Below are 72,089 nucleotides of genomic sequence, written 5' to 3' on the forward strand. Positions count from 1 at the left end.
CTGATTTTTCTGTCTGGCAATGGAGATGAATACCAGAACTCCTAATATGCTATGTCCTAGGTTTTAAATCACCTTCTGGTTTCTCTATTATTCTCTGAACTTAATAAGGACATTATGCCCATGTGTTTTCCAGATCTCATAAAGCATAAGAAGATGTAACCTAAGGTGTTAGGGGAAGGAGTCAGTAGATACCTCAGAATGGCCCCTTTCATCCTAATCACACTGCATGGGACATTAACAATGATCTATGCCCTTCTCCAGCAGCTCGACCCCGAGGTAACCTCTGATAAATGCTGACCTCTGCACTGACCTTATGTAAAGATGAAAGAAATGTATGTGTGTGTATTTTTAAAAGCAGTTATTAAAACTATTTCAGGCTTTCTAATATTCTTTCATTGTTTACCCAAATCTATGAGTGTGAGAAAGTGTGTCATTAAAGGCTTTTGTCAAAATGTGAACAAATGAGATACACTTCATGTCGTGTTAAGAAGTTATTCTCTAGAGCTCACTGAGAGAAAAGGTGGGTATGAATTCAGATATATTGGACCTCAGTTTACTTACCCGTAACACGGGGACAATAATTGCAGGTCCTTGTGAAAATTAAGTTAGAAAACTTCTTGGCACATAGAAAGTGTTATATATGTGCTATTATTGTTAAATTCTTTAAAACCAGAGTACTTAAATAATCTTATTTGTTTGAAGGATATACATCTGCAGTGATGGATTTCTGGGTAACAAAATTACAGGTAATTTTTATTTTCCTTTCTTACGTCCCTGTTTTTTCTAAATTTTCTATGATGAATACGTTTTCCTTAAGTAGTAAGAATTTTATTAAAAAGTACTTCTTAAAGCTATTGAAAAAAGATAATCCACTAGGAAGTGTTAAGTGTGTTATCACGGTAAAGTATAAAGGATGACCAGGCAGAATTTAAATATTCTAAGAGCTAAAAGCGCAGAATAAGAGAGGAAAATTACATTTCGCAGTCCCGTCCTTTTTGGGCAAGAACTGAGCTAAGCCAAAGGAAAAAATATGTGAAGGAACTCAAGAAAATCTCTTTTGCTGCTTCCCTTCCAGAAGTGAGGTCCTCTACAGCAGTCTACCAGCTGTCAAAAGAATGTCTTTGCTGTTTATCAATTAAAGAGGGTATTATTTATCTATTTCTGCATAGCAAATTACCCCCAAACAGAGAGATTTAAGACAAAAGATATTTATTATCTCATAATTTATAAGGCTTGGAAATCAGAGGTCGGTTTGCCTGGGTTATCTGCCTTCAGCTATCTCAAAAGGGTGTGATAATGGTACTAGTTAGGGCTAAGGTCATCTCAAGGCTAGACTGGAATAGGATCTGCCTCCAAACTCACTCGTGTGGCTGTTGGCAAGCCTCAGGTCTTCACTAACTGTTGACTAAAGTATCAGTTGCTAGCCATTTGCGCTTCTCCATAGGTTGCTTACAACAGGGCAGCTTGCTTTTCCCGGTGGGTGGGGGAGGGATGTGTGTGTGTGTGGGGAGAGAGAGAGAGAGAGAGAGAGAGAGAGTCTTTTAAAGTAATCTAATCTCAGAAATGATAGCTCATTACTTTTGCAATATTCTGTTTGTTAGAAGAAAGTCGCTATGCCTAGCCCCACACTAAGAGGGGATTACACAAAGGCCATGAGTACTAGGACACAGGATCAGTGGGGACATGTTAAGTCTGACTACCAAGATGTCCTGAAAGATGCTTGTTAAGCTACATTGTAGCTTGACCAAGATGTCCTGAAAGATGCTTGTTAAGCCACATTGTAGCTTGATCATCCTTCTTTCATTCATAAATACTTAAACAAATGTTTGGCATTGATATTTCTAAACACACACACATTTTTCTCATTCTGTTGGTTTCTGTGATAGCTATGAATATTCTGATATGATGTTAAGTTAACCAAATTATAGAGTTGAAGGGATCTTCTAGAGCATTTATTCCACATGAAATTTAAGACGAGAAAAAGGGAAAGGACTTCGACCAAGTTATATAGCTGGTTGCTAACTACTTACAATACTAGAACAAATATAGGTTTCCTGACTTACAGTTTTTAAGAAATTGAGGAAGATATTATACAAATGAGGTTAATTGTATATACCACTGTGTTAAGCTGCTGAAATTTTGGCATTTATCTCTTAAGCAGCTTGTGTTACTGTAACTAATACACAAGTTGCTATTAGAAGTAAGTAGGAACTCTAACCACAACAACAAACCTAAAAGATATATCATGGCTGAATAGGAAGTCAGTGGGTGTCAAGAACATTTGTTTCAGAAATTGGAAAGATTGAGACTCCAGATATGCAGTGGCAAAATACCACCTGCAAATCCTGGAAGGTAAACTAACTATATGCATACCAAATAAGTGAATGGGTCAGAGCCTGGGTCTTACCTATTATATTTTAAGTGAGTGAGAAATACACTTTTATAGGTTAAGTAAGCCACTGAATATTTCAGGTTCATCTGTTATTACAGCTATTGCTGCTTTAACTAATTCAGTCTTCTGTGTACAAAGCAATCTGTTGTTTTGGTGTTATTAACTTTTGTATTTAAGAAGAACTTTCTTCCTATGAATTACTTCATTTTGTGAGGTTTTGTCTAAATTATTTTAAATTCACTAGAGATTACAAATAACTAGTATTTCATTAAACACTTGCTTTCTGCTAGCTGCTGTACTAAAACATTTAAATTATCTCACTGATGATTTACAGTAATCTATAGCAAATATACAGTCACTATTTTAATTGTACAGATAAAACTCAGGATGAGAAAGCTTCAGTAACTTGGTTAAAGTTATAGCTGGTATATGGAAATTGTTAGAAACTTAAGACTGTAGCTAGGGGATAAAAATGAGATTGACTATAATCAACTAATTAATATGGATGATATCTCCTAGACAGAATATGTTATACGAGAAGGGAAAACAAACAAAAAAATAAATAGAAGGCAACAGAAAAGAATCTACTGCAGAAATTTAGAAATAGCTGACTTTAAAGCTTGGGTAAGAGAAGCTGTCAAATGAGAGTGATCAAAGAGTTAGAAAGGTAGGAGGAATGACAACACAATATGTTTTTGTCAAACTAAGGAAAGTAAATGTTTCAAAGAGAAAGTAATAGTGTTAAGTGTTGCAGAGGGAGCAAATAAAATAAGGACCAAAGGACATGTTTCCATTAGAATTATGAGTAAAAATGTGACCTTGACAAGAGCGATGTAAGAGATGGAGGTGAGTCAGATTTGCAGTGCAATGAATGGAAATGAGGAAATGAAGACAGTGAGTAGAGATATCATTTTAAATAAGTTTAGCTGTGGAGAGAGAAGAAAAATAAGGTGGTAGCTGGAGTGGACTGTGGGACTGACTTTTTCTGTTTGCATAACAGGTTGTGAAGGAATAAGTAGAAAAGGAAAGGTAGGTAAGGCAGAATAGAGAACAGATATATGAGAAAACACATTGGTCTTCTGAGAAATCTAGAAGGATGAAATCTAATTTGCAGGAGGAGGATTTACATTTCACCCTGAGGGAAAAATCAAACAAATAGGTGGTGATGAAAGTAATTACGTAGAATAATTTTAGGTGAGGAAGGCAACACAATTCTCTGGTATGTTCTATTTTCTTTTTCAAGAAGGATGTAGAGTTAGTGGCTGAGATTAAAAACAGCTAAGGGTTTGAAAGGAGTGGTTATGATTTTAAGCATCTTCAAAAACTGGAAAGAGAGCTGATAGTAAAATGCACACACAATGCAGCTCTGCAGCTTGGAGAACCCCACTCAGGTTGGAAGCCACAACACTTTACAGATTAAAAGCACTATAATTTTTCATAGTCTTTGATCTACTATGTTTGGATTAGAAATTTATCATAAAGAAATAATCATGCATATATCCAAGATAGAGCCATAAGGATGTCCACTGTGATCAGACAGAGCGAAGTAAATGCCCTTCTATAGACTGAGGTGGATCCTAAGGTTAAGGAAACAAAAGTTACTTACAGGTAAAGGATTCAGTGATTGCCTGGCATGGCAAGTTCCTAAATACCTCTGTCTACAACAAAAACCACACTTGCTGACACCCTAACAATAGGAGCTATGAGACAAATTATCAGATTCTTCCTAATTTTTATTTTAGAACACAGACCATTACAACTCTGATTGGACAGAGGATTGGTCTTACATCCTTTCCTGATAAGCAACTGCAGACCTTAAGCATATTTCAACCAGCTTATAGAGACTGCACACAAACTGTGTCCTATGGTTCACTTATTGATGTAAACAGCCAAATTCCATACTTTTAATGCCCAAACCCCACCCCAAAGTAAATATGGGATGCATATTACATATATGTTTGCCCATTATGCATGCACTCAACACCCCTCATAAATATGTATAGCCTTTCCCCCAAACTTGCTGAATATGCATAACTCTATTATGTAATACAGGCCCTGTGAGGCACAAAACCCAACTCTTCTCTTTTCCTCTTTGAGGAGAGAGCACCTTTGGTACAAGCTGGAGACTGTCTCTTCCCAGTTTGCAAACTGATACCGCCACTAAAACTCTCCTCTCTACTATTTAGCCATCCTGGTGGTCTTGTGGATGACACCATGATAGAATTTACAATAGTAAAAAACTGGAAACAACTTAAATGCCTATTGATAAGATTTGTTAAGTAAATTACGGTTCATCTGTAATTAGAATATCATGCAGCCATTAGAAATTATGTTTCATAAGGAAATTAAATAGCTTGAAATATGTTTGTCATATGTCTAATGAAAATGAAGGTTATAGAAATAAACTTGTTGTATAATTCCATTTATTTTTTTGAAAATGAAAGCACTTATTACATACATAGAAAAATGACATAATGGGATTACATATGTCTTAGTTTTGGACTGCTATAAAAAAGTACCATCTACTGGGTGGCTAATAAACTATAAAATTTCATTTTTCATCATTCTGGAGGCTGGGAAGTCCAAGGTAGGTTACAGGCAGATTCAGTATCTAGTGAGGATGGCCTGCTTCCTGGTTCATAGAAGACTGTCTATTCCCTATAACCTTCCATAAAGAAATGGGCAAGGTACGTTTCTCAGACCTCTTTTATAAGGGCACCAATCCCATTCATAAGGGCTTTGCCCTCATAACTTAGTCACCTCCTAAAGGTCTGATCTCCTAATACTGTTCTTAACTTGAGAGTTAGGATTTTAACATATTTTGCAGGGACACAAATACTATATGCAGCCACATGTGAGTTATATTTCTGCTAGTCCTTGTCTGTATTTCTATTTCTTCCTATTATAAACATTTCTAATTGCTGTAATTAAAAATACCTTCCTTTTAGAGGATTTATTGAGAGTTAACTGAAGATCTAAAATATGATTCATGACATAGTATAGAATCCCCCTTCAGCAGCTATTGTTCTGAAGGATATCATTCCATGGGCTATTAATGGGTATACATGGGGGGAAATGTACACATAGATTTCAAAAACGTTTTTTTTAAATTCATTTCACAGTTATGATGTTTAATGGTAGAAATCGTCAGAACTTCGAATATGCTAATATTCATTGTGACTCTTCTTTCTCAATTTTAATTGACCACTGAATCATTTCCACATGAAATATTTATTGACATTTTTTTAAAAACTAGTTTTCCTTATATTGCTTTGCAAAATGGTGTGTTAGCATAAGTTACCTTATAAATATGATCCTCACTATCACTGACTGCCTTATTGTCATGACACTGATAAGCAAGAGCGAGGATGTGAAATTTTATGGGCTGATAAAACCTATCAGATTTTTTAAATCTACCTTCAAGAGCACACTAGTCAATGTATAAAGTTTGCTATTTCTCATTTCAGAGATATTATTAATTTTAGGTGACAGAACTTTTGCACTGCTTTAGAAATGCAACTCTTGTGCCTTTTAACCAACTTAATAAAACTCTCTAACTGAACAGTGCTTGTAAAAATAGTGTCTTAGAGATATACCAACCAATGTTATGAGAAATAAAGATACATAAAAGGGTGCCAACATAAAACTGTAACCCATAAGCTTTTTCTTTAATGGCTTCTCTAACTCATTTCATAGATTTTGTTGTATCAAAATAAGGTTTTAATTATATGCTTTAAATTTATTTAAGATACTTTAGGTTAAACCTGTGGAGGTACATTTACCTTTCTCTTACTTATTCAACTGTAATTTCTACTTACCATAACCTGCTTCTTATTTTTTAAATGAACATATGGCAGAAACTTATTAAATTCATTAAATAATGAGGAAACCAGTAGGATGTTACAATCGGTTTTTAGGAGAATCCAAAGAACAAGCACCTACATAGGCTCATGTGAACACTGGCAAAATGGGTCAATATCCCCAGAGCTATAATCAATTTCATTCCGTTGAACACAATAAATTTGCCTTGTATGACACAGAATCATTCACATTATTATTGGCTTTCTATACATTTTACAGAGTTACAAAATAGTCAAATACAATGAAAAGGGTAAATCCCATAGAGTCAGATAACCCAGAAAACTGTGCTTTAGACAATGCAGTTTTCCATTGAAAATACCTGGTAAACTTCTTGATGTATTTCAAAGTCTTCATAATTTTTCCCGAAGATGTCTTTCTATCTTGTAATCATAATAATTTAAAGAAACATGCTCTTGAATACAAGATAAGACTAGTTTTACTAGGTTTGGCCTGATTACTTATGTAAGTGGTAAGAATATTAATTTTTCATACAGGCCTTTTTCAATTCTTTTCAAATCAAGAAAGGCAAATCATTGTAAATCGACATGGCTTTTGATTTAATTGAACAATTAAAAACACCACATATTAACTTCTGTATGGAAATATTCATAGATTCATATTTGACTATAAAAGGTTTATTATTTACTATACCAATGCTAGAGAACTAAGCCCAAGATACTCTTTCCACCATAGCTCTAAATTCGGGCGATTTTTTTTTTCTTCTTAAAGTGCTGTGAATTTTTTTAAGTTCTTTACCTATCAGGAAGTGACCTTCCTTAACAGCTATAAGGCTGGGACGCTGCAAACCACATATTAGGCAGTTTTCCTGGGAGAGTCTAGTATTCATTGGCTCCATAAGAAAAATCAACCTTTATTTCTCAAAAGCAGCTTGTTATATCTGATTAAGTGATCATTGTTCTCAAATATGACAGTCAATTGTACAGTTGTACAATAATTGTACAATTATTTTATTCTATTATATCCTGGTAAAAAGGAAAGCATTCTTATTGAGCCTATGCAGATAACTATATTGCCATAAAAAGCCAGAAGAAGCATAGAGTTTCTGAACTAGGTAATCAATAAGAATCAGGGATCTTTTAAATATTTCATTTCAATTACAAAAGCAGAGTTAACTCATTTGTTCTGGGTTTTAAATAGTTTAGATATTCCCTCATTAGTTCATTTGGTCTTCTGTAATTAATTCTTATTCTGTTGGATCTTGGGTTAGTATTTTCATGAAGACATCTGCTTCTTCAGTAAAAAGAGTTGGGGAGATCTTGACTTAGTCCACTGCCACAGTCTAACAGTGGTCTAAGCAATGTCTGGTGAAAGTGTATACCCAACATCCTAATCTTTGAAGGATCAATAGTTGGAAGTACCTAGTGTAGGTTTTACCCACAAGTTTTGGAGACTGTCCTTTACGGAAAGAGACTGATCATTTTTGTGTGTTTTAAAGACAGTGAATGCTGTATCTATTTTTTTTAAGGATGGATTTTTATAGGACAAAAAAACTTGAAATATTACACATAATGATTCTTGAACTATACATATCAAGAGTATACCAAGAATGACAAGTAAAGTCTGGAATAGAATCTGCACATTTGTATTTTTATAAACTCCATAGGTAAGTCTAATGTTCATCGCTGTTTGAGAACCACTGACTTAGAAGATGCTAGATTCAACTTAAAAAATTAAGGCTGTGGCCTAAGAACACTTTAAGTAAACTGAAACTATGACTCATAACATTTTACTTTTGTTGACTAATATTAGATGAAGCACTACTTAAACTCTGACAAGTATAGGAAAACAAAAAAAACTATTTCATAAGAGTTTTTTCAGTGTTTTCCTGAGGTTGATACATATTATTGAAAGCAAAGGTTTTAAAAAGTACCCAAAGACTTCCCATAAAGCATATCGTTTCTGAAATATTTACATTAATAACATTTAACAAATAGTAATTTAACCTAAAGAGTGCTAAATCTCTTCTGATTTGACAGTTCTTAACATGCAACTCATCAAACAAACCTAATTAGATACTTCTGTCATCTCCTTTTAAAAGGTAAAAACAAATTGTGATTTTCTAGAGACCCTCTGGAAAAGCATTGATAGTTTTAGGTATAAAAATATCCTGCAAGTTTAATCTTTTTTTTTTTTTTTGAGACAAAGTCTCACTCTGTCACCCAGGCTGGAGTGCAGTGGTACGATCTTGGCTCACTGCAACCTCCGCCTCCCAGGTTCAAGCGATTCTCATGCATCAGCCTCCCGAGTAGCTGGGATTACAGGCATCTGCCACCATGCCTGGCTAATTTTTGTATTTTTAATAGGGACGGAGTTTCACCATGTTGGCCAGGCTGGTCGCAAACTCCTGACCTCAGGTGATCCTCCTACCTCTGCCTCCCAAAGTGCTGGGATTACAGGCATGAGCCACCGCACCTGGCCTGTTTTTCTATATTTAGAATCTGATTTTGGGAAGGTAAAAATTTTTTTTTATAGTTTTCAGAAGAGATTTGGATACTTGATTAAGATAGAACTGTGAGTACTTGGAAAAAAGTACCTTGTAAAGTATTTAATTGAAGAGACAATACCGCCCCCGCCCCCACCCCACAACACACACACATCTTGCAGCATAAAAAGATTATAAAGAAACTTAGCTCTTTGAGAAGCGAGAACTTTTGTTTTCTGTCTTTTGTTTCCCCTGAAATAATTGAGGATATAATTGAGTTAACATAATGAACAGAAAATTATTCTGGCAAAAAGTGGAATTTTACAGTCTAGGCAGATTACACAAAATACCTTTCACATTGTAGGTACAGGTATTAATTGATAAACCAAGGAAGAAAGCTCATCAGAATTGACCATACAGCTAAAGTTTTAATGATTTTCATAGCTTCTTTATCTTTTTAGCTATTTTTGTATCATCTATCTAGCTACATATGCACAGTATATACACATATATATGCATATATATGTTTTATATTTATTGAACATGTGCTTTTTAGAATTATAGGAAATACAGATGTGAAATATAAAATAAAATTTACTTAATAAATTTTCAAAAGTAGTATACTATAGTTCCCCTAATTTCCAAACATACTTTATTATATACATTTTTTCTTTTATTCTCTTAACTCTAAAGCCCTTTAGAAAATGCAGTTCTGCCAAAATCTTTCAGTATTCAACTTTCATCTATTCTGCCAATAATAATTCACTAATGCCACCCTTCAATACCTGTAATTAAGTGCTAACTAATTTTTTAAAAATCCAAATATTATAATTTTCATTATTTGCTTTATTTATCTTTTGTGAATCTCATGTTTATTCCATAGCTTTCTTCTTCTTTTTCTTAGTTCTACATAACTCATTATCACCAAGCATATATATTTATTGAGTGCCTATTTGGTGCAGGACATCACATCATAAATTGTTAGTTATATAATATTATTAGCTCATTTTCTCTTTCCAGTGTGAGAAACTTCAGTCCTTAACCCACTTTAATAAATGTGAGGTTTTTTTCTACGCAGTCTTTGTTTCTCTTAATATGTCTTATGCCTTTTACTCTGAATAATGTTTTTTTTCTATAGGTATACGGTACTTTATGTTATCAATATCTGTAAACACACAAAGGCAATTAAAATGAATCTTTATTTTAAAAAGGGATTTTTTTCTATATTATGCTGAGGAATTGCTTCATTAGTAATTTTTATAAAAATTGGATTTTGGAATTTCCAGGATAACATCAGTTACATAAAAGAGAAAATACCTGTGCCCATTTTTCTCATTTCATTGTTTTCTGCCGAGACATTCTTTTGCTTGCCAAAACACTCTTTTGACTTAGTAATATCTGAAAATATTTGCAGCCTAATTACTTAGGCCTATATAATGTTTCTCAGTTATTATTAGTAATTAATTTCTCTTGGGGAAGACATGACAATGAGTAACTCTCAGAAAATAAAAGAGGTGTTGTAAAAAAATCAAAGGTCTCAAATAAACATAATAAAATTGAAATGTTGCCACTCTTCCTGTATTTTTTTTCTTTTTCTTCTTATCATTATCATTCATTTACCTGACAGCAACCCTCTGTTTCTATAGATATTCTGCTACTTGAAAATGGAGACGGTGAGGTGTTCAATTTGTATTCCAGTCAAGACTTAGTGGGAGCTGAATAAATGTCTGTGGGATGGTTTCGATAAAACAGTGAATCTCAAAATTATACATGGCAGAGGTAGAGAGTCTGACCTCTATCTCTAGAAGCTGTAAATTTCTTTAGACTCTCAGGTTACATTTAAAAATTAGGCCTTTTTAACATTTATATGCATTTATGTGTATATATATATTTATATGTATTCACACTCATAATTTTTAGTAGTTTTGTGATTTTATCTGTTAATATGAAGGGGCAGAGGCAATCCTAGATTTCGTAAATACTAAAGCTTATAAAATTATTGTTGGCTCATTAAGAAAATGAATATAAAACCGTATATAGGCCGGGAGCGGTGGCTCACGCCTATAATCCCAAAACTTTGGGAGGCCGAGGCGGGTGGATCACAAGGTCAGGAGATCGAGACCATCCTGGGCAACATGGTGAAACCCTGTCTCTACTAAAAATACAAAAATTAGCTGGGAGACGTGGCGCATGCCTCTAATCCCAGCTGCTTGGGAGGCTGAGGCAGGAGAATCGCTTGAACTAGGGAGTTGGAGGTTGCAGTGAGCCGAGATTGCACCATTGCACTCCAGCCTGGCAATGGAGCGAGACTCTATCTCAAACAAACAAACAAACAAACACCCAAAAAACTGTATATAAAAGTAAGTGTTTAAGTAAACATTTATTTAGAAAGAGAAAAGGAATCACAATACCACAAGCATCACAAAATCTAAAAAACTCTTTATAAATTAAATGCATAACATACTGCTATACTACTTTCTTTTGTCTTCAGACTCTTTCATTGCCACTTCAAATAACATGAATTATACAATATCATTTTTTATAAAAAATAATTTAGCCTTCCTATCATAATTGATTTTTTTGCTATTATTAATATTAGAAAAACTTTATTTCTGCATCACGACTTATTATTTATAATGCTGTGTAAATTTTTGATCTATTTTAAAATTGGAGAAAAGCTCTGTCAACTTTATTTCATGTATAAGCTACAAGATTTGGAAGAATTTCCTAGAGACCAGCTTCTGGCTGTATACATTTCAAACCTCTGTTACCCACATACTTACAGTGACAGGTGCTACAGGACAAGTTAATGTATCTTGTGATACAAGCTCTTGTCTTTCACCTTCCTGTCATGATATGGGGAAAGTCAGCACAGGAGTTGTAACCCTGGAATACATTTCTTCACCAAAATGGTAATATCTTAACTGTATATGCAAATTATTCAGCTAAAACCAAAGCATCTCTCCAACTCAGCTTACCCGTAGCTGAATCTGAAAAGTGCCTTGTCGCATTCCAATCCATCTGACACGAAAGAAAGCTGGTAAAGAGGGAATAAGAATGGAAACGAGTCTCTGCCTTAAACGAGTATGAATAGATGTTTTATTTTTGTATATTTACAAAAAGAAAAGAGCTTGTGCAAAGATTGCAAGGGCACCTTCCAAGGCTTGGAATGAGCTACGCAAGAGAACTTTCCTAATGCCAAGGTTTATAGATGCATGGTTAAATTCAGCTTTAGTTTCAGGTGCTATTCTTTTTTTTTTTTCAACTTTTATTTTAGATTCGGGGGTACACATGCAGGTTTGTTACATGGTTATACTGGATGATGTTGAAGTTTGGGACTTGATTGATCATATCATCCAGGTAGTGAGCGTAATATCCAACAGGTAGTTTTTCAGCCCTTGCTGCCCTCCTTCCCTTCCTCATCTAGTAGTCCCCAGTGTTTATTGTTGCCATCTTTGTATCCACAAGTACCCAATATGTAGTTCCCACTTACAAATGAGAACATGTGGTATTTGGTTTCTGTTCCTGTGTTAATTCTCTTAAGATCATGTACTCCAGCTGCATCCATGTTGCTGCAAAGGACATGGTTTTGCTCTTTTTATGGCTGTGTAGTATTCCGTGGTGTATATGAACAACTTTCTCTTTATGCAGTCCACCATTGACAGGCACCTAGGTTGAATCCATGTCTTTGTTATTGTGAATAATGCTGAGATAAACATAGAAGTGCATGCATCTACACACGTATGTTTATTGCGGCATTATTCACAATAGCAAAGACTTGGAACCAACCCAAATGTCCAACAATGATAGACTGGATTAAGAAAATGTGGCACATATACACCATGGAATACTATGCAGCCATAAAAAATGATGAGTTCACGTCCTTTGTAGGGACATGGATGAAATTGGAAATCATTATTCTCAGTAAACTATCGCAAGAACAAAAAAACAAACACCGCATATTCTCACTCATGGGTGGGAATTGAACAATGAGAACACATGGACACAGGAAGGGGAACATCACACTTCGGGGACTGTTTTTGGGTGGGAGGAGTGGGGAGGGATAGCATTGGGAGATATACCTAATGCTAGATGACGAGTTGGTGGGTGCAGCGCACCAGCATGGCACATGTATACATATGTAACTTACCTGCACGTTGCGCACATGTACCATAGAGCCTAAAGTATAATAATAATAATAATAATAATAATAAAAATAATAATAAAAAGGAAAAAAAATAAAATAAATTAAAATAAATTAAAAAAAAAAAAAAGAAGTGCATGCATCTTTTTGGTAGAGCAATTTATATTAGTTTTGGTATATATCCAGTAATGGGATAGCTGAGTCAAATGATAGTTCTAAGTTGTTTAAGAAAGCTCCCAAACTGCTTTCCAGAGTGGCTCAACTAATTTACACAACCACCAGCAATGTATAAAGTATTACGTTTTCTCTGCAGTCTTGCTACCGTCTACTGCTTTTTGATTTTTTAAATAATAGCCATTCTGACTGGTGTGAGATGATATCTTATTGTGGTTTTGATTTGCATTTCTCTCATGATTAACGGTGTTGAGCATTTTTCATATGTTTATTGGCCACTTGTATGTCTTCTTTTTACAAATGTCTTTTCATGCTCATTGCCCACTTTTCAATGAGGTTGTTTTTGGCTTGTTTAATTGTTCAAATTACCTATAGATTGTGTCTATTAGACCTTTGCCAGATGCACAATTTGTGAATATTTCCTTCCATTCTGTGGGTTGTCTGTTTACTCCGTTGATAGTTTATTTTGCTGTGCAGAGGTTCTTTAGTTTAACTAGGTCTGGCTTGTCAATTTTTGTCTTTGTTGCAATTGCTTTTGAGGACTTAAGTCATAAATTATTTCCCAAGGCCAATGTCCAGAATGATGTTTCCTAGGTTTTCTTTTAGGATTTTTATGGTTTTAGGTTTTACATTGAAGTCTTCAGTCCATCTTGAGTTAGTTTTCATATATGGTGAAAGGTAGAAGTACAGTTTTATTCTTCTGCATATGGCTAGCCAACTGTCCCAGCACCATTAATGAAACAGGGAATTATTTCCCCCATTGCTTATTTTTGTTGACTTTGTCAAAGATCAAATGACTGTAGGTGTGCAACTCTATTTCTGGGTTCTCTATTCTTTTCCGTTGTTCTATGTGTCTGTTATATACCAGTATCATGCTGCTTTGGTTATTGCAGCCTTATAGTATCATTTGAAATTGGATAATGAGATGCCTCCGGCTTTGTCCTTTTTGCTTAGGATTGCTTTGGTTATTGGGGCTCTTTTTGGTTCCACATGTAATTTGGAATTTTTTTTCTAATTCTATGAGAAATGACATTTGTAGTTTGATCAAAATATTATTGAATCTGTGTATTACTTAGGGAAATGTGGCCATTTTAATGATATTAATTCTTACAATCCATGAGCATAGGATATTTTCCATTTGTTTGTAATATCTATGATGACTTTCAGCAGAGGAAGTGTTCTTCTAAGTGGTTTACTTGTATTAGGTCAATTAGTAACCATATTAATTGCTATACTATTATACTAATGAATATCCCCACTTTATCGATGAAGAAAATTGAGGCAGACAGATGTTAAAAAACTTGCCCAAGTTCATGAAGTTAATGATTGGCTAAGATAAACATATGAACTGAGGCTCTCTGGCTTTAGATACTGTATTGTTAGCTATTTGTTCATTATTATGCTTGTTTTGATATTATACATTGAATTCCCTTTTAAAAGTCTTCCAAAAGTTGAGCCTATAGGAATATATGCACTGTTTATCTAGTGCAGTTAACTGGTATTCCCAGCACACTACTATACACATCTAGATAGGTTTAAATCACATTTTAAGAAGCATGGAACAAGCATCATGGTATTTTTTGTTTTATATTCCTCAAAAATGAAAAAATCAGGGACTATGTGACTTCTTAATTAGTGCACCTGTACAAAGAACCAAGAAACCTGTTATCTAATACTATTGAATATAATGCCAAGATATCACCAATCCACACTTATAAAATAACATTTTTAATTTAATCGTATCATCAGACTACCAATATCAATCAAACGTGATGCTCAGAGGCAGGCGTATCACTTGTAATTATGCAAAAAAGGGGGTATCTGGTAACTTGTTTATTTTCAAACGTAATCCTGATGTATTAATATTCTTAAAAATCACAGGTATGTCTTAGATCTTCCAAATCTGAAGTATAATAAATCTAAGAAGACATAATTTAAAGTCTGGGGTTATCTATTTTATTAATTATGTCACCATCAGAGTTCTTGGAAATTGCAATCAGCAATAGGCCCCTGTATAAAATTAATCACTAATAGCATTATCACTGTTAATGCTGATAAAACATCTGCTGTGTATCAGATAACATGTATGCTTTATTTCTATTGATTTATTTAAAAAAAATGTAGATATTAGCATATCCTTTTTATAGTTAAGTTGAAGCTAGAAGTTAATTTAACCAAAGCTACACAACTAGTTAAAAAGGCAGAGTCAGGACTTAAGACACCAAAGCTCAGGTGGTTTTTACTAAAGCCCATTTGAACAGAAGAGAGAAACTTGTGGAAAACATCTTTTGTGATCAATATATTAGTTTCTTTGGGCTGACATAAAAAATTGCCACAAATGTGGTGGCTTAAAACAACAGAAATTGCTTGTCTCATAATTCTGAAGGCTAAAAGTCCAAAATCAAAGTGTCAGCAGGGCCATGCTCCCTCTGAAGTCTCCAGGAAAGAATCTTTCCTTGCCTCTTCTTTGCTTTTGGTGGTTGCCATCAATCCTTGGTGCTTGTTAGCTTGTGGCTGCATTACTCCAATCTCCACTTCTGTTGTAACCTGGCCTTCTCTGTATGTGTGTCTGTGTATCTCCGAATCTCTGTCTCCTTATTAGCACACCAGTCATTGGATTTAGAGCTCATGTTAATCTGGTATAACTTCATCTTAACTTGGTTACATTTGCAAAACTCCTTTTTTCCAATTAAGGTCACATTCATGGGTACCAGGGCTTAAGACTTGCACATATCATTTTTGGGACATGATACATCTTGTTGAGACAGTCTTCAATCTGTAGAGCTCAAGTGTACTTGCGTCTCCATCTCAACATCAATACATTTATACCTCCTCTGTTACTTAGCTCTGATATCCCTTTGTTTTTAGTCTTTTCTTATTTTTCAGCTAGAAATATACTTTGCACTTGTCTTTATAACTCATAAAGTACGTTGTTCCACTTCTAACATAAAAATAAACAATTTCTTTATGTTATATTCATGCTTTATTTCACTTAAAGCACTGTTACCTATTAAAGATAGAAAATGATCATTTCTTATATGTCCTTGTTATCTGCAATGTCTAGCCCCGAAGTAAACATAATATGCATTCAACCATTATTTGCTGAATGGATTAGTTTATTTACTTGATAGCAAAATAGACTTTTCATTTTTGCTTTAGGTATTTCTGGATTTGTTGTATAGTACATAGCATATTTTTAATTTAATTCTCTTTGAAGTTCAACAGATGATTCCTTTAGATTTGAGAATTAGATTATCCTGATGTCCAAAAGCTGTAAGTTATTGAGATATCTCACCATAGAAAGAAGGGAAATCCTCAAATTATTTAAATGTGGATAGCAAATGTTAGGACTATTTGTCAGAATCTGCTGATTTTCAAAATCAGAAATAATAAACCACTGAAGAGGGAAAAAACAACTCCTCCAACAATAATTTATTTGGTGGAATGCTATTCAATTCAATTATATTTGATTTAATTTAACATAACACATTTTTAGTGAAATATAATTATGCACAAAAAGGTTCAGGCATTTCAAAGATGTGTAAAACATTCTATCTTTTCCGAAGAAGATAAAATTTAAATTAGTGTTTGAATATTAGGAAATCTCCTAGATATTCTTTGCATAAAATAGCATACTTAACTCATGCAATATTCCCGAAAAGACAGCCTGATTACATTTATTGTTAACATTAAAATTTACAGTTTAACCTCAAAAACCTGGGAAAAAAGGAAAAAAATAGAGTTTAACAATATTGATACTTTTATAATATAATTATTCACTTTAAAAGCAAGTATTTTTAATGTCTTTGCCATGTCCCAGTAACTGTTCTAAATGTTTTACATGAAATATCTTATTTATTCATCACAACACCTATATATTAGCAAAATACTCTTATCTCCATTTTATAGATGAGGAGACTGAGACAGAGACAGGTTAAGTATCACACAGGATGCAGCAACTGGTCCAAGATTAAAGTAACTATTTCAAGGCAAACCAGCCAGTAATTGTGAGGCTGGAATTTCAACTTGGGTCTGTGTGACATTCAAAGTCCATGCTCTTTTGTCTCCCTTATGCTGTGCCAGGTGTTTTGAAGAAAATAAAATCATGTGCATACAAAACTATTATATAAGGCCAAGTGTGATATGAACGGAAAGTATTATAAATTGCTATTAGAATTCAGAGGTGGGTTCAGCTGATTAGGGAAACTTAAATGTTGGAGTTGACCTAACTGGATCTCAAAGAATGAGTCTGATTTAGCAATAACACATATCTTACATAATTTCTATAAGTGCATTCATGTGTTTTAGAAATTCCTTAGTTTTTTGGTGTGGATCCTCCATCTAAAAATGAACCCTGAATAGGAAATGAAGACCAAGAGAGAAATAAAGGCACATATACCTCAAAGTATGCAAGGAAAGCGTTGAGTACAATTATAATTTCCTTGAAAGGGAAGATGAAGACAAGCATTTGCAATGGGGAGACTAGAGAAGTGAAACATATTTATGCACCTCCTTCACATTTTCTAATTTTCATGAGCAAATAGTTCTTTAGGAGGAGGGAACAAAGATATCTACCAATATTATGAGTAAACAGAGAGACTCCCCTAATCTAAGACACTCATCTGAAATGTACTCCAGGCAAAGGTATCTTGAGTGTCTAAGCAGGAGTCAGAACCAGGACAAAACCTGGTGCAGCTCACAATGAAAGCTACTGTTAAGAAATGCATCACAACACTTGTGTATTAGCAAGTTGAGAAATGATCATTGTGGGATTTGATTCCACAAGGCATAGCACACCATGAGGTCTAGTTTAAGTCCTTACAGACCTCAGATTTACTATTGATCAATGTTGTTTTCTGTTACTTACCTCTTTTGAACCGCTGGATAGAATACTTGCCTGTGGAGGGCCAGGCCATCCAGGAATATCTACTATCTATTGAATGGCTACTAATGGCTAAGAGCTTTAAATGTATTACATCTATTTCTCCATAAGTACTTTAGGGACAAATTCAGGTTAAGATAAATTAAGTAACTTGTTTAATGTCCAACAGCTAATAAAGGATAGGAGCGGGATTGAAACACAGATCTGTCAATTCCAAAGTTCATTTTCTTATACAAAGCTGACTCCAGTGAAATATTTTTTTCTCAAGTGTTGAACAAGGGCATAGGACAACCAAAATGCTGTTTCTTTCTTCACCTTGACTACTGCAGCATAACTAGACTGCAAGCCCCAGGCATCTTAGACATAGGAGTTACATAAACCATAAACCATATTTAATCATGATAAATATAGGCAATATATTTCTTCAGTATTGTCTCATCTATTCAGTGTTTATTAGCTATTCTTTGATCTAACAATTATAATCTGGGAAGCTGGAAACCTTAATATTAGTGCTTTGCTAAGTCATTTTCAGCATACAGCCATAGTGTACAGTTCAGGATCTAGTCCTGAAATAAAAAAAATTCACGTGCCAATGTGAAATTTTATACTGACCAACCTTGAAATAAATAAAAGTGTTGAATTATTGAAAAACCCTAAAATTCAGAAAAGGTAATTCATAGTGAAGTCTAAAGCCCTAATCTTTAATGTTTTACAGATATGTTTCATTTTAATGAGTACTAAAAAAGGAAGCATTGGCAGAAAAAGTTCATTTTTCCCATTTCAGGAGGCTAGTCTGTAATAGTCAACAATGGATTTAAGATGAGAGAATACTGGCTTATTGTAAGTGTAGAAGCATATAATTCATATATAGGAACAAATCTGGAGTCAAATTATTTCATAATAATATCCTATAAGTTCTCATAATACTAGCATTTGATATTATTTACAAACTGATTTTATGTTTAATTTCAACTTAACTATTGTGATATCTTTTAATATTTTATTTTGTATAAAATGTTTTCAAACCCTTTGGGATATGGCAAATTATGATTGTGCAAAATATTTTGTTTATTTAAAGAAAAATGAAATTGAGGTCCTATAATTACTAAATATCAGTACATTCCCCTTAACCAGAATGGGGAATTTTAATTAATATGTTTCTTTGTATTTGAGTGTTAAAATATAATAATTTTCTATCTGCAGTAATATTAGTAGCTAATAACCATTATTAATATACTATCTTAAGAATACTACAATAATTAGGTGTTTCTTCATAAAAGCCTATCTTTCAAAGGCAAGTTCACACCATTTTGGGAGAGTAAAACTTTCTGAAGTAGAAATGAACAAAAACAGTTTAAGAAATGCTTGTTCTTGTATTCCTTATGTAAAATGTTTAAGCTAATGTGTTAAAAAGCACTTCAATTTTATATTTAAGAACAAAAGCAAAAACAATTAATACATGTAGAATCAATACCATATAAGTAAATGGATATTTGTGTTTTCTTGCATCAAGGAGAATATAGTTTGCATGGAGTTGATAAATTATTGTTAAACATTGTCTGAGTTCCTTTATGACTAGGTTATGACAAGAGATTAAAATTTATCTTCAGGCTAGTTTCTTTTCAGCCCCTCACATTTCTAAAGGAAATAAAATTAGATTAAAGACATTTCATAGTAAGACACCTGTGACAATGCTTATGAATTTGAAAGGCAGTGTTTTAAAAACTTTTTGTTAACATCTGGATCCCTTGTGGATTTGTTTTTATTGTCTGTTGTTTTTCTGTTGTTTCAGTCACATGGTCCTGACTTTTGGCATGACTAGTTATGTTAGATTAAATGCTGGTAGTGAATACAAAACACTGTAGAAACTCCAAATAATACCATCTTTCTCTGGAGGTGGTTTACCCTTTCCATTAGTCAGAGAGAGTAATCTCTTAATCCATCATGGATTTTACTGAGTAGAGGCTGATTGTAATCATGGTAAGGCTCAACCTGGTTTTGGTTCATTTTTTCCTTGCAAAATTTTCATTTGAGAGTCTAGGGAGTTTTCTTGAAATTTAACCCTATCTTGCTCATTTGCTGAAAAATATGATTTTTTTTCCAGAGGCTTTCCACTTAAGTTTTTAGTCTCCTATTCTAACAGAAACTGGCCAGCTACTTGAGGATCCCTGAAGTCCAAAAACTTTTCTGGTTTTTCTGTGTCTTGGTCTTTTATCAGTATAAATACCAGATTCTTAGACTTCTGTCTTTGCTTGGAATTGCTGCATAACACATTGACACAAACTTATTATCTTAACATGCACTTATTAGGTTATATTTCTGTAGGTCAGATATCTGGGTGTATGACTGGGTTCTCTGGTCATGTTTTCACAAGGCTGAAATCAAAGAGTCAGCTGGGCTTTGTGCTCATTTGGAGATTTGACTAAGGAAGAATTCGTTTTCAAGCTCATTCAGCTTGTTCACAGTTTATTTAGTTCTAGTTCCTTGCAGTCACAGACCTGAGGTCTTCATCTTTTTGTTGTATTTTGGCCAGGGGTTATTCTCAGCTATTAGAAGGTACTGCTGTTCCCTGCCATGTGGCCCCCTTCATCTGTAAACCCAGCCTCAGAGAACCTGCCTCATGTCAAATTCCTCTCACACCTGGAATCTCTTCACTAGGAATAGTCTAGTTTCTTTTTAGGGCCCGCCTGATTAGATTAGGCTTGTCAAGAATAATCTCACTTTCTTAAAAATCTTAAAACCTGTGCCATATAACATAACTTAATCATAGGGATGACATCCATCATCTACAAAGTGACTTCTACACTCAGGGGGAGAAAATTATACAACGGCATAGGTCAGAGGGGGTCATCTTAGAATCTCCTGACTGTGGTTGGCAAATGCCATGGCTATAGAGCTAAACTTACCTTTTCAAGCTTCTTCATTCTCTGGAGTCTTAGCTCTTCCAATGTGCATTGTTTAAACAATTCTCTGAGCTTTCAGTTATCTAGTTTTTGTTGTTGTTGTTGTTTTGAGATGGAATCTCGCTCTGTTGCTCAGGCTGGAGTGCAGTGGCACAATCTTGGCTCACTGCAACCTCCGCCTCCCAGGTTCAAGCCGTTCTCCTGCCTCAGCCTCTCAAGTAGCTGGGACTACAAGCATGCGCCACTATACCCGGCTAATTTTTGTATTTTTAGTAGAGATGGGGTTTTGCCATGTTGGCCAGGCTGGTCTTGAACTCCTGATCTCAAATGATCCACCCGCCTCGGCCTCCCAAAATGCTGGGATTACAGGCGTGAGCCACTGTGCAAGTTTGTTATCTAGTTTTTCTAGGTGGGGCGTTCATCTGTTGCAAGTTGCTCCATTCCACTTGAATGTATCTTTATTAGGATTTAAAAATTCTTGAGTTACAAATTCCTGAGTATAGTAATAAAAGTGAACTGTGATTTAATTCCATGTATCATCTCACAATCCTCTAAAGAAAAAGTGATATTGCAAACACATCTGATTATGTGACTTGGTAATTTGCTCTATAAAACTCATCATATCAGAATGTTAGCTTTGTTAGATATGACTCATATAGTTTAAATATTTTTAAATGACTATTTCTAATTCTAAATACGTTTCTATAAAATGATGTTGAGATTGTGAGATTCTGGGATTTCAAAAAAATATTTTTCAATAAATTAAAATTGAAGCTTCTATCAATATTAGAAATATTTCTAATTATATTTTAAGATCACACAGCTATTTTTTAAAAAACACGAGTATACACTGTGCTATGGTTTGGATGTTTTCACTCCAAACCTCATGTTGAAATTTTATTCTCAGTGTTGGAGCTGGGACCTAATGGGAGGTGTTTGAGTCCGGGAGCAGATCCTTCATAAATATATTAATGCCCTCCCTCAGTGGTGAATGAGTTCTCACTCCATTAGTTTCATGAGAGCTGGTTGTTCAAAAGAGCCTGGAATCTACCCTGTCTCTCTCTCCCTTGCTGCCTTTCTCACTATGTAATCTCCACACACATCAGCTCCCCTCCGCCCTCCTCCATCAATGGAAATAGCCTGAGGCCCTTACCAGATGAAGATGCTTAATCTTGAACATTCCAGCAACCAGAATCATGAGCCAAATAAATATTTTTATTTATAAATTACCCAGCTTCAAGTACCCCTTTATAGCAATGCAAAATAGACTAAGACACATGGGAAAAATAAATTTACTGAACAAACTAAGTCAATAAGGTAAATAATTTACTTTTAGGAAACATGCACAATTCTGCTATTATAGTACACTAAGGAAACAGTAATTCTTTCATTCGTCTAGATTGTGAGAAGAAGTTTTAGAACTTCTACTACAGCCTGTAACATACACTGACTACAAATTTAGAATTTTGGGGGTTTATTTTTAAGTTTGAAAGTAGTTAGTCCTGGTCGGGCACCATGGCTCATGCCTGTAATCCCAGCACTTTGGGAGGCTGAGGCGGGGTCAGGAGTCTGAGACCAGCCTGGCCAACATGGTGAAACCCTGTCTCTACTAAAAATACAAAAAGTAGCTGGGCATGGTAGTGGGCACCTGAGGCAGGGGAATCACTTGAACCCGGTAAGTGGAGGTTGCAGTGAGCTGAGATCGTACCATTGCACTCCAGCCTGGGTGATAAGAGCGAAACTCCATCTCAAAATAAATAAATAAATAAATAAATAAAAGTAGTTAGTTCTAACTAAGATGACAGTATTTCACCCAAACTTATACGTAATTAAGAGGAAATTTTTTAAAAGAATAATTGAAAAATTAAATTTCATTTTCAGTTCAATTGAAGTAGATGTATTGTATATTAGAATCCAATTTTTGTATTGCATTTAAGTATTCATAGAAATATATGCCAAATGCCTACATGCAGCTGGGCAACATTTAAAAATCAATAAATTAATGATTCAATTCTTTTATCACTTAAACACACTATAGGAACAACACTGACACTGCAAGAAATTTTGTTTAATGTCTTTGTAAATCTTCAGGTATTTAAGTGCAAGTGCCATAAGCAGGTCTATGTTAGAAATTTCCCATATTCTGCGGTGCTGTGGTTTGGATGTCCCTTCTGAAGCTCATGTTGAAATCTAATCGCCATCACGAGAGTATTAAGAGGTGAGACTGTTAAGAAGTGGCCAGGCTACAAAGTTTCTGCCCTCATGAATGAATTAATGGCATTATTGTGGGAAGGGGTTAGTTACCGCAGGAGTGCATTTCTGATAAAATAGATGACTGCATCACCCATTCTCTCTGATTCTCTCCTGCTCTTTTGCCCTTCCACCATCTGCCATGGGATGACACAGCATGAGGGCCACCACCAAATGCCAGCACCATGCTCCTGGACTTTCTATCCTTTAGAACAATGAGCCAAATAGACTTCCATTGTTTATAAATTACTCAGTCTCAGGTATTCTGTTATAGTAATACAAAGTGGACGAAGGCATGCAGCAATTCTCATTTAAATTCATTATAAATTGTGATATTAGAATATTATTAAATACCATCTGTGGATACTGCTTTCTTAAATATTTTAGACAAATGATATTTTCTTAGCTGTGGATCTCAAGAAAGATTTTATTTTTGATTTTATTTTACTGAAGTTCTTATGTTTGCTGTGTGGATGACTTTTGTAACATAAAAATCTTCAAATTATATCATCTGTCTTCACCTATCCACTCTCTCGAAAAAAATCTCTGCAGTATCAATGAGAGGCCATCTTTACTTTTAGTATGATAGAATTCAATGATGAGAAAAATGTTCATGAGTACAGATTTTGTTTTAAATTTATTTAAGAAACAAGTATAGATATTGTGTTTAATAAATGTAAAAAACACACATATTTGTAAATATATCTTGAAAGAATTGGCCCGGCATTGTGGCTCACGCCTGTAATCCCAGCACTTTGGGAGGCTGAGGTGGGCGGATCACCTGGGGTTAGGAGTTTGAGACCACGCTGGCCAACATGGCGAAAACCCGTCTCTACTAAAAATACAAAACTTAGCCGGGCATGGTGGCAGACTTCTGTAATCTCAGCTCCTTGGGAGGCTGAGGCAGGAGAATCGATTGAACTCGGGAGGTGGAGGTTACAGTGAGTCGAGATCACACCAAGGCACTCCAGCCTGGGCAACAGAGTGAGACTCTGTCTCAAAAAAAAAAAAAAAAAAAAAAGAATAGGCAAGAGATCATTCAGAAGACAAACTGTGATTAGAAAAAAGTTTTATTATTCACTTGCCTACCAAATATATATAAGCACAATGTCAAAGACAAGGGAAAATTTGAAGAATAATAAAAAATCTCATAGCCACAATTAATATGTGTTTGCACTGCAGTAATAATCTTTAGGCTATACTTTGTGTTATTCTTAACTTCTAGGGATTCTTCACCATTGAAAGGACCAAGGAAGTAAACTGTCTGGTATATTCAATCTCTTTGGAACAGTGTAGTATCGTGGACTAAAATCATGACCTGTAGAGGTCATTAAATCTGTTTTCTTACCTGTGCTCACCTGTGAAAAAAAGAAAATAACATATACCTTAAAGTACTGTGAAGATTCAATTACATATAAAAGCAGCTAGCTGAAGGAATGTGCATGTATTCTTAAGACAAAAACCAAAGCAATTAGTATTTAACTGAAGATTTCAGCAAATGGTATTTTAGGAAAACTGCATTTCATCTCAAATTTAAATTTTTTCGTCATTCACACATTGGACAGGTAGGTTTATGTACTCAGAAAAGTTTGTTTAAACTTTTTAAACTAAAATTTCAAAAAAATTTTCAAAGATTGTTTTAGGTATCTCACCGGAATTATTCCATGAACCAGAATGAATTTCTGAATGTCTGAGGACATTTATAAATGGTCCCGTTTTCATTGATACTAAGTTGTAGAGTCCCCAATGCTGACTACTACTTTATACACCATGATTTTAATTTCTATGTTGGCATTAATTCATTTAATAAATTGTTTTGAGACTGAACACTGATATTTCTGAACTCTTATTAGCTCTAGGAACAGAAGCTATACATTTTTGGTAGCTGGTGACCGTCTCTTGATAAATATAGGCAGTTCAGTGTCTTTCACCAATACTTCTGATGTTTACTTCTCTTCAACTCTGATCATTGCACATTAATTATTCTAACAAGTGTGGAACTCCTTGAGTCACTTCTATTACCATATACACACACCAAGCTCTCTCTGTTCCTTAAATTACCACTCATCTGAAATGTTTAAATTAAACATTCCAAATGCTTAAAATAACATTAAAAAGTGATAAAAATAATCATTAGAAGGAAAAATTGAACTTCAAGCCTGAGAGCCTCCCCATTATTCCATGTTCTTAGTAGTTGTTATTCCCCTTTGGCCAAACTTATCACTATGATACTAGGGATCACTTCTTAGTTAAACTATAGTCTCTTTTTTATATTTTCTCTTTACTAAGTCCCTTTACCTAATATCTGGTCTTGGAGTTCTCAGATAACATAATAATTATCTGTAGAGAGATATCCCTACCTAAAAAATATACATTATGAAACAGATAGTTTAGCATCTGAGCCCAAAACATCTGCTTTTGAATTATTCACTATTTGGATGTCTCTATAGAAAGATGGAGTTGGCTGGGTGTGGCTGCTCATGCCTGTAATCCCGGCACTTTGGGAGGCCAAGGTGTGTGGATCATTTGAGGTCAGGAGTTTGAGACCAGCCTTGTCAACATGGTGAAACCTCATCTCTACTAAAAATACAAAATTAGCTGGGCGTGGTGGTGCATGCCTGTAATCCCAGCTACTTGAAGGCTGAGGCAGGAGAATCATTTGAACCCAGGAGGCAGAGGTTGCAGTGAGCCGAGATCGTGCCATTGCACTCCATCCTGGGCAAAAACAGTGAAACTCCATCTCAGAAAAAAAAAAAAGAAAATAAAAAAGAAAGATGGAGTAATGTTTTTTTTTTTTTTTTTTTTTTTTTTTTTGGTATTTTCCTTACATCTACACGACTATAAAGGCTCTTCAAAATGTTAGCTTCCAGAAACAAGGATGACTCACTCAGGTACCAAAAATGTATAGCTTCTTTTCCTAGAGCTAATAAGAGTTCAGAAATATCAGTGTTCAGTCTCAAAATAATGTATTAAATGAATTAACACCAACATAAGAATTAAAATTAGGAATTATAATTAAAGTAGTAGTCAGCATTGGGGACTCCACAACTTAGTATCAAGGAAAATGGGACTGTTTATAAATGTCCTCAGACATTCAGAAATTTATTCTGGTTCATGGAATAATTCCAGTGAGATACCTAAAACAATCTTTGAAAAATTTTTTGAAATTTTTGTGTAAAAAGTTTAAACAAACTGTCTATAGAATTTTGCTGCACCCTGAAGATTTTTGGTTAAACTGCTTTTGGCATGCCATGTTAAGCATCCTTTTGCTTTCTTATTGGTGTTAACAAATTAAATTATTTTTCTATAATGTTTCTCTCTAATTTGTAAACATGTAGTCATAACTTTTTCTCATTTTTAAGATATCACAATGGACATTTACTTTTCTAGAAGGAAATAAACTCAATTTTCTCTATTCCAGAGAACATCTTGACAGGTTATCTGCTTCTTATGCTCTAAAAGGATGGTAAAAATAATCAACGCACAGTGAAGTGTTTATGTGCATAATTTCATTTCTAATACATTATTAAAATATCTGTTATCTATACTTTTTTTTGAGACAGGGTCTCACTCTGTAACCCAGGCAGTTACCAAGGTTCTGAATCTGATTCACTCCTGTGAATAATGTACTATTTTATAAATAAAGGATCTAACACAGCAGTCATCTATTGAATATGTCCTGTCTATGATAAACATATATTATAAAGTTTGTGAATCCTAGAACTTCTGACTCCATCTTATTTTTAGTCAAATTCAAATAGGCATGCAAATAGATAAATGTAATAATATTTCTGATGTTTAAATCTTGAAACTTTTCTCATTATCTCTTTTGTCTTGTCTCCAATTCTGTACTACCTTACACTGCTTTGGAGGCTCCCTTTCTCTAAAAAGAATGCACAAAAATATATCTGGATAGATAACAAGTAAATAATAATAAATCCCCTTTCAATGCTATCCAATCAATGCAGATTTTTTCCTTTCCCTATTTTCCAATCTCTAATTATGTTTATTATGTAGGTAATATTAGTGCCTTATAAAAGGTCTTTCCCTATTCCACTTCTTTGCTCCTTTCTCTACCTATTCTATGATTCTGCCTCATGAAATTCTGACAAATAATTTTTTAAAAGAGTGGAAAGGAACTCAATAAGGAAAAAGGACATTCTCTTTCTCTTTATTTAATGAGGTAAAATGGCTGGGAAAATTTATAAGTTAAAAATTTCACCCTTTCAACACATTTACCCTAGTCAATATTCATAGATGCCTTCAAAGGCAAATCCAATATTTAAACAGGACTTGCAGATGGTCCTTTTATTGACAATCTATTACACACTGACCCCCTTTCTTTTTGTTCTTTTACTGGGGGCAAGAGAGGAGGAGGGCTTGGCAAGTGCTGCATAATTGATCTTGAAAAATTCCAGAAACCCTGCCAAGCAGAGGCTTTTTAGATTCAACACAGTCCCACCTCTCAAACTATAGGCTGGGGAGGGGGACTTACTATTTATTTCCCTTACTTTCCACATGTCTGTGAATAAGTAGCTTCAGAAAGGAATTTAATCTGTTTACTTTATAACAATATTAATAGCTGTTTACCACAAGAAGATGTTCTTTGCTCAAACCAAAGCAAACATGTAACCAATTTTAAGTCCCCTGTTAGCACCCCTTTCCCTTGTGAGGATTTGATTTTGACCACTGAGATATGGGAAGAAGCCCTCACTTATTCATGATAGGTGAACTTGGAACTCTTCTTATTTCTCACAGTGACTTTGATTTCTTAAGAAATCAAGTGTGGGGATGTGAGAATGTGTGTGTTAATGGGCAGGTAATGACTATTTTCTATTTCAACACTTAATAAAGGGATATTTTAGCTTCTTTAATGTCATAGACTATGTAGTTCAGTGTTTGTTTAGTTCTATGGCTGGTATATCCACGTTATAAATAGGTGTCTTCTTCAACTTTGTCCTCCTGACTTCATTTCATTGTCATTTTCTTAATGGTACTTTTTCTAATTCAGAAAACCCTGATTGACCTTTGCTCTTTTGTATCATCATTCTAAATCCATACCAGTTCTGTTTTTTTTTTTTTTATGCCAGGATTATTTCAAAATTTTATTGCTTTATCACCCAGGCTGGAGTGCTGTGGCGCAATCTCGACCCACAGTAATCTCTGCTTCCCGGGCTCAAGCGATTCTCCCACCTCAGCTTCTGAGTTGCTGGGACTACAGGCACACGCCACCACGCCCAGCTAATTTTTTAATCTTTTGTAAAGACAGGATGTCCTCATATTGCCCAGGCTGGTCTTGAATTCCTGTACTCAAGCAATCCAACCGCCTTGGTCCCCAAAGTGCTAGGATTTGATTTCTGGACCCATGTGTCCAGGGAATTCCAGTGTTTGAATGATAAAGCTCCATCTAATAAAAAACTCCATCCATCTATATTGCAGTTATCTTCACTGCCCAAGTATCAACTATCCCTCTCTCTTCATACGACTCTAGCCCATATAGCTTCGATTTTCTTTCTTCTTTTTCTCTCAGGTTCATTATATGTTTGTATTTGGCTTTTTTTTTTTGAGAAGGAGTTTCACTCTTGTTACCCAGGCTGGAGTGCAATGGCGCAATCTCGGCTCACTGCAATCTCCGCCTTCTGGTTCAAGTGATTCTCCTGCCTCAGCCTCCTGAGTAGCTGGGATTACAGGCATGTGCCACCACGCCTGGCTAATTTTGTATTTTTAGTAGGATGAGGTTTCTCCATGTTGGTCAGGCTGGTCTCAAACTCCCGACCTCAGGTGATCTGCCCGCCTTGGCCTCCCAAAGTGTTTGGATTACAGGCATGAGCCACTGCGCCCGGCCCTTGGCCTCTTATATGTTGCTACTTGGCAAGTTCTTCTCTTCCTCCCTGTTCTCCCATCATTTCTTTTCTTGTGTAGTATCAAATTCTGCAGCACAGAAGAGCTACATTACAGAGGGCAGGTAGTTTAATGGGGAGAATCTGAGGAAGCAAAGATAACATTATTTGTGATGGATGAGATTTTGATATGTGTAAGGTGTTAGCAGTATTTGTATATTATTAATCTTAGGCTTCATAACAATATCAATAATTAGAGGAAGAGAAATCTACAGTTGCTCTCAATACTAATATTGTTAATAATAATGTTTATAATAATAAAAAGTCTGTTCTTCAATTATATTTTCTTCCAAACATCTCTCTGATCTTAGTGAACATTTTGAGAAGCTGACTCTTATTTCTCATTTCAGAGCTATATACTGTTGTTTAGGTAAATAACTTGATTAATTGCTATCAAAATATAAATGGTAGAATGATGGCTATACTTACCATATTAAGTTTTTCCTAGTTAGTTCAAGAATAATTAAATAAATTCTAAGGAACTTTGAAGAAACTCTAAATGGAAGAATTTTTTATTCATGAGCCTTAAAATTTATCTAAAGTTAATGTTCATTGAATTTTAAATGAAAGAAAGTGGTATAATAACACTTACAGTCATCTAAGTACTCTGACAAATTCTCTAAATTGTTAGCCCAGACCTAAAAACATTTAGCTTACACTCAGTTTCCAGTTTCTCCATGTACCTGATATAAACATCTGCAGCAGCTTTTCTGTTACAAATTTTAAAAGTCTGTGAATATTAAGCAACTTGTATATGAAAAATGAAAATACACCAATATTAATAGCATTTTATTCTTTAAAATGAATACCTAACCCAGTGTTTTAGTCCAGAAAACTAGCATTTCGATATAGAAAACGTATATAGAAAACGTATAGAAAATGCAAGCATTTTCTTGTGTTGGCCAGTGTAGGTCCTAGCTAGTTTGCAATCATCTCCCACTGCAAATGTCTCATGGGGAAATGGCATTCGGTATTCATACACTCCTTCCTCTCCATCCTACCCTGAGGCTACTTCACCATCTTTAGCCACAGGCTCTTTCCCCCATGACAATTGATCTACTCTCAACCAGTAACACTTCTTGTTGGTCTGCACAATGAATTGCCAAAGTTTTTTCTGGGGCCTCTCTTCTTACATATCTGCAAGCTAGAATATATGATTCTTTTCCACTTTTGCTCTGCCTTTTCTAGGCAAACATTTTCTTAAACAAGGCAAGTTGGCCTGGTAAAGTCAGAGAGTGCTGCTGAAGTGGCTGCAAAATAAACAATTCCTGTTGAGCACGGATTTCCATGCATTTTTTTCCCTTTACTTTTCACTGTGAGTTTGTTTAGTGGGTACTATTTTCCCCTTATTTCAAAATGAAGAAAATTAATACTTAAAGGATGATACTTCTGATCAAATGTAATTCATCAATAAGTAAAGAGACTGGGAAACTTCAGTGTAATTATAATCCTGCCCCATATTACAGGATGAACTCATGTATTAATATGATTCATGAACTTGGCCTAACCACTTAACTTTTTAATTTTCCAGTTACTGATTTTTCAAAGTAAAGATAACACTATCTTTTTTTCTCACTTCACACAGGATCAAACTGACTCCAAAATATAACATGTAAACATCTATCAAATGTAAAATATTTGCACATGTGGTCATTTAAACATTTGTGTCTCTTCGCTACCATCCCACTGTTGCATTTTATCCACAGAATTTACTATTTCTCTTTCTGTCTTAAAGAGAGAGAAAAATAGTTCTCACACATATGAAAGCAAGAAAAGTCTTGCATTTTGAATTTGAAGTCATCATAGCAAATAATCTCTAGAACCTTTAAAAGTATCAAGAAATCTCTTTCAGCTTCCTTATGACGCCTTCCCATTCTCTTTAAAGTACAAATGACTTTATACCACAAATCAGACACAGGTACTTTCATTTGAAACAAACTGAATTATTCTACGGAATAATTGCTAGTCTTCCATTGGACTTAGGACTAGAGATATAATTATCAGTGAATCATATTTACCATCTAATTTTTAAAGCTCATACACATATACACACATAATTAGAAATTAATAAAATACATCCTAAAATTGAGTGCTGTGTTAATCAAGCTGGCATTCATTCAGTCTGGAGTGGGTAGTATAAAATCTGGAGAGAAAGGAGAGAGGAAAGCGAAGGTAAAGGGATTGGTATTGAGAGGAAGAATGCAGAATATTTAATAAAAGAAATGTCTTGTGACTTAAAGCAACATTGCAAAAAATTGCATGAATAAACTATTGAATGAAAGATCTATGCATTAAATTAAATAATTAGAAATTTTACTGTGCACTTACAGAGAATAGAGGGATTTTAGGCAGTTGAAAAGTGAGACAGTTTACAAAATTCAGGGATTCAAAAGTCTCAAGCCATGAGATGATGACTTCCTTATTTTTAGAGGGCCTTTTTGAAGAAAGACTTTAAAGTACGCATTCTTCAGAACGTTGCTGTTGAGTAAAAACCTGGCCTATTCCCCAGACCTAAGCTGTCTCTTTTGGTTTTTCTGGCTCTGGGCCTACTCCAGGGGTGTAGATATATACTGGCCAGATGGCTACATCAACCCCTGGTTGATTATGCCTGTTTTAAGGATTGACGAATGGTCAGTTTGACCTTGAAGTTTTGAATGCAGGCATTGCCCTGGACATAGAAGACAAGTCCATACTTAAACATTTACCCATGCGTTCATTCACTTATTCATTATTCTTTCACCTGAAATGGAACAAGCCCTTCTAGTGAAGAGGGACAGTGCTAAATTTTTAGTTATATTTCATTTTAGCACACACTTTCCTTAGAGTGGAAATTTTCACATTAGCAATAAGCAGCTTTTTATAGTCCATATAGAAGACATGGGTAGATACAATGGCTCTTTTTTCCCTTCTCTTGCTGTTTATGTATTTATTGACAGAATCCATTATTAATTGAGACTTTTATTTGGCCTTTCCCCAAATACTGCAGATGAGAGCATGTAATCCAGCCTCAGTCAATCAGACTGTATCATTTTCCTTGCCCTCATTGATTGGTTTAGGAAAAGACAACGTCCCATTTTTGCTGGGACCATCCAAATCCCCCCAAGGCACATTCTCTTGACCTATTATTGGTAAAGAGGTTATTTTACTTTTTAGCTCTCAAAAGCTAATATGAAACTTAAAGTTGTTGTAGTTGTCATTTTTGCTACATGTAGGGAATCTGCCTGAGAAGAAAGCCAACATATGTGAAAGCAGAGAAAAGAGACAGAGATATGAATAGGGATAGAGTTGTACATATGTATATACATACAACACACACACACACACACACACACACACACATATATGTTGAGAGAGAGAGAGAGAGAGAAAGTCCTGCTCTAGTCATGTACTCTATGCCGAGATTTCACCTTTGTACCTATTTCCATTTTGCTTAATTTAGTTTAAGCTGAATTTCATTCACTGCAAGATTCTTGAAAGATACAACACCTAATATCTGCTTTGATAATAGAAACAAAACTAACCCACCTTTTTTTCTTTACCTGATAATTATAAGGTGGTAGCATTGTTCTGATATTTAGCATCTTAGGAAAGGAAAATTTAAAATAGCATATTTTTAGTTTTGGTCTCTATGGCTATATTTTGGATCAACATAATTTCAAAATAAATTTGGAAAAATATAATAGATTTTAACTAGAATTGGTATTATATTTGGCATATAATTCTTAAATGGTTTTCCCATGATTGTGAATTTTATGAAATTCTCATCAGTCATTATAATTAGTATTGGGATTAGCAGTTAATAACTGAAACAGTCTAATGTGGAAAAGAACAGCTGTGCTTTAGAAATAAAGATAGTTATGCAAATATTGATTGAAATAATATTAAAAAAATTTAAATAATAATGAAAAGTAGGAAAAGCCGGATAATCAAGGAAAGCTATATACATTGCTTTAGATCTGTATAAGCTACACTTATTTTATTTTAGTGGTGGAATTATGACAAAAGAAGAAATAGAAGAAGAAAAACAGAATCCAATAAAGACCTAGAAAATAAGAAGCAGACGTTTAAGATCACTCTTAGGAATCTCAAAGTTGCTACATAGCTTTTTGGAAAAAACATTGACTCATCACTGACTTACTGAAGTCTATAGCTGGAGTCAAGAGGACCTTGGGTATTGCGAAACTGAAGGCCAAGATGGAGACACAGATTAAGTCAGCAGCCACACAAAGGAGAAACTGATATATGATGCCGGAGAGATTCAGAGTTTAAACAAGAGATAAAATCTACCTCTAATGGTAGGATTTTGTTAAACTTTTTCTAAAGTGTACTTATACCAGGGTCTGGGACCTTAAAATCTGCTTCTATTTAAAATCTCAATAAAACTAACATAAATTTAGGGAGCCAAGATATGTACTCCTATATGAGAAACCAAACACAAAGATTAGGAAAGAAATGCGTAAACCTTTTCAGGGAAGATGAGGCTAGCCTCTCCTATAATAGTGAAAAACAAAGGCAAAGGTATAAATGGAATAATCTTGCTATGGGGTTCTGTGTTACCAAGGTTGGAAATTCACCCAGTATAGTTCAAAACATGAATGGGCAAATATTTTTGCAAATAGCCATTTAGTAAATATTTTAGGGTTTGCAGGCCAGATGATCTATGCCTAAACTACTCAAGTCTGAGTTGTGAGAAGGCATAGGTAGTACATAAATAAATAGGTGTGGTTGTGTTCTTTATTTAAAAAATGTTGCTTTAGTCTGTAGACCCTTAGTAGAGCAAATAAAAATACTCATAAGTGATGTCTCACAGGTGAAAAATGCATGCTCTAATGGGTGGTGCTTGCTCATTTCCGTGGTATGAATACCAGCACTGTGGCTAATTTTAAACTATCAATGGCTGAAACATTGATTTGAAAAAATTCTTGAAAAATTAACAATCAGCACTTTGAGCTCATTTGAACAGTTGTAGGACACTACAGAATGTGATCCACTTACAAAGGCGTAAAGGAGCTCATGTCCTGAAACTTAGTTTTTCAGGTTCTGCGATCTTACATTATCTTCCCTCCTTCCGGGTTTCCCTGTCCCTGTCCCTCATGTCTGCTTACAGAGTCACAGTCTTAAAAACAATCTGCCTGCAAGCATTTGGCTTAGGCATAGCTCAACCTCAAGAGTTATAAAACATTTATACTTCATATTCTTTTTAATTGAATGGCTTATTTATGCATATTTCCCTAATATGAGTAATGCAATTTTGAGCAAGCACCTATATTATAAATTATTAATTCAAGAAAGGTAGACACCTAGATATCAGTTGATGAATTTATATGGTAGACTTATAATAAAAATTACCACGTATAATGAGGTATTCACAGTCAAAGGAAACAGTACAAAAGAGAATATGTTCAGGAGGAAACCACAGAATAGGCTGAAAGGGAACATAATTATGAAAGAAATGCCGAGAAACAAGCTGGGGCTCATTTGGGGATGGATAAAACTCTAGGTCCAACTACTCATTATTAGGCCATTTTCATAAGGAACCTGTTTCAAAAAAAAGTCAAAGTGGATATGCACTTGGTGCTAAATGAGTTTAGAAATAAAACAAAGCTGCGAAAGCCTTCTTTTATCCTCTGTCAAATTAGAAAAACCAAGTACGTCTTTGTACTTGTAATAGTCTATTTGCTTAAATACATAGACAAGTGGCAGGGGAATCATTTAAATGTTTGCAGGCAGTCAACCGCATTAAAGAATCACAAGAAAACAGGCTGAACTCTGTAGTCAAACTGCTAACTTTATTCTAATTAATAACCCTAAATTGTGGAGCTGTTCATGGATTGCTTACTTTTGGGATATATGAATGTTGAAGTTAGAGGCTGAAATTTGAGGTAAAATAAAATAAAACCATCATCATATGTGAAATTTTTGGTAATCCTTGTACCAGTAAAAGGAGATTGTACATCTTTTGAGATTTAAAAGATTTTGTCATAGGAATAGTGTGCACCAACCAAAATGCTCTTATTTCATAGTTATTTCACAGTCTTATATTCACATTCATTTAACTCTCACTAATCTGTCAGCTGGACGTGGTGCATCCAGCATGAAATTTCTCCTTAAATGTTGTTTAAAGATGTGAGATATGAGAATGTGGAATATTGTCCACAAAACATCACTATGTAGTTTTTTAAAAATGTGTTAAATCCTTCATATTTAGGTAACAAGATTCAGCTCCTGTCCTCCAGAAACTTACAGTTTCTACCTCCATTTTCTCTGCTTCACTTTCCTAGGAGGATCTTGCTGCAAACTTTAATGAGGTAAGTATGGGTTATTATAAAGCAGATTGGAATTTTAAATTACAAATAGTAATAACCCTTAAGTGCAGGTAAGATAAAACCCTTCCCTATCCCACGTTTAGAGGTTCTGCCTTATCAGAGTCCCTGACCCACAGTGAGAAATTAATACACATATTTTTGAATAAATTTTGAATAAGTAATTGTGGATTTAAGTAAACAAGAAATTACCCTATAGTGAGAGAAGAGTTTTAACACGTGGTGAGTGGTACAAAGTAGCACACCCAAGATCTTGGGTTTTTTAATGACTTCCTTTCTTGTGCTCTTTCTCTTTTTCCACATGAAGGATGAGCTGATTAGAGTAATTTTATATAGAGTTGGTAAATTTTAATGAAGGAAGAGTGACAGTAGATAAAGAAAAAGGGTTGAAACAATGAAGTTTTATAAAAAGAAATATTCAATATCTGAAGAGGAAAACATTACTGTATTTTTTTTTTTTTTTTTTTTACTGAGACGGAGTCTTGCTCTGTTGCCCAGGCTGGAGTGTAGTGGTGCGATCTCGGCTCACTGCAACCTCTGCCTCCAGAGTTCCAGCGATTCTCCTGCCTCAGCCTCCTTAGCAGCTGGGATTTACAGGTGTTGGGCCACCACGCCCGGCTAATTTTTGTATTTTTAGTAGAAATGGGGTTTCACCATGTTGGTCAGGCTAGTCTTGAACTCCTGACCTCATGATCCACCTGCCTCAGCCTCCAAAAGTGCTAGGATTACAGGCGTGAGCCACCTCGCCCAGCCTTTACTGTCTTTTATAGACTATGTTGGAGGCATTTGCTTAGTCCATAAGTCATATCCCTAGCATTCTTCCATGGAGAAGGCTTGTGGGTAGCTAAATTTGTTCTGCATGATCCTAGGTCTTTGTCCATTAGTTAACTGGGCCAGTCAGACTTTTTTCTCCTTGGAATTTGGAATTAGCATTGAAAAATGGTTAGTAAGTCTCTACAACCTGCTGAAAATGGAATATGTATAGACTGCGGACCATGGAGAGCCATCATCAACCATGTAGACTGTCTAGTGGAGAGAGTGGGTCTGCTGGAAGAGAACAAAGCAGTTGTGCAGAGAGAAGCAGAGAAAATCAACAGGGAGACAGCACTGCCAAGTTTCTTCAGGCTTTCTGGGTGGTGATCTTGGGGCTTTCCTCAGGTCTTTTCATGAGTTCTCTGAGCTAATTCTTCCTTCTTATATTAGTTAGCTTTACTTGATTTTTATTAATTCCAAATTTGGTTTTTATTGCAAACTTTTATTATAAACAAAATTGCAATTTAAATTGTTTTGTTTTGTAAATTATCTATTTTGTGCCTTTGCCCAAACCATTTCAATAAAATCTAACTTGATCATTCCATTGAAAATTTTAATTTTACTCCCCCTGCTGTTATGAGCTGAATTGTGTCCCCTATCCCTCCAAGCTTTTATGTTGATGTCATAAACCCCAGTACTCTAGAATGTTCCGTGCTTGGAGATTAGACCTTTAATGAAGTAATTAAGTTAAAATATAGTCATTGGGGTCGGACTATAATCCAACATAACTGGTGTCCTTGTAAGAAGAGGATATTTGGACACAGAGGGGTACAAAGAGAAGACTATTATGAAGATACAGAAAGAAGACGGCCAACGGCTGGGCACAGTGGCTCACGCCTGTAATCCCAGTACTTTGGTAGGCCGAGGTGGGCGAATCACCTGAGGTGAGAAGTTTGAGACCTGCCTGGCCAACGTGGCAAAACCCTGTCTCTACTAAAAATACAAAAGTTATTCGGGAGGCTGAGGCAAAAGAATTGCTTGAACCCAGGAGACGGAGGTTGCAGTGAGCTGAGCTGAGATCGCACCACTGCACTCCAGCCTGGGCGACAGAGCGAGACTCTGCCTCAAAAAAAAAAAAAAAAAAGAAAAAAAGAAAAAAAAAAGAAGGCAGCCATCTACAAACCTGGGAGAAAGTCCTGGAGCATATCCTTACAACCATCAGATGAAACCAACCCTGCCAACACCTTGATTGTAGACTTCTATCCTCCAAAACACTGAGACAATACATCTCTTTTCTTTTAGCCATTCAAGCTGGTGTACTTTGTCATGGCATCCCTAGCAGGTGAATATACTACCGCCTACACTGCTCTCCCTGACCTTCTACTATTGCATTATTAAATATTATTCTCATTTTTATCTTTTTCTCATCGCTAGAATGTAAATTAATGAGCGCAGAGAGTTTTGCCTATTTTGCTCTCTGATATTTTTCTCAGTGCTTTGAACAATGTTAAATACACACATATATATAAAAATAAGAAATTTTATTAATGCGTGATGTTTCGGTACAGATACTAAGTACCACATGAAGAATGGAGATCCCTGTGTCACTCTGAGTAAATTAAGTCAATTTATAAAAATCATAATTACGTTTTGTAAAAACGAAATGTCAGGACTTCTTTAAAACATGAACTATACAGCATCCTATCATTCTGTGAAAAGAAATAAATACTCAGATTTTACTTTTCTGTTACTAAAAAGACTTTTGGCTTTGAAAATTTAAGTCCTTCAGTGAAATTCTGTGTATCCAAAGGTGTTTCTTCTGCCTTTCTGTGAAGACTCTAGGGAATATTTGTGTTTCTTCTTGCTTTTAGAAATTTATCAGTGAGTCTTCTACATGTGATTTGGGGATGAAATGAATATGCTTATAATTAAATTCTCAACTGTATTTGCGAATATTAATAGGAAGTTAAACATTCTTTTAAGATTTGATAGGAATTTATTTTTTCTTGAAGAAAACATTTTGAGGCTATTTGTGAAAAGGAATGACTATTATAGAAAATCCAGTTTTATAAAATTATGTGATTATTACAATGTATAAAATTACATCCTCATTGGAGTTTCTTTCTTCCTTTTATTCTGTAAATTTACTAGTTATCAGGCATTCCTTTTAACTTAATCCAAGCTCTATTTGGGAAGAAGTTACAACTTGTATTGCAAGGTTAGTTCAAATTTTATTATTCATTTTATCCTTGACCTCAGTGGTTAAAACTATTAAGTAAAGTAATGTTAATTGTGATGGTGTTTTTTGATTTAGACACTTGTCCACTAGGAATTGGAGTGAGACCAATTCATTTCATTCCAGCCACTGAACAGACATCAAGCTGTAATGATTTTTGGTCACTGTTCAAGAGTTTACATTAATATAAAGGACACACAGGGTAAAACTCAATCATAAATACCACCCTATACATTTAGATGGACGTTTATGTACTAAACTGTGTGAAGTAATGGGGAAAATTATGAATACATATATTTTAATATTTTGCAACTGAGTATGAAGCATCACTATGAATTTTGTTCTGATTTTTTCTCATTGTATAAAAAAAGACAGGGCATTTAAAATCTTTAAAAAGAACTGAAAGAAATTACTTGTCTCAATCCACTAATTATTTGATTACCTAATATTCCTCAAGTACTACAGAGGAAATACATAACATCTGAAATTGAGTAAGGTATGATCTTGGTCCTGAGGAGGGTTGTGGTTTAGTACAAGAAATGAGACAAGCAAATGTGTAATAAATGGCAGATTTAAGATAATGGATAACACTTATTGAGTACTCACCTGTTCCAGGCAGTCTTTTAAGAGCTTTAAATATATTATGCTAACTGAAACTTTTAACCAGACATTGAGGTATGCATTGTTTTATAGATGAGGAGACAAAGTTACAGAAAGTTGAAGCAAGTTTGTGAGGTCATGAAGTTGGTAAGTAAACATGTTGGCATTTGAACTCACAATTTTGGCCCCTGCATCACATGCTTAACCTCTGTAGTTTGCTGTTAGGGTAAATTCCTTAAGAACAATGTAAAAACAAAACAAAATTAAAACCCTACAATCTGGTGTAATACATCACATAAGGCAGAAATCACATCTGTGTTGGGGGATCCTAGAATACTTCTTGGGAAGGATGCATTTGGAAGGGTCCTTAAAATATTTGAATATGTGGAAATCTAGAATGAGACATCATCTTCAGTAGAGAGACTATCTCTTAGACTGCCTAGTTTATCACCAAATCTTCCTGTACACAGAGGCAGGCTACCTTTCTTATCCTCCATTGTAAAAGGGTACAATCATGTGACTGAGTTCTCTATCCACAAGAATGTATATTGTATATACATTGTAATGTATATAACATACACTATATCTACAGTAGAAATGCTATAAGATCTGCAGACTTCTAGGCCCGGCCTACAAAATTTCTTATGTGGGATTTTTTCCTGCTTTTCCTCCTTGATGATTCATAGATCTTAGATGAAGATGGTAGACTGCATTCACAATATGAAAGAGGTGCAGATCCCTGAGTCACAACTTGAACACGAGTCAACCACCTACTAGGCAAACCCATTTTAGACATTTTTGAATGAGAATAATTGCTTACTGTGGTAAGCTACTGATATTTTCACATTCCTGGACTATAACAGTTAGCCTACCTTCACTTATATAGGAAAAATAAGAAGCAGTGTCCTATAAGGAGAATAAATTAAATTTGCCTGTCATCAGTGGTTGGGAAGTGTAATTTGAGGTCATAAGAAGCCAATATAAGAGGTTAAAATTGCATATGGCAAAACTACCCTTAAAATTCCCTATACAGTTCAGTATATACAACATAGAACAATACAAAATAAAATTTACATAGCTGAGTATTTAGAGACTTATAGATGATTGTATCAGTCCTTCTCAGTCTTGCATTGTTAATGTTTTTCTAGTGTCAATTAATTATTCAACTTCTTCCTTTAGGATATTGATGAAACCATTAACCACTTGTTTGTCTGCCCACCTGAACCATATGTTCCACTTCTGTAATGGAGAAGAAACATAATCTTTCTAAAGTGTTTGGCAAGTAGTGTTGGTTATTTCAGCCTAGGTTTCTGCCACTGCCTGAGGCATATTACATAATGTGATTTCATGGAATTGAGAGGCAGTTAATATTCTTAGAAAGAACACAGGCTGTATCAGCAGAGAACTTGGGCTTGAATTCCAGCTTTTACATTGTTCTAGTTATGTTGTGGACCTTGGGCAATTTACTTTTCTGAATTTCTATGTTCCAATTAGTAAACTGGAGATAAAAATATAAACATTAAATTTTTGTTCCAAAGATATGTTTATTTATAATAACTAATTTTTATTGAGCATTTATCATGTTGCATTTTCTAAATCCATTGCTCTTTATATTTTCTATAATTTTCAGGTTTCTGTGCTTTATAAACATTGTTGGTTTTGGTCTGTGCATGTGATACATTCTGTTAAGTATGTATAGAATTCCCAACTCAGGAATAGACAGTGTTTTGGCTTATTTCCTTCTTCTCTTTTTTTATTTTTTATTTGTTTATTTCTTATGAAACAAAGTCTTGCTCTGTCACCCAGGCTAGAGTGCAGTGAAACGATCTCGGTTCACTGCAACCTCTGTCTCCTGGGTTCAAGCGTTTCTCCTGCCTCAGCCTCCCAAGTAGATGGGATTACAGGCATGTGGCACCATGCCTGGCTAATTTTTGTATTTTTAGTAGAGACGGGTTTCACCATGTTAGCCAGGCTGGTCTGGAACTCCTGACCTCAGGTGATCTGCCCACCTTGGCCTCCGAAAGTGCTGGGATTCCAAGTGTGAGCCTCCTCACCTGGCCCCTTCTTCTATTTTTTCCTTTATTCGTATCTCCCATTTACCATTATACCTACATTCAACACATCTTTAATCCCATTTGCTCCATTTCTGTTAAGGTTAATCAATTACACGGAAATCATATTTTTAAGTAAGTTAATATGTAAATTACTAACATTTTTAACTTTTCATTTACAGCAACCTTAGTACCTAGTTAAGGAAGGTGCTGTAAACTTCATTTGACAGAGAGAGTAAATGACTTGTCTTACTATGTTCCACATTATTTGGTGACAAAGCCGGGACTAAAAAAACAAAAAACAATGAACAATTATGGAGCGCTTATAATTTGTCTAGCACTGTTCATATATTAACTAATTTCCTGCTCATAGCACTTCTGTGAGTTAAGTACTATTATTATCACCAAATCATACACGAGGAAAAGGAGGCACAAGGATGTTTGAGTAGCATGCCAAGGTCATGTAACTACTAAGTGGTTGATACGTATTTGAACTCAAATATTTGCATGTCTAAACCATTCTAGGATGCAGATTTTCTTAATGTATGATGTTTGGTACAGTGACTATATATGATATCAGTAAAGGAAAGACATTGTTATTGGACCGTTCAGGAATCTGAAGAAGTCAACATAACCAAATCATCCTGTTTTACAACAGTAGAATATTTAGCTAGTAAGGCATAGTAGGCACACACATTGATATTCTTAAATGCTATGTCTTGCATCTACATGCTTAAACATCAAACATTATTATTGTTTCCTTTTTAAAAGCACAAAGTTTAAAAAGTGAACAAATAAATAACATAACAGTCTTCAATTCTAGGGCTACACTGAAAATTTAAAAAATAAAATAATCCTCCATGTGGATACCAGAAAATGTTGTCCTTTACTGTGATAGGGTAAATTTCAGCTTTTGGAAAAAGTATATATGACAGTACCAGCAAAAATAGATGATTAAATCATTAAATTTAAAATTCTGATATGATAATTTTTGGCTTTATACTGAATATATATATTATAAGAATCTGTAACTTTATAATATATACTGGTCTAGTGAGATTATTTTAAATAGCTATATACATTATCTGTTGGTAGGCAGGAACAATTTTTCTGTAACATTATGTCTACCTTTTGGAGCTTTGGTTGATGCCTGAAATGTATCAGAAACATATTATCACTGTTATATTTATTCTTTCTATGTGATTTCCACATAAAATGAATTCACCTAAAAAGTTAAAGTTTATCATTTTTCAGCCAGCACTGTGGTCTCAACCTAGGGCTTAAAAATGAGGTTGTGCTCCTTCTCCCTCTCATGTATTTATAAGAAACATGAACTCTGCTGCTGGAAATCAGCTGACAAATTTGATTATGATCCTATAGTAGTAGTTCTGTAGAAAGACCGCAATGGGTCTTGCCACAGAGCCAATTATCTTGATTATGAATGTGCTATTTTTAAAAACGTGACCTTTGTAATTCCTTTATAGATGATCTATAATCTGTTTATTCATGAGCAATAATTAAATTTTTCTGCAATTATTCAGATATGCATATAAAATAACTATATTTTACATAATATATCCAAATTAAATGAAATTCTATATTTACACATAATCTCAATCTACTATCTGAAAAGCCTTACTTTTCAACAACTTACCATCTAACTAGTGGGATGATTAGTTGTGGCCAAAGGGAAAGTTGAAAGAAAAATTGAATAGCTTTTTGCTTCAATAACATTTAATTCAAATCTTTAATGTTTATTATAATCAAAGCACTAAGGTTAGGAGTGACTCCAAAATTTTCATGAGTCGTGCTTATTGATTGCAATTTGGTGAGAAATTTGGTGATTAGAAGACTAGTTTTGGTGGCAGTTTTTGCATAACAATTGTGCTTTTTATTTAGATTATAAATTGATAGGGTTAGAATGCAGAGCAGTGAAGAAATGATGGAGAGGGCTACAAAGCCAGATACTTATGGGCACCACCACAATGAGATGATATAAAAATAATTAAAAGGCTTTGTGTGTGTGTGTTATTTAATCTGCTGATGGACACAGACACATACAACTCACTCTAAGACTGATACCATGAGAAACGTAAACTGAATGCCTACATTAGCACAAAGGGAACAATTTATTCGTAGCTGTGGATGATAACAGGTGTCAATGAAAAAGTTGTATTTGAACTGAATCTTGAAGGATAAGTGAGACTTTAAAAGACAGAGGGCATGGCAGGGCCCAGTGGCTCATGCTTGTAATCCTAGCACTTTGGAAGGCTGAGTCAGGTGGATCACCTGAGGTCAGGAGTTCGAGACCAACCTGTCCAACATGGTGAAACCCCATATCTACTAAAAATACAAAAATTAGCCAGGCGTGGTGATGCATGCCTGTGGTCCCAGCTACTCGGGAGGCTAAGGTGGAAGAATCGCTTGAACCTGGGAGGCAGAGGTTGCAGTGAGCTGAGATCATGCCATTGCACTCCAGCCTAGGCAACAGAGTGAGACTCTGTCTCAAAAAAAAAAAAAAAAAAAGAAGAAGAAGAAGATGGGAGCAAGAAAAATGTTCCAAGCAGAGGAAATGCTATCCATAGTAGTTAAGTCCAAAAACAGTGGAGAATCACCAATATCCAAAATGCTAAGAGTCTATTAGCAAAATGGAGAGCAATGTGAGTGAAGTTTGAAGGAAGGTATGAAGTTGAAATGTGGAATTAAGAGTTTGAAACCAGGAGCATACAATGAGTTTTAGCAGGTCAGAGTGTGGGCTTGGGGAGAGATGCAGGTCCTGAATCATTGGTTGGCTGTCATTTGTCATTTGCTTTTAAATGCTTACAGTGACTGGTTGCAAAGTCAGCTTAAGAGAGCCCCCTGCACCCCAAAAAGTCAGGGATAAAATTGAAATAGCCATAGAAGAAAATAAAATCAAACATGTAAAATTTTGCTCCCTCCTATTTTCCCTTTGAGTGGTTGACTCTTGCTTATTTCATCTTCTCATGATTCCGGTTGCCCCAAAGGAGAATGGGCTATGCAGAGTCCAGTTAAACACTTTTGTTTCTGTAAGGGAACGGCAAAGGCAGATCTGTGGTGGCAGATCACTGGGTGCTGTTTACACAGTACCTCCATTCTTACTTTTTAGCTGACTCTTCTCAAGCACTGAGCCAATAGGGTAGCATTCGAAGAGTTGTACATTACAAATTAAATTGAACAAAGCTATATCCTGTTCAAGAACAAATTTTCTTAGTGGGTAAATAGAGAAACACTAGTTACATAAGGTAAGTGAAATGGAATTACTGTTTCCATGGAGCCAAAGAAAATGCAAAGTAGAGTGGCAGACACTAAGGATACACTATTTTCATACTTTTGCATAGGATTGGTCCTTCCTTCCTCTTCACCAGATCAAATCAAGTCATCCTTTGTTATATTCCCTTCCCTCTCCAATGTTAACTTCCTGACCTATAAGTTCCTAGCTCCTTACTTCAACCTCTCTTGAATTGCCCACCCAGATTACTAATCCTCAGTTGATCCCTAGATACAACACTGACTCTTCTATATCATCTTTCAAGAACACAATAGTTATCGACTGAGTGGGTACAGATTCTCTTTCCTGTGAATGGATGCTGCAAGTGGTTGAACAGATACAGTCCTCTCAGAGATGAGAAGTGGGGAATCTAACTGGGTGTTTGTTTTGGGTGACTCTCTTCTTTTAAAAGTGTCACTAGTATAGCATCTGACACATTGCTGAAGCTTAATAAATGTTTATTGCTGTTAATCAAGGCCAGTGACTTCTTGTCATCTTCAAGCTGAAGAACCAGGAAAGTCAGTGGTGAAAAGTAGTTTATGAAATGACATATCCAACAGGGAAAAATGCATAAATTGTCTGACTGGTTTGCAGTGGAGAAATAAGCCAGCTGTATATGTGGTGCACAAAAACAAAATAAAAATACTATTTTGAGATTTATTTGGAAATAGCTGTTTCCCAAGACCTTGCAGATTGTGGGCCAGATTTTAGCCTTGTGTAATTCCGTAGGACAGCTCTCTAATTTGCAATGATCAAAACAGAGCATTTCAACACAAAGATTTATTATTTTATTTTTTATAACAGAAACTTCTATTGGTAATAAGAGCATTGCAAAATCAGTATATTCTCATCAAGTCATAAACACCATGATGTTGAAATAATGAATTTTGAAGTTTGAGATCTCTATATTAAGAAAGATAAACTGACCAATTATATGAATCATACATTGAAATAAATATTTATTCTTCTTCTCCAATGCCTCAATTTTTTAAACGTAATATGTGATGAATATATCTCCATCAAACATTTGGTAATTTCCTAAATCTTTCTTATGGTTAGAGCTTCAAAATGACAATTCAAAGCATCTGTATTAGTCTGTTCTCACACTGCTATAAAGAACCACTGAAGACTGGGTAATTCATAAAGAAAAGAAGTTGAATTGACTCACAGTTCTGCAAGCTGTACAAGAGGCATGGCTGAACAAGCTTCAGGAAACCTACAATCATGGTGGAAGGGGAAGGGGAAGCCAGAGCGTCTTACAAGAAGGAACAAAAGAAGAAAGAGGGAAGGGGAAGTGCTACACACTTTCAAACAACCAGATGTGGTGAGTACTCTATCAGGAGACAGAACTCGGGGGATGGTGCTAAGTCATTAGAAACCAGCACCATGTCACGCCTGTAATCCCAGCACTTTGGGAGGCCGAGGGGGGTGGATCACGAAGTCGGGAGATCGAGACCATCCTGGCTAACATGGTGAAACCCTGTCTCTGCCAAAAATAAAAAAAAGAAAAATTAGCCAGGCGTGGTGGCGGGTGCCTGTAGTCCTAGCTACTTGGGAGGCTGAGACAGGAGAATGGCGTGAACCCGGGAGGCGGAGCTTGCAGTAAGCCGAGATAGCGCCACTGCACTCTAGCCTGGGCGACTGAGAAAGACTCTGTCTCAAAAAAAACAAAAAAAAAGAAACCAGCACCATGATCCAGTCACCTCTGACCAGGCCCCATCTCCAACACTCAGAAACACAATTCAACATGAGATTTGGGTGAGGACACAGAGCCAAACCATATCAGCATCTATCAACCATCTATCAACCAATAAAATACCAAAAATCCAAATGAAAGCATGAGACTTTGTCACTTTCTGGATGTGATAGCCCCAGTAAGTTGCCATAATTTTATTTAGTGTGGTCTACTCCATCACTTTATTATTTGAGGGGCCCATCTAATAAGACAATTTCTGAATTGATATAAAGTTATGCATTTACCATCGTAAACTAATATTTATGGAGTTGTTTTTTATTATGAATTATTATACCCATAATCTTCAGTCTATTTATAAAGATGAATAAAAACCTTTTGAAAGACGTTTTTTCTTCTGATTTTCTTTCCTCCAAAAACTGGACTAGAGAAAATAAGTTTACAAATAAGAAGAGGTCAAGGGGAAAGCTTATTTCTTATTATAATAAAAATTTTTATATTTTAAAAAACACAGTAGTTTAATATTCTGTGTAAATATGCCTTTTTGTTGTCCGAGTATTTGAAGTAAAAAATGGATTGATAATTAACATATGGCAGCTCTCTGATGCCTTAATAAATAGAAAAGAGCTTTTGTTCAAAGTTGTCAGAGCTCTTTTACAAATTAATTGACCCAACCTGGCGAATGCAATGTAGGCCCATATTCTGAAGGGGGAAATGAGTATAGCCAGCTTAAAATAAATCGTAAGCTGTAGAACATATCTAAAAGTGAACAAGAAAAGTACTTCTGAGAGGTATATTTAGGGACAGCTTTACATTTTCCTGTCCTCGTCTGGTGACAGAGGCACCACTGCTATCCTTTCATTCTGACCTCATATATTATAGAACTAGTTTTGTCTTTTGTTCCAAATGCATGGGCAGATGTCAAAGCTGTATTTCCACAGTTACACTAATGAGTTCCACATGATTATATTAAGAATTTGTGTGTGTGTGTATGTGTGTGCATGACTGTTGTTTGCACTTACATGGAACATTCAACATTAAAAGATTAAATACTTTATAATTTCACTTATGTGACATTCTGGAAAAGGCAAAGGTATATTGAAGAAAATTGGCTCTTACTAGGTGTTGGGGCCTGCTGTGACTATAAAGGGTAGCCCCAGGAAGATTTTTCTGTAAGTAATATAACTATTCTGAAGCCTGATTGGTGTGGTGGTTACACAAATCTCTGCACGTGCTACGATTTCTTGAACTGATCTCCAAAAAAGGTCAACTTTACTGAAGTAAATTTACAAGGTACAAAAACAGTTGAAAAATGATTTGATTTTTTTTAGTATTAAGTCTTAATTTTGGTCCTCTTCTTATATGATAGAAAGATATTTAAATGATTTATAGGAATAGCTGATAAAAATATTTCCAGAATTATGAAAAAATTTTTGGATCTTTATTTTTATTTTTTAAAAAATTTTATTATTATTATACTTTAAGTTTTAGGGTACATGTGCTCAACGTCCAGGTTTGTTACATATGTATACATGTGCCATGTTGGTGTGCTGCACCCATTAACTCATCATTTAGCATTAGGTATATCTCCTAATGCTATCCCTCCCCCCTTCCCCAACCCCACAACAGTCCCCAGTGTGTGATGTTCCCCTTCCTGTGTCCATGTGTTCTCATTGTTCAATTCCCACCTGTGAGTGAGAACATGCGGTGTTTGGTTTTTGGTCCTTGCGATAGTTTGCTCAGAATGATGGTTTCCAGCTTCACCCATGTCCCTACAAAGGACATGAACTCATCATTTTTTATGGCTACATAGTATTCCATGGTGTATATGTGCCACATTTTCTTAATCCAGACTATCGTTGGACATTTAGGTTGGTTCCAAGTCTTTGCTATTGTGAATAGTGCTGCTATAAACATACGTGTGCATGTGTCTTTATAGCTGCATGAGTTATAATCCTTTGGGTATATACCCAGTAATGGGATGGCTGGGTCAAATGGTATTTCTAGTTCTAGATCCCTGAGGAATCACCACACTGACGTCCACGATGGTTGAACTAGTTTACAGTCCCACCAACAGTGTCAAAGTGTTCCTATTTCTCCACATCCTCTCCAGCACCTGTTGTTTCCTGACTTTTTAATGATTGCCATTCTAACTGGTGTGAGGTGGTATCTCATTGTGGTTTTGATTTGCATTTCTCTGATGGCCAGTGATGATGAGCATTTTTTTCATGAGTCTGTTGGCTGCATAAATGTCTTCTTTTGAGAAGTGTCTGTTTATATCCTTCACCCACTTTTTGATGGGGTTGTTTGTTTTTTTCTTTTAAATTTGTTGGAGTTCATTGTAGATTCTGGATATTAGCCCTTTGTCAGATGAGTAGGTTGCAAAAATTTTCTCCGCTTCTATAGGTTGCCTGTTCAATCTGATGGTAGTTTCTTCTGCTGTGCAGAAGCTCTTTAGTTTAATTAGATCCCATTTGTCAATTTTGGCTTTTGTTGCCATTGCTTTTAGTGTTTTAGACATGAAGTCCTTGCACATGCCTATGTCCTGAATGGTATTGCCTAGGTTTTCTTCTAGGGTTTTTATGGTTTTAGGTCTAACATTTAAGTCTTTAATCCATCTTGAATTAATTTTTGTATAAGGCGTAAGGAAGGGATCCAGTTTCAGCTTTCTACATATGGCTAGCCAGTTTTCCCAGCACCATTTATTGAATACGGAATCCTTTCCCCATTTCTTGTTTTTGTCACGATTGTAAAAGATCGGATAGTTGTAGATATGCGGCATTATTTCTGAGGGCTCTTTTCTGTTCCATTGGTCTATATCTCTGTTTTGGTACCAGTACCATGCTGTTTTGGTTACTGTAGCCTTGTAGTATAGTTTGAAGTCAGGTAGCGTGATGCCTCCAGCTTTGTTCTTTTGGCTTAGGATTAACTTGGCAATGTGGGCTCTTTTTTGGTTGCATATGAACTTTAAAGTAGTTTTTTCCAATTCTGTGAAGAAAGTCATTGGTAGCTTAATGAGGATGGCATTAAGTCTATAAATTACCTTGGGTAGTATGGCCATTTTCACAATATTGATTCTTCCTACCCATGAGCATGGAATGTTCTTCCATTTGTTTGTATCCTCTTTTATTTCATTGAGCAGTGGTTTGTAGTTCTCCTTGAAGAAGTCCTTCACATCCCTTGTAAGTTGGATTCCTAGGTATTTTATTCTCTTTGAAGCATTTGTGAATGGGAGTTCATTCCAAAGGAGATACTTTTAAAGACAGGACCCACCCACCAACATCAGGATAATTAAAAAGCATACTATTTAAAATGCAGTTTATTTTCTTGCTCTGAGAAAACTTTTAATCATTCCTTGGCAAGCAATAATTATCTAGCTATGTCTACAAATCTTCTGAACTTTATTTTGGGCATTAAAAGAAAGTACAATAACAAGGAATGGATAGGATTTGGTTGCCATTTCTAGAAAGATAACTAAGCCTTAGTGCAGATAAACAGCCAGTTATTCTGATAAAAAGGAAAAAAATCAACATCATTGTCTTCCTGGACTAATTAGTCAATTCAGTTTAAAAAAATATATCTGGAAATTCCAGAACAGCCCATGAACTTCTCATATGTTATGATAGCAATACAGGTGCATTTTGAAAACTTAGCCAAAAGAGAATTAATATTAAAAGCCACTTTATCCTTTTTTGTGTAGAATCTTCCTGAGTTCTCTCTACGAAAAGCAAATTAAGCCTAGTCTTTGGACTGGGATCTCAACTTATGCTATTGGCCTGTAACACAAGAGCCACATCTCAACGACTGGCAGGACTAGCAACCCAGCTATATAAAATGAAAGCTTTGGAAACAATCTTGAGCATCTCTTTCTTCTTTTACACCAAATCTGTCTTCAAATTTCCATCAGTTTTAGCTTCTAAGGATCTATGGTCTTATCTCCACACCCACTGCCACCATCCTGGTCCAAACTGTTGTCACCTCCTACCTGAAATACTGTAATGGTAATCTAATATGTCTCCTTCCGTCACCCTCCAGCCTTTAATTGCTTCTCCATACAACTTCACAGCAAACTTCTTAAAATGTCAATCTCATCATACAGAAGACAAAATTTCTTAGTATAGCCTATTAAGACTTTGCAAGGTCTGACCAGAAACTATGACTGACCACATATGCTCCTTTTCTCTTTAATCCCAAATACACTCCAGGTAACTTTCAGTTAGAAGAATGCACCGTGAAAATTTCAACCAGATTCAGACGTTGCTCATTCTAAAGCATCCCCCTTTTATCATCATTTTAATTGTATATTTGCTAATGCAGAAAATATTCAACTTACAGTAGATCCATGTTAGATGATCCTTCTGGAATTAATTAGATCCAAAACATTTGATCAAGAAAGACTTAACTAACATCTCAGAAACATTCCTGTTTTATCTGACTCTGCATAAATTTTAAAGTAAGTAGTGTTTAAATCAAAATATCTTAGAAATTTTTTCCTTTTTGTTGATAAAAGTTTTATATCTATTATGAGTAATGTTTAACAATATGAAACTTATTTTATGGTGATAAGCAATATTAAAAAGTCATAAAATTGGGTAACTTACAGTGCATACAATGCAACTGAAACACCGTTTTTTTTTTGTTTTGTTTTGTTTTTTGAGACGCAGTCTTACTCGTCACCCAGGCTCAAGTGCAATGGTGTGATCTCAGCTCACAGCAACCTCCATCTCCCATGCTCAAGTGGTCCTCCCACCTCAGCCTCCAGAGTAGCTGGGACTACAGGCGTGCACCTGCACACTCAGCTAACTTTTGTACTTTTTGTTCAGATAGGGGTCTGACCATTTCGCCCAAGCTGGTTCAAACTCCTGGGCTCAAGTGATCCACTTACCTCGGCCCCCCAAAATGCTGGGATTACAGACATGAGCCAACACATCCGGCCTGAAACCACTTTAAACTTTCATTTTCTTCAATTAAACAGAAATACTTTCATATTTTATCATCAGTAAGGTCATGTCAAGGTAGATAAAAGTTAGAATTATCCAAACATCTTAAAGTCATGCTCTAAAAATGTTAATATTCTGACTAAAAATGAAATCAAGGTTAAAACAAGAAAGAAAACACAACCTGAATATTCTTGGAGAAAAATAAAATTCCTTTTGAAATTTGAATTTACACAGTAAGGAAAGCAATCGTATACAATATTGGAAAATCAAAGCTATCAAGCAAGAAAAAGCTTCCATTTAGAAATAATACTTCAGAATGTAATGGACTTTAAAAGAACACTTTCAAGGTTGTTAGGCCATTTTTGTGTCCTCTCTAAAGAGTTGTTTTATTATAAGACTTTTTCCCATAGAAATAGATATTTTATTCCCAATTTATCTTTTCTCTAGTAGGAGAACAGAGAGAAAAGAAAAGTCAGATTGCCCTGCAATTTTTTTTCCAGAAACACACCATTACACCTATTCTCTAGTTACTTTTTACAATAGAAAGATCTGGAAAATAAGTTGCTATTCTTTTTAAATATAAAGGTATTCTGCATGGTGGATTCTTGCAGCAAAACTAAATTAAATGGCGGAGGTATTGAGTGGTAAGAGGAATTTATGAGTGTACTTGCAATAGTTAAATTAATATATTTGTCAATGTTTGTTGGCATTTTTGGTTCAGTGTAAATAACAAGGCCACATATTTCTATGTATTATTGATAAATTGGATACATCAAATAAAATCCAGCATGTATTAAGAAATGGGACATGAACAATGTAAGTCCAAGAAATAGTGCCTTCACTGAATAAAAACATATCTTCAAGCTTGGTTATCCTGAATCTCTATATAAGCCGAATATAAAAATTGCTTGTATGACAAGAAGAAATAAATAATACCCCTAATAGAGGAGTGAAAACTCAACTGAGCCAGAAATCGTTCATTCTAGCTAGCTGTGAGTCAGCTGCTCACTATTTAAAACCCTTTTACCGTGAATCTCAGATATCTACACCCCTCCCCAAATGAAGGACTATTATAAAATTCTGAAATTGAATAAGTTTTTAAAAATTTCTTCAGATGTCGCACCTATTCCTTTACTTACTTATTTAATTAATTAACTTATTTATTTATAACTGTTATTTTAAGTTAGGGGGTACATGTGTAGGTTTGTTACATAGGTTACCTTGTGTCGTGGGGGTTTGCCATACAGATTACTTAATCACCCAGGTATTAAATCTAGTGTGTTATTCCCCAATATTTTAATATAACATTTTGTTAAGACCATTTTTATGGGTGGCAATGGCTCTAAATATACTAAAAACTAATTGGGAAAATTGAAAATTATAAATATTTATAACTAAAAGAGAACCTATTATGTTGGAAAACTTTAGTAATAAAATAAAGTTTGTTTTGTTTTTTACTCATTTGGAATAAAATGTATGCACTTGAGAATAAAAAGAATAAAAAGAATAAAAAGAAATCATCCCCAAATTTAATGAATGCAAATTTAAGCACAGCAAACAGTTTTATCAGTTTTGTTCTTTGTTTCTACTCTAAAATTATAACAATGATCAACTAGTTGGACAACTAACTAGTTATATCTTTCAGCTGCGAGCATCACAAATAAAAGTACAGCTTTCTGGTATGTAACATTCAGTTCTTTCTGTTGCTTAGATTTCCTTTTTTGATTAATACATATTTATTAGAAAATTACATAGTTATTTTAAAAAAATACTAAAGATATGTCAAGAGATAGACATTACGTCCCATAGTTTCAACAATCTTATATATAAAAAAATGCCTCAATCATGTGAATGTTTGGCAATATTGTTTTTCACAGATGATAAAGAATTATTTTATAATTTGAGGAAATCAGAGCTATATGCCATTCATTTCAACAGTGCAATTTGATCAGTTGCGTAACCTAGCCTGGTTTAGAACTGATTCTTTCTTTTTTTTTTTTTTTCAGCAAAACAATAAGATCCAATACACCAACTGTGATGGTTAATATTGTCAACTTGATTGGACTGAAAGATGCAAAGTATTGATCCTCGGTGTGTCTGTGTGGGTGTTGCCAAAGGAGATTAACATTTGAGTCAGTGGGCTGGGGAAGGCAGACCCACCCTTAATCTGTTGGGCACAATCTAATCAGCTGCCAGTGAATATAAGGCAGGAAGAAGACAGTGAAAAGGTGAGACTGGCCTGACCTCCCAGCCTACCTCTTTCTCCCGTGCTGGATGCTTCCTGTCTTCAAACATTGGACTCCAAGTTCTTCAGTTTTGAGAGTTGAACTGGCTCTCCTTGCTCCTCAAGCTTGCAGACAGCCTATTGTGGGACCTTGTGATTATGTAAATGAATATACAATAAACTCCCCTTTATATATATATATATATATCCTGTTAGTTCTGTCCCTCTAGGGAACCCTGACTAATACACCAACACAGAGCATCTTAACTCTAGGCGAAAATAGATAACCTGGCAAGGTGAAAGGCTCTTAAGCCTCTGTTAAAACCTTTATGCTCCCTATAACATATTGGCTTCCAAGGTGGCCCCACAGGATCCCAACTCCTTTGTTGTCATGGACTACATAGCTCCCACCACATTGGATAGATCTCATTTATGTATTCAATAGAATATTGAGAATATTGAGTGTGACTATCAAGACTAGATGATAAAGGACATTGCGGCATCTTTGTTACTCGGATTCTTGGATTGCTTAGTTTGTGAGAAGCTAGCTGCCATGTTGCAAGGACACTCATGCAGTACTATAAAGAGGTCCATATGGAGAGAAAGTGAAGCCTCCGCCAACAGCCAGTGAAGACAACAGCTAGACAGCAGCTATGTCGAATGAGCTATTTTGGAAGTAAATTCTCCAGGCCTTGCCAAGCCTTCAGATGAACATTTGAAGCAAGATGCCCAGCTGACATCTTGATTGTAACCTCCTGAGAGACTCACTGACAGAATCACCAAACTGAACTGCCCCAGATTCCTGACCCTCTCAACTCTGTGAGATAATAAATGTTTCTTGTTTTAATTAGTTAATTAGGGTAATTTGTTATGCAGCAATAAGTAACTAGTACACTTACTAAGGGCCTTTGATCTTTTATTTTTAAAAAGCATCTTGTCATCACTACTCTACCATAGATGCACGCATGCACAGACACACACCCTCATACGTACTTGTACATATACCAATGGAAAACATACCCTAAAACTTATTTTTTCTACCCCAAATGCACTCAGTAAGAAAATATTCACATTTTCTCTAAATAACTCCCTCTAAGTTAATTTTACTGCATGTTAAAAATTGCTTAACTTTAGAATATCTTAAAATTATTGCATCTAAAAAGTCAAGAATTAATTTTACTTTTTAAGTATTTGTGTATGATAACAAAATGAATTTAATCTAACAGTGCTACTTACTAAAAATAATAAGCCTGAACTCTCTTACACTGCATATCATATAAAAATAAACCACTATAACTCTCTCAGACATTTTGTGTTCCCATGACTAAAAGTTTATATTAACACTACCAAGAGAGATTTTATTTTGACATGGACAAAGGTAGTCTCAGGAACCACAAAAAAACTGTGTACATAACATGAAATACAAGGTAAGTTTGCCATCAACACACAATGCTTCTTGCCTAAGACCTTTACCATAACACACAAACAAATTTATGTGTTGATTGTTTCACTGCATTAGCTGGTTTGTCTGCCTACCACAAAGAACTCCTAAGTGCAACATCTTCAACACATTCCTTATATTTAATACCACAGGAGACCACTTTTGCACTTCCTATTTGTTGTGTGTGTGTGTTTGTTTTTTATTTTTTGCTTTATTTTGAAGTGGGGACACTAGAGGTTGGAAAGGCATGCAAGGGTTGTTTGTTTCCCACAAACCAGTAATCTTGCTGTGAGAAAAGGGAAGCTCCCGTCTCAAGCTTCTGCAGAAATGCACTGATTGGCACTCTGCTGATTCGTTGATCTTAAGCACAGCCAGTAGAAGTCTGATTATAATTATCCTTTTTCCTGTTCTCTCTGTATATATCAGGTGCAGCAGGGCTCTCAGGGATGTGCTGTTTAATATCAAAACCCAACAAAGTTGGAGAGTTCCCCTTCCTCATTCAATGGTAGGCAAGGAAACACATTTAATATGTCTAAGTTGTTTGCAAGCCAAGCCAAACATAGCACAGCTCATGATCGGAGCCTAGCCAAGTGCTCATAGTGGGTGGTCAATGCACATTTGTCTAATTTAATTGAATGATCACAAAGAGCTTTAAACTAAACTGGAGCTTTAAAAAGTTTCCATTGTAAGCTCCAGCTTTTAACACAATAATATGGTGGCATATTCGTATTCTCAAAATGTGACTATGAGAGTCTTTCTGGAAACCTCCTGTGATGTAGACTCTAATTACAGTATGTGACCAGCGGAGTGACAATGGAAGCTCCCTGCCACAGTTTTCTAACCCCCTCCTAGAGAGTTAATGAACTATCCAGTATCTTTCTAATGAATTCTCTCTATCAGTTATCCAGAGTTATTTTCTGTTTCATACAGCTAAGAGCCTTGACTGATATGGAGATGATTTAAAGAATAGATTCCAGAATTTGAAGCTTTTAGGCCACTTAGAAGAGAAAATAAAAATATATTAAACCGATAAGCAGCTGAAAATATCATGAAATTAAAATATGCTATTTCAACATAATATGATTTTGCGATTAAAATCATAACATTAAACAAGAAACACTAAACATCATAACACCAAAAGCAAGAAAAATATAATTTCTGATAAAAAAAGTCACTTAGTATACCATATTTTGATGCTGGAAAAGATAATTTTTCACAGTGGAACCAGTGATCCATAAGCATTTGGAAACCATTGCTCTAGCTGAAGTATATTCTTGACCATCCCTTACAACCATCTTACTTTGTTTTATGCTCTGCTTCCTCTTGAATGCTTGGCTGCTTAGAAATTTCTTCCCCCAAGTATACTAAATCATCTCTCTCAAGTTCAAATTTCCACAGATCTCTAGGGCAGGGCAAAATGCTGTCAGCCTGTTTATTAAAGGATAGCAAGGCTCACCTTTATTCCAGTTACCAACAAGTTCCTCATCTACATCTGATACCACCTTAGCCTGGACTTTATTGTCCATATCACTATCAACATTTTGGTTAAAGCCATTCAACAAGTCTCTAGGGAGTATCCAACTTTCCCACATGTTCCTGTCTTCCGAGCCCTCCAGGTTTCTAGGAAGCTCTAAACTTTCTCACATTTTCCTGTCTTCTCCTGAGCCCTCCAAACTGTTCCAACCTCTGAATGTTACCCAGTTCCAAAGTTGCTTCCACATTTTTGGGTATACTTAAGATAGCATCCCATTCTACCAGTACCATTTACTATATTATTCTGTTTTCACACTGCTATGAAGAAATACCCAAGACTGAGTAATTTGTAAAGGAAAGAAGTTAATTGACTCACAATTCCACATGGCTGGAGAGGCCTCAGCAAACTTACAACCTTGGCAGAAGGCACCTCTTCACAAAGTGGCAGGAGAGAGAAGGAGCCCTGAGTGAAGGGGAAGCCCCTTATAAAACCATGAGATCTCATGAGAACTTAAACACTATCATGAGAATAGCATGGGGGAAACTTCCCTCATGATTCAATTACCTCCAACCAGGTCCCTCCCACCACACATAGGAATTATGGGAACTATAATTCCAGATGATATTTGAATAGGGACACAGCCAAACCATATTATGTGATATTAACATAAATATATACATATAGATCAATGGAATAAAATTAACAATTTGGAAATAAGTCTATACATTTATGAACAACTAATTTTCCATAAAGAAAATTCAAAGTAGAAAAAATAGTTTTGTTTTGCTTTTCCAGCAGATGATGCTGGGACGACTAAATAGCCACATAGAAAATTGTGAAATTGGACACCTTCCTCAAAGCAAATACAAAAATTAACTCAAAATGGATCAAAGACCTAAATGTAAAAGCTAAAATGATTTAACTAGTAGAAAAAAAAACAAACAAGTGTAAATCTTTGTGGCCTTTGATTATGCAATGATATTCTTAGATGCAATGACAAAACCAAAGAAAAAATAAATTAAATTTTATCCAAATTTAAAAACTCTGTTCTTCAAAAGATGCTATTAAGAAAGTAAAGACAGCACCTAGAATGGGAAAAAAAACCTTTGCAAATTATATATATATTATAATTGTCTATTGTCCAGAATATATTAAAAAATCATTACAATTCAATAATAAAGTCAAATAACCCAATTTAAAAATTGGGCAAAATATTTGAATAGACATTCTCCCTAAAGAAATACACAAATGGCTAATATGCACATAAAAAGAGACACAGCCTCATTAGTCATTGAGGAAATACAAATCAAATCTAAAATGAGGTACCACTTCACATCTAGTAAAATGACTATAATAAAAATGACAGACGAGTGTTAATAAAGATGTGATAAAGATGTGGATATATTGGAATCCAAATAAATTGCTGATGAGAATGTAAAACGCTGTAATCACTTTGGAAAACAGTTGGTGAGTTTCTCAAAAGATTACATGTAGAGTTACCATACGACATGCCAATTCCAGTCTTAGACGTATGCTCAAAAAATTGAATACGTATGTCCATAAAAAAGCTTTCATATGAGTGTTCACAGCAGCATTATTTATAATAGCCAAAAAATGGAAACAATCCAAATGCAGAAAAGGTCAACTAGTGAATTGGTAAACGAAATGTGGATTTATACAATGGAACATTATTCAGACATTAAATAAGATGAAGTACTATAATATGCATAAACCTCGAAAATATTATACTAAGTGAAAGAAGAGAACACAAAAATGCCAAATATTATATAATTTCATTTCCATGAATTATCCAGGCTAAATAAATTTATAAAAAATAAATTAGTGTTTATCAGGAAATGGAGGGAGTGGGGAAGGTGGAATAACTACTAATGCATATGGCATTCTTTTAGGGCAGATGAGAATGTTTATAATTAAATAGTGCTCAAGGTTGCACAATGTTGTATATACACTAAAAATCATTGTACTGTATACTTTAAATTGATTAATGTAATGGTCTGTGAATTATATCTCAGTTAAAAAGAAATAAGTAGAAACTTCCAGTTTAAGTTCAGAGATGATGAGAGATATAAAGAGCATCACCCCTACAATAACAAGCAGAAAAAAAACCCCAAAAAACAGGAAAAAGGAAATTAAAATTTTTTCTTGGGCTTATCATAGACTTAAGATTATAAGGCCAACAACAAATCCAAAATGTAGGGAGATCCAGAACCTGTTCAATTGCTTACAGGAGCAGATAACACCAGGCACCAAATAAACTGCTATAAAAATTTATGAAAAAAAAGTTTTAACAAATTGCTAAAGGCCATGTGTGGCTAGCATGAAATTAAGAAACCCTAAGGATCTTAGACATAGTGGAGGTCGAGTTGGGGGAGGGGACTATTTTTGTAGCCTTATTTTTCATTAAACCACCAGGCCCTCACAAAGAACATTAGGAATGATCCTGAGAAAGACTTCCTTGTGGTTCTGGCTGAGGGTAACAGCAGCTACTGCTGAAACTCCATTCAAAATCATCTCTTCTATCAATCCTATAAAATAAAAGCTTACATCTGCATATTAAAGAGCAAAAAAAAAATTGTCACCTTGAGGCACTTATGGAACTACAACGCAGGTGGGGAAAAAATAGCTAAGGCATAAAGCTCCATCTTTAAGGGTAGGGTAGGCTATATGTTACATGTGTAGGAGGGGAAGTTGCAGCTTTCAACCACAAATGTAAAAAAGGTCTCCATCCCCATCACTCACCACCATACCAACATGTCCGGCAATCATTACATTGGAATATAACTGGGAGAGCTCCAAGACAAAGATGCTATCTGGGAAGCACTGCAAAGGGAAATCCCAAAGCCAAGTAGGAAATGCGCATTGAGAACTACCTTCTTAAATACAAGGCCACACCAAAAACACAAGGCATCATTAAAAGAATATGAAGCTGGTGGTGCACTGAGGTAACCCCAGCAAAAATAAATATTAAATCCAGCAACATTAGCAAAAACCCCCACACTAAAGTCCTAGCAGAAAAAAGTCATATATATTGACAGACAGAAAAAATATTTACATTATCTACTGTCAATTACAACACTTATGAATTTCAAACAAAATTTTAAATCATACAAAATGGGAAGGAATAACTCAATCTGATCAGGCAAATTTTAATTAGAATCAGAGTAACGTGTGAAACAAATAGTAAAACAATCAGAATTTGAATTTAAAATAATTATAATGAATATGTTAGAGGATCTAATAAAAAGGTAAACATCATGCATGATCAGACAGGTTATTTCAAGGTGGAGATAAAATTTAAAAGAAAAATAAAATAAAAATGGACAATAGAAAAAGACTTGAAACTTTCAAGGAAAATGGGAACTTGAAGATAGGTCAGAACAAATCACCTCAACTGAAATGGAAAAAGAAATAAATGTGGGGAGTGTAAAGAGAGAAGAAAAAAAAAAAAGAAAGAAGAGAGCATCCATGAATTATGGGATAATATTAAATGCTATAAAGTATCTGTGTAATTGGTAACATGGAAAGAGAGAAGAGAAAGAATAAGTAGAAAAAAAAATTTAAAGAAATAATGGCCAATTTTTTTTTTCAAAATTAATGGCAGATACCAAATGACAGATCCAATAATTTAGACAACAGGCTGGTCAAATAACAAAACAGAATAACAACAACAAAACCAAACCAAACCAACAATAACAACAAAAACCTGAGCATGTGTAATATTGAAACCACTAAAACCAAAAACAAAGATCTTTAGGAAAGCCAAAGAATAAGATATACATTACCTGTAGAGGGATTAGAATAACAAATATAGCAGAATTATTTTCAGAAACCCAAAAAATAGGCTGGGTGCAGTGGCTCATTGTAATCCCAATTCTTTGAGAAGCTGAGGCAGGAAGATCACTTGAGGCCAGGACTTTGAGATCAGTCTGGGCAACATAGTGAGACCACGTGTCTAAAAGAAATCTTTAAGAAATTAGCCAGCTGAGGTGGCAAGAGCCTATAGTTTCAGCTACTCAGGAGGCTGAGGTGAGAGGATCACTTTAGTCCAGGAGTTGGAGACTGCAGTAAGCTACAGTCCCGCCACTGCACTCCAGACTGGTTGACAGAGCAAGACCCTGTCTCTAAAAAAGGGAAAAGAAAAGAAAAAAAAAGCATGCAATCATAAAAAACAATGCAATGACATATTTAAAGTGCTTAAAGTAAAACAACTCTCCAACCAAAATTTAATATTCAGTAAAACCACCTTCAATAATAAAAAGAAGTTAAAGCTTTTCCAGATCTAGAAAATCTGGGAGGATTTAATGCCACAGTATCTATTCAATGTTTAAGGAAGTTCGTTGGGGAAAAAAATATGTCAGAAACCTAACCTAAAATGTCAGTAATGGAATAAATAAAGCCAAGTAAATTAAGTTTTTATATTAATTGTTCTAAAATATAACTGTAAAGCAAAAAGTATATATTATAGGACATACATATATCACATACAATGTGTGAGATATATATATATATCCCATACTCTCTCTATATATTTTTGTATATACACTATATATGTTATATACGTACATATATCTATGTAAATATTATATATCTAGTGTGTGCATATATATAAATATATATATTTCAGAACTCACCAAAAATATTCTAATAAAATATTTGTAAAATCTGTATGCTGCAAACTACAAAACACTGATGAAAGAAATGAATGAAGAGATGTATCACTTTCGCAGAAAAGAAGACTGAATATTTTTGAAATATCAATTCTCCCAATTTAATTAGTGGATTCAAAATAATCTCAATCCAAAATCATGGCTAGTATATCCACAATTTGTTTCTAAAAATTATATAAAAAGTCCATAAGAATAAGAATAGTCAAAGTAGTTATGAAAATGAAGAACAACGTTGAAGAACTCACACTATCTGGTTTAACACTTAATGTAAAGCTACAGTTAAAAAGGCAGCATATGTTAACATAAAGTTAGACAGAGACATAGACTGATGGATCAGGATAGAGAGCCCAGAAATATACCTAATCAATGTAGTTTGATTTTTTACGAAGGTGGAACAGATATCCAATAGAGAAAGAATAGTCTTTTCAATAAATGGTGCTAGAACAATTGGATGCCCATATGCAAAATAACAAATCTTGATACATAACTCACATCTTTTTAAAAATTAATTCCAAAAAGATAAATGACCAAAATGTAAAATAGAAAACCAAGAAGTCTAGAGATAAAAATAAATGAAAATCCACATAAACCTTTAGTTTGATAATGTTTTTAGAAAAAAACAACAAAATCACGCCTGATAAAGGACTTGTAACCACAATATACACAAAACTGTTGAAGCTCAACAATTAGGAAATGAACACCCCTGTTAAAAAAAAAAATAGGCACAAGCCAGGCACAGTTGCAAGGGCCTGTAGTCACAGCTATTCAGGAGGCTGAGGCAGGTAGATACTTGAGTCCAAGAATTCAGGACTAGAGTGCCTGATAATATCACCTGTGAATAATCATAACACTGCAGCCTGGCCAACATAGTGAGATCTCATCTCTAAAAAAGATAAAATACGCAAAAGATCTGAACAGACATTTCTCCAAAAAAAGATATATGGATCGCAAATAAGTAAATGAAATGACACTTGGCACATTAGTCATTAGAGAAATGGAAAAATAAAGCCACGTGATATTCTAGAAATCTATTGGAAGGGAAGGAAGGAAGTGAGGAAGGAAGGAAGGAAGGAAGGAAGGAAGGAAGGAAGGAAGGAAGGAAAGGAGGGGCGGAGGGAGGGAGGGAGAGAAAACCTGACAATATCAAATGCTGGTTAGGATGTAAGAAACAGAGATCCTTGTTCACTGATGGTGGAAATGCAAAATTGTTACAGTCATTTTGGAAAACAGGTAATTTTTTATAAAGTCAAATATATACTTACCATATGACCCAACAATCCCACTTCCATTATTTACACAGATGTACTTCAATGAGTAAATGGTGCCACATCCATACAATGAAATAGTGCTCAGTAATAAAAATAAATGTTATTGATTCACATAACATTGATAATGTTTAATATGTTGCATTAAGCAACAGAAGTGAGAAAAAAAGGATACACATTGTATGATTATGTTGATCAGTGGCACCAGAGGTTGGGAGTAAAAGAAACAGTTGCCTACAAAGGGACCTGCAGAAGGGACTTTTTGGGGTGATGAAACTTTTCTACATAGTACTGGGGTGGTAGATACATGACTCTATGCATTTGTCAAAACATAAAATTATATGCAACAAAGATTGAACTTTACTGTTTGTAAATTTAAAAGAATCAACAAGGAGGTCGGGGGATCACAGGATGGAATGTAGGCTGTGACAAATCTTATTAAATTACATGCATATGACAGCTTTACTGAAGGGCATGGAGGGGGAAAGGAACTGACCTAAATAACTTTAGAACAGCATTGACTGGTTATCGTAAGGCTAAATACAAAAAGAACAGTACACAACTATTCTCTTGTTGGTAAATTTGTTCCTCACGATCTTTGAATTGCTAATATGAATTAGCAATTCTAAAACTACTTTACATGTATCTAGAGTTGAACATATAGCTAAATAAATTGTACATAATGGGACCCAGTTTCTCTCTACCAGAGATAAATGTTACAAATAAGGAAGGAAGAAAGACTAGAATGAGCCTTGTGGTGCTGAATATGCTTCAGAGGTATCAGTGAGAACTTACATTTATTCTACAATGTCTAAAGGTAGATAGGTTTCATAATATAGATATGCGCACAATACATTAGCTATGATTCTACGTCTGGAGCTGAGGAAATGCATGATCTTGTAGTAACAGAAAGTTAGTAAGAGAAAGTAGTAAGAGAAAGTTAGAATGTGCTCAAGAAAAGAAGAAGAGGAGACAGTCTATGTAAAAGGGGCACGGAAGTGAAACATTAAGAGTTGCCAGTGATCAAAGCTGGAACCACTTCTGTAAGTACAATAAATGAAGATCATACTGAATTATAAATCCAAAGAATGCAATATATATTTATATATCCATTCTGCTATACATAATTGAATAAATAAATAGGGAAAATCAACAATCTCTTTAGAGAATAATTCCAATTAGTGAATAAAGAAGGAATAAGGGAAATAGAAAATCACCATTAGAACACTACACTAATAATAACTGTTGCAGGCAAAATCCACCGATGAATACTAAAATTACTGAGCAAACCTTTTAAGAGAAACAGAATATTTGCAAAGACTTGACATATTTCCCAAAAGCGTTTATTAGTTATTGTGATGGTTTTACCATGTGTCCACAAATTATTTGACACTCCTTCCTCTAGATGATAAAGCTTAATTTCCTTCCCCTTGAATGTGGACTGGATTTAGTGATTTGTTTGAAAATAAGGGAATAGATTTACAGTAGCTCTTTCAATAAGGGAGTAGCTTTACTGTAGAGAAATTTGGCATACACCACCTTAACAGGTATATTAGATTTCTAGGGCTATGGTGAAAAAAAAAAAACAAAAACAGAAACTGAGTGGCTAAAACAACATTAATGTATTCTTTCATAGTTTTAGAGGCTAGAAATCAGAAAAAAAGGTGTAGGCAGGGCCATGGTTCCACTGAGGTCTCTGGAAAATAATTCTTCCTTGCTTCTTCAATGGTTGCCAGCAATATTAGACACTCCTTGGTTTATAAATACTTCATGCCAGTCCCTGCCTCTGTCTTCCCATGGCCGTCTCCCTAATGTGTCTGTGTCTATTTCCAAGTTTTCCTCTTCTTAAAAGGAAAACAGCCATATTGGATTTAGAGCTCACAGTCATATAAGATTTAATGCCCTTTGACATATTAGCAGAAGGTCGTGAGTGAAAGAATCAGGATGTCTTCAAGGGTGGGTTGAAGCAACGAGAATACATCTGCCATGTTTTCATCAGAGGACAACTAAAAAGGGAACAGGTTTGGGAGGTTTATCAGTAGGGATTCATTATTTTCCATGCTCTAATTGTTTAAATGGAAATATCATTTATATATTCATTATTATAAAGCAATGAGAAACATCAAAAGCTGTTTTATTAATATTTTACAACAAAGTAACATGGAAGGAATGTTATGTGTGTTAAGTGGTACTTTATTGATTCAACATAGTATTGTTTACCACGAGACAGTAAAGTATTAACATTTTGTGGTTTATATCAATAAATAATTGTCTTGTTGAAGGCTGGTTCATTTCGTCATCCATAGCAGTGATGAAGGAATATCTAAGAGGAAATCCATATGGAAGTGGGGAATACAGGATATAATTGTACAATCTTTATGATTATTTTCTACTATTATTTAAACCTGTCCTCATAACAATTGTCAAAATCATTACAATTCCTTTCTTTTCTCTTTCTTTTCTTTTAAGATTTAAACTACATTTTAGAAACACAAAATATTTTCAGCTGGGTGCAATGGCTCATGCCTGTAATCCCAGAACTTTGTGGGGCCGAGGTGGGCAGATTGCTTGACCTCAGGAGTTCAAGATCAGCCTGGGCACCATGGTGAAACCCCATCTTTACAAAAAATACAAAAATTAGCCAGGCCTGCTGTCACACATCTGCAGTCCCAGGTACTTGGAAGGCTGAGGTGGGAGGATGGCTTGGGCCTGTGAGGTGGAGGTTACAGTGAGCCAAGATCGCACCACTGCACTCAAGCCTGGGTAACAGAGCCAGACCCTGTCAAAATAAAATAAAATAAAATAAAATAAAATAAAATAAAAATCCAAAATATTTTGTGACTATACAACTTGGCCCAACATTATAGAAAGACCTCAGTTTTCATGAATAGCTTATTTTCCCTTCTACTCAAACATCAGGCTAAGTTGCTGGGGAAACTACTTTTTGTACATTTGAAAATGGTTCATATTGGTGAATATGAACAATTGATTCAGTAACTACTGCAGTGATTGTCTAATTTAAATCTAAATTATTTTATTGGATCCACATGCATCCAGAATGTTAACAGTTTTACAAGAAGAGAGACTTCAAAAAGTAGTTGTGACAGTTCCACACCATCATGGCCTAAAAACTGTTCTGAAGAAATTTCCAGCAAAGGTGTTTAATCCTGCAGTTATATACCCCTTTCTATAAATAAAGCAGTGAGTCTGTAATATAAACAAAAAGGAAACATGTAATAAAAGTTGAGCAACATATTAAAATGGAAACTGCCCTTTAGAGATAATGGATCTATTCTCTACACCATGCATGAGTGCAACTCTCATTAACACTAATGGAAGTTAACGCATGAGCATCAAGAAAATATACCTGGTATACGAATTTCCAAAATGGGTAATAGCATCTAATCTATTCCTGGCATAGTCTTGTCTTTACGCAGCCAAACAAAAGTACTCCTGAAATCTGGAGCTAGAGATCAGCATTTGAGTAAAGAATTTTTAAAGTAATAAGAAATACTAAGAACATGGCAGTCCTTTGGGTACTATGCTCAGTACCTGGATGACAGAATCATTCATACCCTAAACCTCAGCATCAGGCAATACACCTAGGTAACAAACCTGCACATGTTCCCCCTGAATATAAAATAAAAGTTGAAAAATAAGAATAACCAATTCCTTGTGGTCACATTGATGTGACTTTCTCCTGCCATTGGCAATGAGGTCACCTAATCAATTTAATAGGATAACCTATAATACACTACCATAATGCCTAATACAAAGTGAGTGCTCAGAAAAGCTTAGCTGTATTCCCAATCTCATTTAGATTTTCTGCATATAAAATTATCATAATATTAGCTATTAACAAATGGCTTTTATCCCCAAGAATTTTTTTTTCTGGAATTCAAAAGATTCAAAGGCTCTTGATTATAGGTTATCTGTTGATATTTTTGATAGTTTAGGGTAGCTGCCTGCAGCTTTTTAGTGTTTTTTTGTTGTTGTTATTGTTGTTGTTGTTTTTGAGACAGGGTTTCGCTCTGAATCATAGTGGCACAATCAAGGCTTATTGCAGCCTCAACTTCCCAGGCCCAAGTGATCCTCCTACCTCAGCCTCCCACCATGCCCAGCTATTTTTTTTTCTTTTTGTAGAAAGGGGATCTGGTCTTGAACTCCCCAGCTCAAGTGATCCTTCCACCTCAGCTTCCCAAACTGCTGAGATTACAGGTGTGAACTGCCATGACCCACACTTGTAGCTTTTTGATAGTAGAATTTATTTTAAAGTCAGACGGTCATAACATTCAAGCAAATAGAGTTTTTTAAATTAAACAAATTTTAAATATAGGCTGGGCACAATGGCTTATGCCTGTTATTCCAACAGTTTGGGAGGCTGAGGTAGGGAGATCAGTTGAGCCCAGGAGTTTGAGACCAGCCTGGGCAACATAGCAAGACACTGTCTCTACAAAAAAAAAAAAAAAAAAAAATACAGACACTGTCCTGTTGTGGTGGCATGCGCCCATAGTCCTAGCTACTGGGGAGGCTAGGGTGGGAGGATCATATGAACTGAGGAGTTTGAAGTGAGCTAAGGTCATACCGCTGCACTCCAGCCTAGGTGACAGAGTGAGACCCTAGCTCTTAAAAAGATAGATGATAGATAGATAGATAGATAGATAGATAGATAGATATAAACTTGCCCAATGTATTGAAGAAAGTCGTTAGATATTAATATAATATTTCAATAACATGAAAATATGCATTGAAAACTAGGGCAGTTTTGTTAATCCTTCACCTAAATATCTTCAATGATTTCTCTCAGAGATGGAATGTCAGTGTTCCGCACAAGTTCTTCTGTTCAAAAGTGCTCCAGAGAAGTCTCTCTGTACAATTGGTATGTGTTCAACCATATGACAGAGAATAATTGATTGTGTGAAATAAGCTGTTTCACAGATGATGATCTTGTTTTTTGTTTCAGTAATTAATTACTCAGTTTATCTAAATGAGGAGTTCTTATCCATACTATGTATTGATATTTTAGGAGTTTTCTGCGCTTTTTCCTCTGCACTCGTTTTTTTCTACTGAAATTAAGTCCCAGAAGCTTCCCAGTCACACTTCTTGCTTTTTGTTCAATAATAGGAATTGCTCCTGGTCAGCATGTAGATCTCTTTCTCTCTCCCAATCAATCTCAATACCACGTGCTTGCTTGCTCACCCTCTATCTCCCTGCCGCACTCCCTTCCTCCCTCCCTCTTTCCCTCTCCCCTCCTCATTTTATTTTTTGTTTCTGCTCTGTCAACTATAAATATGGGATAAGCATTTCTCCTTCCCTCTTCCATTTAATAGGGTGGAACAAGTTAATTCTATTGAAGTTATCAGGAATAGTGTGCAAGATAGAAACCAAACTGGCTACCTACTGACATAAATGTTTTCATATTTTCCATGATAATTACATATATGAATATATTACTAAAATGTTAAGAAAGATTCATCTGTAACTGGAGAGAGGAGAAAAAATAGAGATCCTTTCAGAGCCTGGAAGCAGCATAGATCAAACAAGTAGTGGAGGGAGCTGGAAAGAATAGAGCTAATATGATTGAAAGTTTCCTATATGCCTGACATTTTAAATATGAGCTATTACTGCCATACATTGAGTATCATTCAAAGAACCTGAAGTCTGAGAGATTTAGTAAATTTTCTGAAGTTACACATCTTGTAAATAGTATTTGCACACATATTTGGTTCCAAAGCTCCTGAAATTTCCACAGCTAGCCAAGACTGCTCGCTAATAAAATATCATTTAACCAACACTCCCTGTTCCCCAAGTACGTCATTAAAGCCATCAAATTAGCAAGTTTTGGTCCCTGTGCCCAGCAAAACTTCCAAAGATACACACCACAAACCTCAGCATCCATTCACTATAAAATAATATTTCATTTTCAAAAATGTGACCAAATTATTTAATATTTCTTATGGCATGTACATTGCTCTTAATCCCAAATATAAGATCTTTTAGGGTACATGTTTTTCCATACTCATTCAAGAGAACATCATTTGAACCCCAATTTCCTAATGACCTGTGATCGCTCAGTTCCAAATGCCTTACCACATAAACCATTACCTGTTATATTACATTAAAAGAATCCATTTTAAGTGTTCTAAAACAATAGACTTTAGATTAACTTTCATTCTCTTTGTCATTTTCTTCATTTACATCTGTTAATCTTGCTTTTGAAGAGGCAACATGGAGTAATAGAAAAAGTATAGGGAAACTGGGTTCAAATTCCCCAAAATATTTCTTATAATGTTTATAATCTTTATGAAAGGTTAAATAACGTTTTTGCTTCAGTCTTTACAGCTGCAACACTGAGCCTTAATTTTTCCCTCATTGATTTGTTATTAAGTTGAAAAGGCACTGTACCTGTTACATAGTGTACAAAAAATAAATTATTATACTCTATTATCATCACCATCAACAGTATTAAAGTCAATACAATGAGGTTGGAAAGAACTACTTCATAACCAAGCATTTATATGCACGGTTTACTAAAATTTGCTTTTTAGGTTGGGAACAATACCTGCTAATTGACGGGCATTAAGTTAATTAAGATACACAAAGCACTAATTGCAGAGAACAAAAGATTTCCTAACATAAATGCCTTACAAAATACAGAATGACTGTGATATTATCTATCACAGTGTATGAATTCTATCAGCACAACACTACACTTTTCTCTGCAAAATCTAAATCTGTATAGCCAAGCAATAAATTTGTACACTTGAAAGCTTAGCCTAAAACCTAACTTTCTCCTTGTTCCTTCTTTCTTGCTTTCTTTCTTCTTTTTTCATTTCCAAAAAATTAAAATTCATTCAGTATTTCAAGAAAATAAAATAATTTACTGATTTCCCACCTACCATTTTATTTTTTTCTGCTTTTATTTCTTACTTTGAACTCTATTTTTCAGGTCCATTTCTTCCAAGAAAATCTCAAAAACTCCTTTACCCTAGAATATAAAAATATAAAGACCAATTCAAAGTTATAATATTATTTGTGGAAAGAAGAAATATGGTATTTTACATTTAGCTTAGACCAAAATGCTATATCATCTAACAAGCTCTTCCGGGTATGAAAATTCAGAAAAGAGGTCTCCTATGACTCTGTCAGATCTTCGGCAGCTGGTGACCCTCTGTACGTTCTACAGACTCCCTAAATATTAATTCAACACTCAGAGAAGAAAAAATACATATAACCATCAGAAGCAAAACAGATGTGCCAAATGCACAGGAAATCAGCTATACAATTGTAATGCATACGTTATGAGTTTATCCCAAACATCTTGTTAAGATATAACATTGAATGATAATAATACATAAATATATCCTGAATACTATCCTGTGGAAAAATCTACCACAAATATATCTAAGTTATTTATGCCCCTCTCAACATTTTTTTGTTGTTCACATTATACCTATGTCTCCTAAAAATATGAAGAGCACCAGCTATATCTGCTTAGAATTGTTAAAGGAGAATACTTATCCTTCCAACTTGGTCCACATTTACACCTTGTATGCCCTTTATCAAACAATAGTCCAGTCACCAACTCAGCCAGATGCCCTCCAATCTTTGATTAGCACAATAGTATTCCAAGTATGCCTTACATAATTGCCTCTGGTCTATTCTGAACCCAGCTTTTACTATGCTATATTTCTTTTCAGGTCTTAATAGCTAAAATTTAAATATGACAGATTAAAGCAATGATTTTTATTAGAAACACACACTGAAAAAAATAAATTTAAAAAAGACTATAGGTTGACTCTATAAATTGGAATACATAAAGCTTAAAACACAAAAGAGTGGAGTTACATTAAAATAAATATAATTTAAAAGTCAAATTTAAATATGTACAGAAAGCATGTGAAATTGTGTGTATTTTAGCCTTTAGGAACAGACATTATTTGCCACAAAATTCTTAAGTTCCTTTAATGAAATAATACAATGTTTAAAATATGGGGGAAACCACTGTAAAAACTGAGTAGTGTTACTATGGCAACAGAAAACCATTCAACTAGTCTTAGGCACTAAGAAAAGTGAAAATGAGTTCTTGCTCCATGAGAAATAATAGTACAGATGATATGCAATATACTTGTTACCCTTTTGACTTAGTAAATATTCCAGTAACATTTAAAAACACAGTTCTTATAGAAACATCATGTTCTGAGTCTTTAGAAATGAATTACAATAAAATTAAAAGCACCATAATGACACTAAAAATCTGATGACAGTATAGGACTTTTTTTGGGATAAAGATGGTATATGAAAAAATTGATGTTATGTTTTGCTTCATTCAACATACATTTATTAGTTTCTACTGTGTACTAGCACTGTAATAGGTACTGTAGATAAACTAGAATACAAAGAAACACAATGCCTATTATTTTGGAAAGAAAGTACAAAATAAGACATGAATCCTAAATATAATTATGTATAACCATAGGAATTTTGCATATATTATTCCTGCTGTCAGAGGCAAGTGGTGGGGAGGGACATAGGGAAAGAATTCCTGACATAAGGAGAATATCTGGTGAATTTTACAAATTCTTTTTTTTTTTTTTAAAAGGGTGGCGGTTGGGCAATATGGCCCCAAACATACAGAATTTATGAAAGAGTTGACTTTGGCCTGTAGTCTTAAGGCAATATAAAACTACTGAAATGCTAATCAGGGATATAAAAATGGTCACATTTTCATTTCAAAGAAAATTAAATTTCAGACTACATCGTTCAGCTTTGTTGTGGAAACAAACATCAAAAGCTTATAAAACAACAACAGGAATTATATCTCATTGGTTGCTTGTTCAGTTGCAGATCAATTCTGGCTGTCAGGCTACACTTTTGCTGCCCAAGACTTTCATTTTTAGATCAGGCTGAAGGGGCAGGTTCTACTTCGGACATACTCTTTTCATGATGTATCAAAAAGACCAAGAGCACTGAGCAACCCACGATATTCTTAAAGCTCCTGGCTAAACGTAAATCTCCATCTCTTTTGCTCAAATTTCATTGGTTCCCACAAGTCATACGGTGAAAACTAAACAAGTAGTCAGAAAGTATACTCAACCATGCAAGAAGTATGGCAATCCACATGGCAAAGTGATGGGTGGGGGGTGAATACATAGTTCGTTATCAAAGAGGGAAGAGAATAGTTAGGAAAGATAAAACAATCCACCACAGAGAATTTTCTAACTTACCCACCTTTAATTACATTTTGTGACCCTAATAAGTAAAAGTATAACATTATATAGCAAGGACATATCATTCTTAAAATCACCTTGCTTGTTACTTATATATTAGGAGACAGGTGGTAGACATCATGAATGAGACATTTAGATGAGGTATTTAAGGATGATTACTTCAAGCAATAATAACTTAAAGGCATATCATAATTTCATAAAATATGTACCCTCCAATACAAAAGGAAAACAAAATTAAAAATCATCACAGCAAACAGATTTCAAAGCTTGTATTTGTGACTCATATGTATTATTTTATTTCACCTACAGCAAATAATTGAATTTGAAAGATTTCATGATCAGAATATTAAGACTTATCTCTAATTATTTGTGTCCATCCACCTCACAAATATACACTGCACTATGTCATGCAAATAAGCCTTAAAACTTAGCCAACCACTTTCTTATAAAATAACTGTAGTTAATTCATGAACCTAGTGAAAATAATTGCTTGGCACTGAAATATGAATTATGTTTTATTTTAAAATTGCTCAACTTAATCAGAATCAGATAACCAAAAGTTGTGTGCTGACTAAGGTAATAATGTCTTCATTTGTAGTGTTTAATGATAAGGGAATTTCTAAACCCATAAACAATTACTCCCTACCAATGAAAAACCTGCCTAGTGTTCTGGCCACCTGGGCATTCCACCAGTCTGCCTAGAAACTTGCGCACCTCCTGACTGAGTGCCCCCAAGCACAGGAATTTTAATGTTCCTTAAGAATTATCTTATTTATGCTAATAAATACTAATTTTCATAAGTATCGTTCCATGAACATTTTTTATGAGAAAGTATGCCCTTTTAAAAATCATCCATTTGTAGTAGATTAGCTTTCTATTGCTACGTAACAAATTATTACCAATTTAGCAATTTACAATGAGATGAATTTACTA

General features: G+C 34.9%; 1 long non-coding RNA gene across 1 annotated transcript; it reads right to left on the reverse strand.

Annotated features, from left to right (window-relative positions):
• Positions 1-28,918: 28,918 nt before the first annotated feature.
• On the reverse strand, positions 28,919-40,200 carry LOC112133031 (uncharacterized). Its single transcript, XR_002914693.1, has 4 exons — positions 40,081-40,200; positions 38,868-39,095; positions 35,194-35,247; positions 28,919-29,033 (listed from the first exon to the last, which is right to left on the reverse strand). It is a non-coding gene; the product is annotated as an uncharacterized LOC112133031 (long non-coding RNA).
• Between the last annotated feature and the right edge of the window lie 31,889 nt (positions 40,201-72,089).

The sequence above is a fragment of the Pongo abelii genome, chromosome 3 (genome assembly GCF_028885655.2).
Source record: "Pongo abelii isolate AG06213 chromosome 3, NHGRI_mPonAbe1-v2.0_pri, whole genome shotgun sequence".
NCBI classification, from domain to species: Eukaryota; Metazoa; Chordata; class Mammalia; order Primates; family Hominidae; genus Pongo; species Pongo abelii.